We start from the raw sequence: 60948 nt of genomic DNA, 5'->3' as shown, positions 1-60948 counted from the left end.
ACCCAATGTCCATAAACTGATGAGTGGATAAAGAAAATGTAATATGTTCACGCAATGAATTATTATTGGCAATTCAAAGGAATGAAGTACTGATACATGCTACAACATGGATGAAACTTGAAAACATTTTACAAAATGAAAGGAGCTAATCACAACATATTACATATTACATGATTCCACTTGTATGCCATGTTCCAAATAGGCAAATCCAGAGATACAGAAAATAGACTAGGGATTACAGAATCCTGGGGTGGGGGTAATGTGGGATCAGTAAGGGGAAATGGGAGAGTGAATGCTAATGAGTACTAGGTATTTTTTTGGAGTGTTGAAATATTCTAAAATTGGATTGTGCTGATGCTTGCACAACTTTGTGAATACACTAAAATCCACTGATTTATATACTTTAAATGGTAAATTGTAGGATATGTGAGTTATATTTTAATAAAGCTATTTTAAAGGACTTCATTAAGAAAATGAAAATGCAAGCTACAGACCGGGAAACATTTACAAAATATAATCTGATTAAAGGACTTATATCCTAAATAAAGTAAAGAACTCTTACAACTAAATATTGGGAACACAAACAACTCAATTTTTAAAAATGGGGAAAAGATTTGAACAGATACTTCACCAAAGAAGTTACATGCATGTCAAATAAATACATGAAAAGTTGTTTAATTAATATCAATGATCATCAAGAAAATATATAGTAAAATCACCATGAGCGCTTACTACACATCTATTAGAATGGCTAAAACTAAAAGAAAAACACCTGACAATATACAGTGTCCAAGAGGATGTGGATTTCTCATACATTTCTGTTGGAAATGCAAAAGACACAGCTAGTTTGCATAGTAGTCCTGCACTTCTTAAAAAATTACATATATACTTACCACACAACTCAGCAATCCTACTCATAGGATTTACTCAAGAAAAATAAAAACATATGTTTTTACTAAGTTTTTTCCAAGAATGTTCTTAGCAAGTTTATTCACAACAGCCCAAACTGGAAGGAACTCAAGTATTCATCAACAGGTGAATGGATAAACAGACCATTGTATATTCATTCAGTGGAATACCGCTCGGCAATAAAAAGGAGTAAACTACTGGTGCTCACAACAATATGGGTGAATCTTAAATGACTTATGCCAAGTGAAAGAAGATAGACAAAAAAGACTACATATTTTATGATACCATTTACATGAAAATTTAGAAGAGGTAAACTATAAAGAAGGAAACCAGATCAGTCAATGTCTAGTATTTGGGCTAGGGGTAGAGGAAAAGATTGACCGTAATGGATCATGAAGAAACTTTTTGGGGAGATGTCTATTTTGTCTTGACGGGGATGGTGATCACATAATTGTATAAATTTATCATGAATCATTGATTTGCACATTGACAAGGGATAAATTTTATTGAACGTAAATTATACCTCAATAAAGGTAATTACAATTTTTTAGAAAAAAATCAAAGAAATATGAGGTTTATTGTGGGAGAGGATTTCTGTAGATTGTTTGCTTTCCCTCTAAAATTCTTATGTTGAAATCTAGTCCCTAATGTGATGATATCAGGAGGGAGAGCCTTTGGGAGGTGCTCAGATCAGGAAGGCAGAACCCCCACGAATGGGAGTAGTATCTTTACAAAAGATAACCATGAGGGCTCGCTTGCCCCTTCTGCCATGTAAGGCCACAGTGAAAAGAACCATGAGGTGGACTCTAACCCAACACCAAATCTGCTGGCACCTTGATCTTGGATTTGCCAGCTTCCAGAACTGTAAGAAATAAATTTACATAATTTTTAGCTACTTCATCTACGGCATTTTGTTATAGCAGCCCAAATGAATGAAAACAGGAATTAACAAGGGGTCTTTGGTGGCAACAAACTGAAATCCATTGATGTTAGCCAATCTTTATGTGAGGCATGAAAGGACTAAAGTCAAGATCCCTACTCCCAGAATAGAGATCTATCCATTATACTACATTTTCAGTTCTTTTTGGTTTGTATATTATTATTATATATGAATCCAAAGAATTTTTAAAAAGAGTGACACATTAGTAACTTTCAAAATCAAATATATTGAGTTTACGACATGATTACTGCCCAGTAATCTCAGAGGAGGAGCATACTCCAGGATTAGTATGGATTAAGTGAACCCTGACACAAAGATCTGAGGACAAGAAATTTACTTGGGATATCTCTTGTCCTCAGATCTTTGTATCAGGGTTCACTTTATGTGGATAAAAGCATTAACACACCAGGCCTAAGACTGCTATTCTGCTTGCAAAGTTGGCCTTTGGCTGGCATCAGGGAACTAGGATTTTGAGACGGTTCCCAAAACCCTGATAAGTGGCTCACTGTGCCTAAGTTGCATGCAAACAATGTGATTTGTGCTAAACACCTTTCCTTCTGGGAGTCTGGGATTTGGGCACATAGCAAGCAGAGGGTGTCTATATGATCAACTTTTGTTAAAGACTTTGGGCATGGAGTCTCTAGTGAGCTTCCCTGATAGACAGCTTTTCAAACACACTGTCACAATTTGTTGCTGTGGGAATAAAGCACATCCTGTGTGATTTATTGGAGGAGACATTTTGGAAGCTTGTTTCCTCTGGGCTTTATTTCATGCACCTTTTCTTTTTTGCTTTTTGTCCTTTAGCTGCATTAAATCATAACCATAAGTACGACCATATACTGAGCTGTGTGAATCCTCCTAGAGAATTACTGAACCTGAGAAGGGTGGTCTTGGAGACCCTCAACACAGGAGGTGATCCCAGAAGACACTAAGAAGGGAAGAAATGATGGCCCTTAAAAGGATATATTATCATATATTACTAGAATGGGCAATCAGAGCAAAATTCTTCTGGGGAATTTTGGAACAAGTGTAGAAGATGTACTTCAGAGTTATCCACTCAAGCAGCAAGAAGGATGTGATATTTATCACCCAACTAAAGAACTGGTATTAATTGTCTGGAATTTCCAGTCCACCCTTTGCACAGGCCCAGTGGGCTCTGGTGTCCATAACCAGCCCTGAAGCAAAGAGCTGCAGTTGGAGGTTGGATTTGCATGTATGGAAACTGTATACTCTTGTGGAGAATATGATGGGACACTTCTCCCACAGCCCCTAAAAGGCATGAAATCGAACATGAATGAAAGACTACTGCCCAGTTATTTCACATTTGGCCCATTGCTTTCCCTAGGATGAGTTTCTTGTACCTTATTCCCATGAGGGAGGCTTTGCCTCCCAGGAGAGTCCTTTAGAAGCTGCAATCTGGCCCAGTATAGTGAGAACATAAGGGAGAGTTTGCCTTATCCATAGAAGACAGAAATAAGGTCTCTATTCTCCCCTCTCTGCTTTCAGGTCCTGGTCATAGGAAGTTCTGCTAGGGTTTCCTGTTTCTTTTGTTTTACCTCTTTACTAGCCCAGGCTAATTAGTAGGGTCAATCGGAGGCTTTTTCTCCCATAGAAGGGGCACCTAGCATGAACCTCTGGCTTTCTATCCTCAGAACATAGGCTCCTCCATTAGGCCACATACTCAGGGATACTCTTTTATCTGGGTATTGTGTAGGTCCACTGGGCTGATCCATCTTGCCTGCTCTTGGTAGAGTCCCTACATTTCCCAGAACCTCTGGATTACTTAGTTTCCTCATTCTACCTTTTATTACTTACATAGCCAGAAATACATCATTTATTTAAATTCTTTTTTTGAGTATAATTAACACAATGTTATATTAGTTTCAGGTGTACAATATAATGATTCAACAATTCAATATATTGCTCAGTGCTCATTGATAAGTGCATTCTTAATCTATTTAAAGTGTACCCCTTTATCTATTTCATCCATCCCTCCACTCACCTCCCCTCTGGCAACCACCAGCTTCTCTGCATTTAAGAGTCTGGTTTTTTTTTTTTTTTTTTTAGTCTCTTTTGAAAACTTTGTTCATTTGTTTTGTTTCTTAAATTGAATGAAATCATATGGTATTTGTCTTTCTCTGACTTATTTCATTTAGCATTATACTCTCTTGGTCCAACCACGTTGTTGCAAATGGCAAGATTTCATTCTTTTTGATGGATGAATAATATTCCTTGTGTATATATATTACATATAGTAGTATATATAGTAGTATACACTATATATAGTAGTATATAATATATATACTACTTCTTCATCCATTTATCTGTGGATGGACACTTGGGTTGCTTTCCTATTTTGGCTATTGTAAATAATGCTGCAATAAACATAGGGGTGCATATATCTTTTCAAATTAGTGTTTTCATTTTCTTTGGGTAAATAGAGGAATTAATGGATCATATGATAATTCTATTTTTATTTATTTTTAATTTTTTAAAAAGTTTGTTTGTTTGTTTAATTTAGCGAGACCACAAGCACGAGTGGGAAGAGTAGAGTGAGTGAGAGAGGGCGGGAGAGAATCCCAAGCAGGCTCTGTACTCTCAGTGCAGAGCCTGATATGGGGTTCAATCTCATGAACCATGAGATCATGAACTGAGCTGAAATCCAGAATCAGACTTTTGACCAACTGAGCCACCCAGGCTCCCCTGGTAATTCTATTTTTAATTTTTTGAGGAAATTCCATACTGTTTTCCACAGTGGCTACACCAGTTTGCATCCCCACCAACAGTGCATGAGACTTCCTTTCTCCCCCCCCACATCTTCACCAACATTTGTTATTTCTTGGGGTTTTGGTTTTAGTCATTCTGACAGGTGTAAAATGTTATCTCATGATGAGTTTAATTTGCATTTTCCTTATGATTACTAGAAATTCATCATTTATAATATGAAGATATTAAAAGTACCTATCTCATAGGGTTGTTGTGAGGATTATGTCAGATAATACCAGTAAAGTGCTTAAAACTTCCTGGAACACAGTAAGCACCTAATATTATTATGTATGTATAAATAGTTGGCATATGCGTATTTATTAGACAAACTGGAATGCCTAGATTGCTTCAACCTGCTCATTGAAATGCATTCGCAGACTAGAAAGGCAATAGATTCTTCAGGAACTCAGCTGATTTTCAATTTCAGCTTCTGAAAAATTTCAAGAGTTCTATGTAAAATACTATTCCTCTCAAACAGTTGTGAATGATTTAGCAGTTCAACTTCTAAATTCAAGGTTGCTAGGTAGACTTAGTGAAATTCTTGTTCAAGAAATGGAAGGTAATAAAATGGTAACTCTTCTAAGCTCACTGTCATCTTCTACCACCTATACAATTTAATCTTCCCTTTAAAAAAATAGCTCAACATTTACAGAGCAGAAACTCCTCCTTCTATAACTGCTTGTGGGGAGAACATAGAGGCCATGGCCAGAAAACTGAGAATTCTCAAATTAGACACACACAGAAGCCACAGGGCTACACACAGACAAGGAGATGAGCCACTCCTGTGGTCATGTATGATGAGCAACAGACATTCAGCAAGCACAGTGGAAGGAAGAGGACACTCCTGGGAATTCCTTTTTGAAAACTGCACTTCAGGTGACCTTGGAATAAGAGCATAAGCAGGAACTCAGGACTGTGTGGCAACTGGAACACAGGCTGTAACACCCAAATGGTACTAAGCCAGCAGGTGACAGCGTGTGGCAGAACTTCCGCAGTGCAGAGAAATTCAGAATGGAGATGATTTCTTAGGCACGCTTGGCTGAAGGTTATAAGAGATTTAACTGTTGGTATTAGAACTCAGTGTGTATCATGTTGCCAGTTTTATTGATCATGGTTCTGTTTACTGAATATTGTGCTTATTTTAGGATGGGGAGTTTGGCTATTCTCAACTCATCTTTGGCGATCTTTATTAAGACTCTTAGAACCTTTTTTGATATATCCTCTAGTCCTATGCTCTCATTTTTCTGGTGGGACTCTGCTGATAAAATATCTATTTAAAAATACAATCTATATGACATGCGATTAATTTTGATAACAAATATGCCTGATAACAGCTCTAATCTGTGAACTTATATCTTTTCTTTTTGATTTGAAAATTACCTGCTTTTTGAAGTAATGAATATTCAAAATCTATAGTTTAACATTCTAGATTTGCTAAGATTTCTCTCTTCTCTTAGTCCACCAAGTAATGCAAGGATTCTCCGGTCCTTAAGATCATCCTTGCCAATTTTTCTTAATGCATAAATGCTTTAGGAATTCACATCAAGATCAATTTTATGAAGGCAGTGTTAGCAGAGGGAGTGCAAGAGCTAAGAAATTTGCATTTCATGTTTGGAGACTGTTCTAAGTGAAAAACCCATTGTGTTCGGCTGGAGAGGAGTCTGCTGAGTGAAGGTAAGGCCACCCTCTAGTTTTTCTGGACCTGTAGAGGTCATTTCATCAAGGACAAAAACCGCAACTCTGTTAATATTTATATGTATTAATGAGCCACATGATCACGGTTTAGTTCTCATTGCCCGTGAATTTTGTTTTTAATTTAGCTAATTTTAGTTATTAGATCAAAACTTACCACACAGTTTAATCGGAACATGCTAAATTATTTTCCTTTAGCTCTTCAGAAAGCTTTTTCCTGCTAAGCATATTAATCTTGGGTTTTTTAAAAAAAAGACTTATCCCTTGGAAACTCTTGCCTAGTCTATGTAGTGAATACATGCAGTGGAGTTTTAGAGTTACTGTCGTAAGATACCTGAACTTAGAGGGCTGTACCAGAATCTATCCTTTAAAGTAGCACTACAGTGACCCCCACTGGCCAAACAGCATTAGTGGCTGTGAGAGACAGCTTATCTCTGATGAGCAACAAAGAAAGAACATTGGGAGACAGATGCTCTAAATAGCTGAATATGCCAATCCAAAAGCAAATGATTTCTGCCTTTAAGAATTTATATCTACTACTGTATACATTTATTCATATTATTTTTATAAGTCTTGTGTTGCATACACTGAACCAGATAGGCAAAAATTCAAAAGCTTGACAGTATACTCCCTTGGTTAGGCTGTGGGAAAACACATATTTTCACAACACAAAATGTTACAACCCCTCTAAAGGGAAATTTTGAATATCAAACAAAACTATATATACACTTATCCTTTGATCAACAATTTCATGTTAGCCTGAACACAGACTTCCAACACACACTTCCAACGATATGAAAACATACACGCACAAGATTATTCATTGTAACATGATTTGTAATTGCGAAATATCGAAAGCTTAATAAATAACAAATACAGAATAGTGGTTGAATAAACTACAGTACGTATATACAATACAGTGTTATGCAGCTATAAAAAAAGAATAAGTAAGATCTTATAAGAACTGATATGGAGGACTTTTCAGGACATGTGGTTAGACAGGAACAACTTTTACCAATTGACATCAGTATCAATGCTTTTTTTTGACCTAACCCAGGTATAATTTAAATTTTTAGTAGTAGAAATTTGTGGTGAATCAGGAATGGTAGAGATGGATGAGGAAGGCATTTTAAGACAGGTATACCTGTCTTTGCCTTCCATGGGCCAGCCCTCCTGACATATTCACTAATGTACTCTATATGTGGCAGGTCACTTTCTTGCTTTCTCTTTCTCTCTCTCTCTTATTGTGATTTCCCCCCATATTTTTATTTAAATTCTAGTTAGTTAACGTACAGTATAATATTGGTTTCAGGAGTAGAATTGAGTGATTCATCACTTATGCATAACACCTACTGCTCATTATCACAAGTGCCCTCCTTAATATGCATTGCTCATTTAGCCCATCCCCTCCCATCAACTCTCAATTTGTGTTCTCTACAGTTGAGTCTCTTATGGTTTTCTTCCCTTTTTTCCTTCCCATATGTTCATCTGTTTTGTTTCTTAAATTCCACCTGAGAGGAATGATAAGGTATTTATCTTTCTCTGACTGACTTATTTTGCTTAGCATAATACACTGTAGCTCCATCCATGTCACTGCAAATGGGACGATTTCATTCTTTTTGATGGAGATCGCTTCTCTCAAAAAAGAAGTACATACATACACACACACATACATACATACTTAGGGATCTGAAACAGATAATAAAAGTGTGTTTAGGCTTAGATGTATGAATTGAACCACACATGGACTCTGCCAATGTTGCAGTATTCACAGACAAATCACACTTGAATAGATGACAGCAAATGGCCCAGTGTCTAGTAAGTTTGTTCATTCTAAGATTTCACAATGATCTCTTTGACATAGGTGTGTGTTGATTTAAATTTCAACCCTAGAGTAGAGAAGACCTTATTACCTCCCAAATTATAAAATCTTCCCTGCTTCTGTACTGGTATGCTCATATGTCCTTATTGTTCTTCTAACAGGCTGGTTAATTTTTACTCATCCTTTTTTTCTTTTTCCTCTTTAAATTTCAGAGGTATCTTTGTTGTATACTTTTGTTACAGTAATAATTTTATAGATTTGTTCTATTAAGCTGCAGGTTCCTGGATATTTTTACCTGCGCTGCAGGAACCAGGTGCTGGAGAGGCTATGCACACACCAAGCCCTGAAACAAGCACATGCCAACTGCTGGCTAAATCCTTCCAGCTTGAGATGTCTCTCCTGCGCCATCTACCGGCAAAACCTCACATTGTGCGAGTTGAAATGGAAACATTTTTCTTTAAAAAAAACCTTTTTTTTAATGTTTATTTATTCTTGAGAGAGAGAGACACACACACACATATTGCAAGTGGGGGAGGGGCAGAGAGAGAGGGAGACACAGAATCCGAAGCAGGCTCCAGGCTCTGAGCTGTCAGCACAGAGCCCGACGCGTGGCTCGAACCCAACACGATGCAAGATCATGAGCCAAAGTCAGATGCTTAACCGACTTAGCCACCCAGGCACCTCTGCAATGGAAACCTTTAAATTATCACAGACTAGGTGAAGACAATAAATCCACAACCTGTGTAAGGAAGGTCCGTATACATTTCCTATGGCTATGCCTCCAATAGCTTAATTTTAAAAATATTTTCTCATTCTTTGTCTTTCTCTTCTCCAATATGTAATTCATAATTATGTGCAAAGTTTTTGTTGCTTAGTATATATTCATGTATATTTTCCCAGGTTCTTTTGAGTTTTTCCCATGATAAAATTTAATATTACATATTCTTTCCTGAGCCCTTTCACCTGTCATGAGGAAAAATACGGTGAGTTAATTTTTGCAATTAGTCTATAAAACAGACTTCCATAACCATGGTAGATAAATAGATAGACAAATGTATAGGAAGAGGTAGGCATATGGATGAATGCATAGCTGGAAACACAAAGAAAGAGGAGAACATAGAAATAGGTTGAAAGAGGAATACATACATAGATTAAAGACAATTACAGTAAGATAGACATATTTTTATTAAAAATTGAAGTCTGTAGGGGATAAATGTAGTCATTGGCATTAGAAATTTAGGGAAATTTGGGATGGTCTCTCATCTTGGGCATGGTACCTATCTGTGTTCCCAATATGCCAGCCTTTCTCCTCTTCATCCTGACATACTTATGAATTTCGTATCTTAAGGGGAGGTCCCTTCTCTTTAATTAGTTTTCAAAACATAATAAGAATGTACCCAATTGAGGGTCTTCATGTGAATAGAAACATATTTTTACTCTTAACACTTCACACTCCTGCACATGCAGCTCTAACAGTCACACTGGGATCTGAGGGTCAGTGGCTCTGACCTCTTAGTGTAAGAGCTCTCTCCTTTCCATTTTCTAATTTTCCCAGTAAGAAATCTCTTGTGCTTCTTTAGGGGCATGCTCATCTTTACTTTCTAATGCTGTTTTTCCATGGGGCTGATTTTGTTGTTATTAATTTCTTATATTTTCCTCTTATCTTGTTATTCTTTATTGCCTTTCTCTTTATTGTTTTGTCATATTGCCTCATATATTTCCAATATTTCTATAATTTTTTTATTTGTAATAAATATATTCATTCAGTGGAATAGCCACAAATATTAACACAGTAGCTTTTGTAATCTCTCCTTTTTTTAACCAGTTCTTTCAAGATAGCAATTTACTATCTAATTTTTGTTTACTTACTAATTTGTGTTGAAACCCCAGTGAATTATGTATTCTGCTCTTTCAGGACTCAAATTTGCCATAAACAAATGAGGAAAACAGGTAATAAAATAAATCTAAACACTTTCTAGGTGTTTTCCTACATGATAAAAAACATTATTTATTGAGCATGTAAGCATTCTTTCAGATCTTTTAAAAAAGTTTGACCACAGAGGGTCAGATCCATGAAGACTACTGTTTGGCTTTGGTTATTTTATGATTTTATTATTATTTTTAAAATATTTATTTTGAGAGAGAGAGAGAGCGCGCACATGTGTGCACAAATGGAGGAGGGGCAGAGAGAGAGGGAGAAAGAACCCCAAGCAGGCTCCACGCTGCCAGCACAGAGCTGGATGCGAGGCTTGATCTCACCAACTGTGAGATCATGACCTTAGCCAAAATCCAGAGTGGGAGGCTTAATCGACTGGGCCATCGGCACCCCTAGGCTTTAATTATTTTAAATGCAAGACTCTGTATCTAAAAAACATTAAGATTAGTATTTACTGCTCATTGTCATTCATATTTTTTCCACATGAAGATGTTAACATGCTTAAAATTCTCACAGTCACCTTGACATTCAAATAAAGTATGCAGGGCACAAATATGATTTTTACTGATAGAAAAATTAAGGTGCAGAAATGTGCAATGAGTCCACATCACATACTGCGTATCTTTTCTCACTGAAAAATCATTTCTATTTCAATCAACTTTTAAAATCATGCTTAAGGAAGAACATCATTTCAACTTTTTTATTCTGGACAAAGGAAGTAGATATTGGGAATGGACTTCTTTGCAATCCACTGCTGAGAGAAATGTTAATGAATGAAAAAGAGCAATACCTGAGTCCCAGAGTTGAAAGGTGAGGAAGAGCTTTCTCTACACTGGAGACAGTCAAAGGCAGGTACCAAAATGTGTGGGAGACACAGATTCTCAGACCATAAATGGTAATGCCCCCAAATACCCCAAAAAACAACAAAAAAAACCCCCAAAAAGCTAAAGGAAGCAGGTAAAGAATGATTAGGAGATGAATTAGCCAAGGCTCCCCCAGACCTCCTAGTGGGTGCCTCCCCATTATCTGGGCCAGTAGTTTTGCCAATTCAGCTCTAAAATATAAGAGCAATTTTATCTTACGCTACTTAGTCCCATGGTTTAAATCAATGTAGTTATTTTTTACCAGACTTCCAAAGTTTTCATTTACACATCTTCCACTCAGAATATAATGAAGCTGATATGGCAGTTGATGTGATTTTGTATCCCTTTCTTAGTCTTTGTATATGGTGTTGCTTTTGCTTTTTGCTGTAAATACTTTAACAGGGGGGTTAAGAGATCAAGCTCACTTATTACTGCTTTTGGGCTCCCAAGCAGAACTAGACACTCTTCACTCTTGTCCCACATTAGAAACTCACACTGCGAGGGAAAGGCGGCACTGAAAAGGACTATGGGATTTCCAGCTTGGCTTCCACATAAGATGGAGGTAAGAGGAATATTCTGAACCACACAGCCCTCTGGAGGAGTGGTAAGAAGTAAAGGCATGTGAAGGCTGAATCTGGACCTTAAGATTTTGAGAAAACTCTATCCTCTCTTCTTTCTGTGGGGCTAACTTTACTCTGAAGACTGCAGCCATCCCCACACCAATGAAAACGGCTGGTCAGTCCAACTGTGTCTATGCCCTCATTCTTATTTTTCCATCACTTGATAATTATAAAGTAAGTCAAATTACTTGACTAGTAAAAGGTCATACAGTAATATGACTCAGAAAACTTGTAACACTAATACAAAGAATTTCCATATATCTGGAACCAAGGTCCCCTAAATGTTAACATTTTACCACATTTCCTCTCTCTCTCCGTATACATATATGTGTGTAAACAACATACACAATTTAAAATTTTCTAGCAGTCATATTAAAAAAGGTAAAATTGTATTATTTGATCCAATATACATCTGTTATTTCAACATGTAATCAGTATAAAAATTAACAATATATATATATTTTTTCATACTAAGTTTTGGAAATCTGGTGTGTATTTTACAGGTACAGTACATCTTAATTAGATAGCCACACTCCAAATGCTAAATAGCCATACACAGTGATGGCTACTTAATGACCAGCACAGAGATAGTGATGATCTTTCAAGCTATGGGATTGGATGAGAGAAAGAGAGCCCAGGACTGAGTCTTGGAGCACTCGAAAATTTAGAATTCAAGCTGAAGAAGAGGAGCTGACAAATGAAACAGCAAATGAGAGCCCGGTAGACTAGTAGGAAAACAAGGCAAATGTAGGGTCAAAGAAGGAGACTGCCAACTGCATCAACAGATGCTGAAAAGTCAAGTGAGATGAGGACAGAGAATTGACCACCGTAGTTGGGAAGATGAGAGTTGTTAGTCATCTTGGCAAGACAGTTTCATTAGACTGGGGGCTCCTCTTTTGGAACTGAAGAGAGACTGGGAGGTGTTAAGTGGAGGCCTCATGTACAGCTATCTCCAAGGCAACAAGTTCCAAACGGATCTATCTCCTATGATACTCTCCTTCACTCTCTTCTCTTCTTACTTTGGATCTCTATTTGGGGCCTATGCTGGATATGCAGGAGACATTCTCCAGTCCTTCCTTTCTTTCAGACCTCATATGCTATTATTCACAGTGTCCTCCCGATTTCACCTCCTAAATACTTATTCTGTCTTCTTTGCTCTATCCGTATTTCCCCATTGTAGGCCCTTGCCACCTCTTTCTAATCTTCCTAATACCTAGTAATCCTCACTGTAATTATACCTCTAGGATTGTCATCCTCAAAATTCTTTTTGCAAAGCCTGGAGACATGCAAAAAGGGGGCGGGGGTTAAGACTGAGTGATGTTGCCAGGTTGATTTTTTAAAAACACCAATCTTGTATCCTTGCTATTCTGCTAGAAAACTTTGCATGGCTCTTCATGCAACAGGTTCACTGTCCCTTCTCTTGAGTTCCTTCTCCCTTAATCCCAAAGTAACACCCTCTCTCTCTCTCTCTCTCTCTCTCTCTCTCACACACACACACACACACACACACACCCAGTTCTGTTTCACGTTTGCAACGTTATTATCCCTCCTGCCCATCCCTTACCTCCCAGTAACCCATTCCCTGGAACCGGCAGCACTACTGGCTCATTTTTACCAATACTAGTTTAGACACCACCTTCAAGTAGCTTCAGCATTTTCCCACTCCCCCTATGGCCACTTTCTCCAAAACTAGTTAAACTGTGCACCTGTTCTCCTTTCCCAAATGCCCTTCCTGGGCATTTCAACAAAATTCAGGGCTTATTTCAGCCACTGTTCTCATCACATTCATCCATTCCTCTAGTTTTTTAAAGTACCAGTATTTGGCACTATCTCCAACTAAGCCGTAAACACCTTGAGGTCTAAGAGCTTGTCTCATTACATTTTGTATTCCCAGTACCTGGCATGTCACGGCACATCATTAGGCGCTCAATCAAGTATGTGAGTATTAAGAGCAGCCAAAGTGGCTGCGGAAAGCAATGCTGCGAGAAGGGCGGCTGGCTCCTCTTTTCGTGTCTCCAGCCCACATCCGATCACGCAAGAGGAGCCTGGCATCGAACTGGATGCAAGTCCCGCACTATCTCCCGGTGGAGCTGCGCAGAGTCTGCAACAACAGCAGGGCAGGAAACAAAAAGATAGCGCTGCCTGTGGTAGAAGGCCGGAGCTGAGCACCTCACACAGCTCCCCCGGGGAAAAGAAGCGGCGAAAACCCCACCTCTTCGTTTCCTACCAGGCCAGTTCTGCCCACCATGTGATCAGGGCGGCTCACGTGAGCGTAGCTCCACGTGACCTGCCGCGGTGTCACGTGAGCTATCGCAGTGAGCACATTCTTCACTGGGCTTTTGGCCGCGGAGCTTTATCTCGGAGTTACCACTCTAGCGTCGATATTTCCCCGGTTCCATGGGAGAGGACGATGAGGAAGCGCGGGCGCTGCTGGAAGGCAGCCCCAGTGAGGCTGGCAGAGGTGCCTCGGCCGTCCCCGCTGTCCCCCGGGCGCTGCCGGCCCTTTGCGACCCCAGTCGCCTGGCGCACCGGCTTTTGGTGCTGTTGCTGATGTGCTTCCTAGGCTTCGGTGAGCCTCTGGCTGGGTAGGGTGGGGCTGATAATCAACAAATTTCCGATTTTCACTCGGAGCCCGGAGATCCGCCCTGAGCTGACAGCCGCCACACGGCCTCAGCGCAGCTTCTGGCTTCCTTTCGCGCCCCTCCCTCCCCACGTTCGCAACCGAATTCAGTCCTGTGGATATTGCCAGCTCTTCGGCATCTGGCTGGTGGGAGTCGGGACTGAGCTGGGCGAGTTTTGACCCACTCTTTTGCTTTGCAAGAAGTCCCAGAGGCTAGCAGCTCGCCTCCTGGGGCCATAGATGTGAAGGAATCCCTATGTCGTCCAAGCTTCTGTCGTTATACTTTTGGTTAAGAAGGGATTCAAAAAGATTTACCCACCCGTAAGCACCCACCACCCACCTTTTAAATAATACGTTAGCAGTCTATTGTTTGTTTCTCACCGTCTTTGGGTAACATGTAGGAGTGTGTCTGGGTGATAGCTTCAGTGAGTAGATGTGTGGTTAGTCTTCCGCTCTGCCACTAGTGAAGTAATCCTACTGGAGAAGATTTGTGTGTGGTAGTCTTGGCGGTATTTGGTTTCAGTTACGAAATCTGAAGACTCTGAAAGCAGTTTCTTAAGATAATTTTTAAAACATCTTGTATTCCAGCAACTGATGTATTCCGTAGCATTCTCATGTCAGCTTGGTACGGAAGTAATAATGTGTTTTGCGGAGGGATTGGCTAAAACTGGTGTCATTGACAGGTTTAGAACATTATTATGGTGGATAGCTTAATGCTGCTGCTGGAATAGTAAACAGGCATGAAGGATGGTTTGGCCTAGTTTCCTTGTAACTCTGTTCACCCCTCTCCCCACACTTTGTGGAAAGATGATGCCCATCAAAGCTTTAAAGCATGACACTGGTATCCTTTATCGCAGTTAAAGCAGGAATCACAACTTGCTGGGTTTAGAAACCAAAAAGAAGAACAATACAAAACACTTAGAATTGCCCCACTCAAGCAGACAGATTATTTTTGGTAAATTATGGTTAACTGCCTGGTTTCAGAAGCCAGATTCATATCTTTATACTGATAATTTGCTTTCTTTTGAACTGGTAGCTTCTAATGTGTACTTCTAGAAAGTGAAGAAGTGAACTCACTATTATCTTGTATCCCATTAAAAATCTGTTAGTTATATTACTTTATTTTTATTTTTTAAGTTTATTTATTTTGAAAGAGAAAGTGGGGTAGAGGTAGGGAGAGAAAGATGGGAGAGAGAGAATCCCAAGCAGGCTCCACACCACCAGCACAGAGCTCGGTGCGGTGCTTAAACTCAAGAACCATGAGATCATGACCTGAGCTGAAATCAAGAGTCGGATGCTTAACTGACTGAGCCACCCAGATGCCCCTAGGTATATTACTTTAAATCTGAGTGCATGTATATCAAACCTCTCTACACTTTCATATCCATACAGACATTATCATCATGTTTTAATTTAGTCTTTTAGAACTCTGTTTCTTCTTCAATCCTGGTGCTGTATTCACTAAATTATTTGATCTTGGGTATTCTGTTTGCAGAGTTAGATTCTTACTTCAAACAAACAGAGTAGTTAAACTCCATTCCTATGCTCTCATGGTAAGTGGTGAACTCAGGTAGCATTATTAGGAAACTGCTGAGGATTTTTGTTAGATACTGTGTGTGTGTTTTGGTAGCTTTAAATATGGAAAATATAGCTGCTCATGAAAATGCTAAAAAAAAAATAGACATGGAGCATGATAATAGTAAAATGGAAGAACAATTAGTTGTTGATTAACTTCTTTTTTTTTTTTTTTAACGTTTATTTATTTTTGAGACAGAGAGAGACAGAGCATGAACGGGGGAGGGTCAGAGAGAGAGGGAGACACAGAATCTGAAACAGTCTCCAGGCTCTGAGCAGTCAGCACAGAGCCCGATGCGGGGCTCGAACTCACATACCGTGAGATCGTGACCTGAGCCGAAGTCGGATGCTTAACCGACTGAGCCACCCAGGTGCCCCGATTAACTTCTTAATCTAAGGTCCCAATATTTGCTATATATGCACATAAGTAATTTGCAAATGTTTTGGCATGTTTTCTCTGCATTGTTTGGCTATAACTTAAAAAATATTAGTGGAAAGGAAGTGGTCCACAGTGTTAATCCTTAAGCCCCTCATATAAACATTGAAAATCACCATTTGAGTAGTATTTGCAGCTTGAAACTTCTGTATGGGCAGTATTATCACCTATGAAACATTTGTCGTTTTTTATTCTAGGCAGCTATTTTTGCTATGATAATCCTGCTGCTCTTCAGACTCAAGTCAAACGGGTAAGTTGACTTTTCACCTCGTTTCTTTCCTTGGCTTTGGAATAAGTATTGTTGTTGAGGCATGGTCAGGTCTCAGATTGCCTAGTCTGAAACATTGTCCATTGAGTCCATGTTAACATCTGTAGTCAAATCCATATGTAGCAAGGAGTGTTCCTGAGTTAGAATGAGTGGCCACAAAGACTTCATTTATAGCACTTGTCGCTTGATATTGTTTTATACTTTAAATAAATAATTAAGTGCTATTTCCATAGAAATGCCAAAAAGTATTAGCAGATTTTTGTTTGCATTTCACTTTCCAGTTGCATAATCATCTGAATGGCAAATGATTTGATAGCAATAACTTTTTACTTTCTTAAATATGTCTTTGTTATTGTTCTTTCATTTAAAAATTTTTTTCTTTAATATTTAGTTTTGAGAGAGAGAGAGACAGAGTGGGGGGAGGCAGAGAGAGAGAGAGGGAGATACAGAATCTGAAGCAGGCTCCAGGCTCTGAGCTGTCAGCACAGAGCCTGACATGGGGCTGGAACTCCTAAGCTGTGAGATCATGATCTGAGCTGAAGTTGGATGCTTAGCCAACTGAGCCACCCAGGTGTCCCTGTTCTTTCGTATATTTTTTTAAAAATTTATTTATTTTGAGAGAGAAAGAGAGCAGGGGAGGGGCAGAGAGAGAAGGAGAGAGAGAATCCCAAGTACGCTCCACCCTGTCAGCACAGAGGCTGATGTGGGTCTGGAACTCACAAACCATGGGATCATGACTCCAGCTGAAACGAAGAGTCGGACACTTAACCGACCAAACCACCCAGGCGCCTGGTTCTTTCATTTTTTAAATGTGGATGCTGATTGCAGAGAATTCTGCATGTCAGTATTTTTAGTCTGGTTTTGTAAAAACACATTTGATATTTCCCTTTTCTTGTGTATTTAATTTTTTTTAATTTACTTATCTATTTTGAGAGAGGGAGAGCAGGGGAGGGGCAGAGAGAAGGGGAGAGAGAGAATTCCAAGCAGGCTCCACGCTGTCAGCACAGAGCCTGATATGGGGCTCGAATTCACAAACTGTGAGATAATGACCTGAGCTGAAACCAAGAATCGGGCATTTGACTGAGCCACCCAGGAGCCCCTATTTTCTTGTGTATTTAGATTTCTGCCTTTGGACAGGAAGAAATAGATTTGCCCCTCACATTCTAGAATGAAAGGGAAAGAAGATAGGAGTTAGTTGGAAGGGGTATGGATAGGTTAAGATAATTTTTTTCCATGTGTTGGTGGGGGGCACCAATGCAGATAGTATCATGGGAATAAGAGTGTAGAAGATACAGGCAAATGCAGATGGAGGTGGTCCCAGTAATGGGGGATCTAATTAACCCTGGACACCATGAAGCCTCTGAAAAGGCATGTGGACCCAGGAAGTTCCCAGGGAGCCCACGTGTGACCATTTTTTCTGAGGCAGGGGCCGTAGCAGACATGAGCTTCTCAAAGCAGTTAGTGACTACGAATGATTAAGAAACGCCTGCCCTACACAAAAATAATGTTTTGATTTGTTGCTAAACTTAACTGTTTGGAAAAAAATAGTTTTATTTTCTTTTCATATAGGATATGCAGGTGAATACCACGAAATTCATGCTGCTGTATGCCTGGTATTCTTGGCCCAATGTAGTTTTGTGTTTTTTTGGTGGCTTTTTGATAGACCGAGTGTTTGGAATACGGTAAGCTTGAAAAACATCTCACCTGTGGGTAAAATATTATTAGGAAAACACAGAACTAGTTAAAATATTTCTAGGAAGAAATGAATAAAATTCTGTACCGACTATGATTTTATGATTTTTTTTTTATGTCCCTGGAATTGACTTTTGAAATTTGGTTGGTATTTCAGTTAAGGTTGGGACTAGTAATGCTACTAATGGAATATGGTAACTCAGTTATCTAAAAGTGTAAATTATGTCCTCACTTGGGACCAGGCAAACCAAGGTCTGAATCCCATTGCTGCCACTTGCTCAACTTCTTATTGTGAGCTGTCCTGGCTTCCTGAGCTTTAGGTTCTTCATTGGTAAAGTATGGGTAATAATTCCTGCTTTACAGGGTGGTTATGAGGATTGAAAGAGATACATGTATGGCATTTGGCTCATACGTAGTATTTGCCTCTCCCAGTCTCAGTGATATTTTCTCTTTCTGCCTTTGGGCATTGAAATTTTTGTGGCCACTTCTGTGGCTGAGGAAGGAATAACATAATAAGCTTTGTCACTTTTCATCCTTAGGATTATGTATGTATTGTTAGTGGAGACTTTAAGGGGGATGTAGTCTGGGAATATTTTCAGGAGGCAGAGTGGAAAATGATGAAGGATCTTCCAATCGTATCTGATGGGAAAGGATTGAAGAGACTAAAAGTGTTTAGACTTGGGGACTTAAAAATTTTGAAAGATTAAGTATAAAGGAGAAATTAAATTTATTTTGCTTGGTAAAGGGATGGAATTAGCATGAAACTTCAGGGGGACAGATTCTACTTATTATGATGAAGACTTTGCTTGGTCAAGGTTGATGAGGGACCATGAATTGCATTGGGACCATAGCAAGTTTTCCAGTGCTAGAGAACATTCAGTAGATTGAGAGGGACTTGAGTTTCAGAAGTATGATTTCCTCATAGGATTTTTAGGGACTGTTACAATACTGGTGTTTTATTACTCTGGGGAAACATTAATCAGATATTCAAAGTGTAGAATGTGTAAGTAGGCCGATTTGTAATTGTATTAACTTAGCTGATATTTGTCCTTTTAAAAATAGTTATACTAAGTGGAATAAATCAGACAGAGAAGGACAAATATCATATGATTTCACTCGTGGAATCTAGAAAAAAAACTGACAAATAAATAAACAAACAAAAAGCAAAATCTTACCTAAACAGAAAACAAACTGATAGTTGCCAGAGGGGAGGGGGATGGAAGGTTGGCCACAATGGCTTAAAGGGAGTGGGAGATAAAGGCTTCTAATTATGGAAGGAATAAGTTACAGGAATAAAAGGCACACCATAGGGTATATAGGCAATGGTATTGTAATAGCGATGTATGGTGACAGATGGTAGCTATATTTGTGGTGAACGTAGCATATGTATAAACTTGTGAAATCACTGTGTTGTATACCTGAAAGTCATATAACACTGGGTCAAACTATACTAAAAGAACAAAACAAAACAAAACACAAACAGGAAACAAAATAAAAATAGTTTTAGTTATCAGGAATTGTAACCACTTAAAATTACTTAATCTTGGAATAAATTCTAAACTATTAGTAGTAATTTTGTAAAGAATGTCCATTTTTAAGTGGGAACCCTGGGAACTTCTTAAAGATTATTTAACAAGTTTTGTTTGTTTAAGAGATGAAAATGGTTTAAACTAACATATGCCATTGCTAAAACTTCTGGAGTCTCCTTAGAAGTCAAGACTTCTGTAGATTAGTATTTAGCTGGGGAAGCTGCTCACTTAAGAGGCAGACCAGCACTTTGTTTTTCTTTCCTTGGAGGAAATGTATGGGGGTAAAGAAAACTGAAGTGAATTATTACTGAAGGACTTGGTGACATACTCTTAATTCATTCTCTTTCTCTCTGTCTCTAACAGATGGGGCACCATTATTTTTAGCTGCTTTGTTTGCATTGGACAGGTAAGAAAATCCAAAACATTCATTGATTATTTATTTAACAGTGACTTCTTGTCTAATTCTACCAGCAAAAATGTGTTTATTGAATGCCTGGCTTAATTAAGCAGGGTCCAGAAATGCTCATGTGGCATAATACCTGGTCCATTTTAAGCCTTGAGCTAGAGGAACATTAATATCTAAATTTCACGTATTTACTGAGAAGGGATGTTAAAACCATTATAGAAGTTGTTATTCATTGTAAGTTACTTATTTCTCTTGAATACTTGAAATTCACTTTTTCATTGATTCTACGTTATATTCTACGTTATAGGTAGTTTTTGCTCTGGGTGGAATATTTAATGCTTTTTGGCTGATGGAATTTGGAAGGTTTGTGTTTGGGTAAGTTATATATAATTTCATTCATTCTAATATATTATAGTTTTAGTGTTCACCTATCAATTTATTGAAGATTTACAAAAATCTATTATTGTCTCTTCTGGAGAATTACCTCAAATCCTCGAAATCTAACTACATATACACAAGACTGTTTACTTTTCCTTTAAACTAAGCAACAATTTTGAGTGGTCATTGTTAACTCTGGGGTTTGAATATTAAATAGTTCTCTAGAAATGATATTTTTGCTGAATGTTTTGTTTTTTGTTGTATTGAAGACTGATTTAAACCTCATTTAGAAAAGTATAGACCATCAATTTGTAGGTTGGTGATTTTGCTGTTTCTTAGTGGGTAATGTGTAGGTCCTTTTGAAACCTGTTAAAGAGGCTTGAATGGGCAAAATACCAATAGATTGATTATTCTTCATGAATTTCAGTGTCTGTTCAGTAACTCCATTCTGAGTCCAGCCTTGGGCTTCCTGCCCTGAGGATGCAAATGACATAACTTATTTAAGCTTTTAGAAGTACTGGAGACATGTAGACTAATGTGGCAATTCCATATGTAGACAAAGTGCTCTAAGTGAGAGAGAAGGAAACAAAATGTATATGAAAAAAGAAAGGGATTCAGAGATGGAAATGTGGTCAGAAATGGCCTCAGACATGAAGTATGTTTTGGCATCAGTATAGGATTTGGATTAGTAGAAGAGAGAGGGAAAATTTTGGATTAGGACAGAGCGAGGAGTCAGTATTAGGATATGGAGGAGAATCTCCTAACTGAAAGCCTAGAGGGGGCGTGGTCAATATGTAGAACTTACAGAAAGGAAAGTTAAAACCCAGGAAATAGGAAAATGTCGAATATGGAAGCGATTGGCCTGAAAAATGAATTTTTGTGTTTCCACAAAGTATGAACCACTCTTCCCACATAGGCATTTTGTATAGCATAGGTGGATATTTTATTACAGGTCATGGTTGTTATTGCAGCACACCACATTCCCCCAAATTTACCAGTGTCATACAGCAATTACAATGTGCTTGTGAACGTTGTGGATCACGTTGTGGATTTGGGCAGGATACAGCATAGATGGCTTGTCTATGCACCTGATGTCTGGAGCCTCAGCTTGAAACATTCATGTAAAGTTGGGGGCTGGAACCATCTGAAATCTTGTTGACTTATATGTCTAGTTCTGGCATTGGGATGACCTGAAGACTAGCACTGCTGGATGGAGTGCCTAAGTATGGCCTCTCTGTGTGGCTTGGCTTTCTTATAGCATGGCGTACTGAGGGTAGTTGGACTTCACACCAGGTGGTTCGGGGCCTCCAAGTGTGAATGAGTGAAAAGGCAGATGTCACCTTTGAGAACACAGCACCATTTCCACCATATTACGTTGCTTGAAGCCGTCTCAAGCTCACCTAGATTCAGGAGTGGGAACGTAGATCCCATCTTTTATTAGCAGGGTTTTCAAAAATTTAAACTTGGATTGTTCATTGTGGTATTTCCGTAAAAGCTGTGACTTTTCTTCCTTTCCTCATTTTTAGGATTGGTGGGGAGTCCTTAGCAGTTGCCCAAAATACATATGCTGTGAGTTGGTTTAAAGGCAAAGAATTAAACTTGGTGTTTGGACTCCAACTTAGCATGGCTAGAATTGTAAGTATGACAAACTAATGAAGCCAAATGCGAAGCAAGGGATTTAATCTTGTAGTTATCTCATAAAAATTTGTTTTTGTTTTTTTTTTTTTTTTTTTTTTTTTTTTTTAGGGGCACTTGGATGGCTCAATCGATTAAGCATCCGACTTCATCCCGTGTCATGATCTCACAGTTCATGAGTTTGAGCCCCATGTTGGGCTCTGTACTGACAGCTCAGAGCTTGGAGCCTGCTTTGGATTGTGTGTCTCCCTCTCTGTCTGCCCACCCCCCACTCACGTTCTGTCTGTCTCTCTCAAAAATAAACATTAAAAAAAAACACTTAAAATTTTTTTTAATGTTTATTTATTTTTAATGTTTATTTATTTTTGACAGAGAGAGAGAGACATAGCATGAGTGGGGGAGGGCATAGAGAGTGGGAGACACAGAATCCAAAGCAGGCTCCAGGCTCCGAGCTGTCAGCACAGAGCCGGATGGGGGCTCGAACTCACGGACCTCGAGATCATGACCTGAGCCGAAGTTGGATGCTCAACCGACTGAGCCACCTAGGCGCCCTAATGTTTATTTATTTTTGAGAGAGAGATAGAGTGCAAGTAGGGGAGGGGCAGAGAGAGACAGAGACACAGAATCCGAAGTAGGCTCCAGGCTCTAAGCTGTCAGCACAGAGCCTGCTCGGGGGCTCAAACTCACAAACTGCGAGATCATGACCTGAGCTGAAGTCGATGCTTAATCAGCTGAGCCACCCAGGTGCCCCTGTAGTTATCTCTTAAAAATAACAGGATGAAGTATGTTTTTGCTTGATAAATTAGGTATTGATTTTTTCTGTATTTCTCTAGACTACAGTATAGCATTTACCTTCCTTTAATTAAGGCATTTCTAACCTTATTTCACTTAGAAAACAGTGTAAAAAGACTAATTTTGTTTTCATTAGTTCAAAGAATCTGAGCATTGGGAGGGATCTTACAGGTTTTGTTATCTAATTTCTTTGCCTACCTTTGGCATCCCTGCTATGAAAGTCTTCACATATGGTCATCCAGACTCTCCTTGCACATTTCCAGTGATTGGAAGCTCGCTGTATGATAGGGCAGCTCATCTACTTCAGTTAACTTTATAAAGTTCAATCTCATGTAGAGATGAAATCTGCCTCCACAAGTTTTTTCTGATTGCTCCCACTTTTGGCCTCCAGTTAATGTTTATTTCCTCTACTGTGCACCAGACCTTTCTTGTAAAGACAGCTCTTAAGTTCTTGATCAGACGTGCTCATTTCCTGTGCTTGTCTAAGCCACATGACATGGGTTTCAGCTCCCTGACCATGGTGCTCCCGCCTGCCTGGGCTTACTGCAGGTGGTCATACTTTTCCCAGCATTTGAAACCTGGAAATGTTTGTGGTGTTTCAGGTTTGGTTTGATGGGAAACGTTATACTTTTATTAGTGCAACCTGTAAGGTGTTTGGCAGTCCCAAACCCTGTTAGGTTTTTTTCCCTCATAAACTCCTATGAATGGAGGTTTTTTAAAAAAATCATTGCCATTGAAAATCAAGGTTCAAAAGACCAAGGTTCCAAAAATGGCATGAAAATGCTTGTAATATATTCTTAGAAAAGAAGAAATCGAGTATACAAAAAGTTTTTAATGTACTGCTTCATTATATGAAGTATATGACACGTATGTGTAATCTATAGAACATTTTTGTGATTTTGTGCATGCAGTTCTAATTTTTCACCACTGTCAACAGTGCAGTTGTTGTGTGACATTGCGTAAAACTTGCCTGCATCTCTGATTGTTTCCTGAGACTAGGTTGCTAGGAATGAAATTGAGTCTAGAGGATTTGTTAGGGTTTGTTAGGACATATTCTCATATTATCCTTCTAGCGATATTTACATCCCCATTTATGGGATATGGAAGGATCCTTTTTATTACAGCTTTGATAGTACAGACTATTATTACATTAAAAAAAGTCATTTTAGGGGCGTCTGGGTGGCTCAGTTGATTGAGCGTCTGACATTGGCTCAGGTCATGATCTCACGATTTGTGAGTTCCAGCCTCGCACCGGGCTTGCTGCTCTCAGCGCAGAGCCTGCTTCGGATCTTCTATTCCCCTCTCTCTCTGTCCCTCCCTGCTCCCACTCTCAAAAATAAATAAAACATTAAAAAAATTTTAAAAAGTCATTTTATCAAATTGATTAGAAACACCTAAATATTACTTTAATTTGTAATTTTACTTAGTGTGGTTTCCCATATTTAGACAATATCCACAAGGATATTCTGAGTACTTCATTATGTATCTTGTGCAAGTCAAGACATGTCTGTGGCAGTTTGTGGGTCTTGTTGTCTAATAACTTGTCAAGGATGTAAGATGCAGTCTTTGTGATACCAGTGTGATTACTAGTGATCTTCTGGTTCTTTTCTGTGCAGTCCACTCAGCTGCAGTCTTTTCCCAGCTGCATTCTGAGGAGCCCCCAGTTTCTAGATAGGAATCTTAGGGGCTTCTAGGATGCAGGGTGGGGGTTACTGGAGTAATGGGAGAACCTGAGGAAGAGGTGGAGCAAGCCAGACCTCAAGCAGCCACCTCTTCTTCAGCCAGAATGGCTCAGCTTTGACCTGATTTCTGTGCTTAGGGTCCTTGTGAGATGCATGAGACCAAAGGATTCCATTACAGAGCTGTAGGGGTAGATGGAGTTTCGGTGTTTTTGCACTTCCCTTGTCCTTGTGCATATTCAGAATGGTCAGAGAGGTTCTGGCTTTACTTCTCCTTTTCTGTAGCCTGAGCTGAGTTTGTCTGGTTTTGGATACTTGATCTGTTACCATTACACCTTCAGGCCGTGGACTTTTCATTTTTATTATTTATCTCTTACTGGGGGTTGGGAGTCCAGCACCCTTTTGATGTTCATTTGTAATGTGTTACTTTTAAACTCATTATTTCAACAAATATTTATTGAGTACTTGCTAAGCCATGTCGTGTTAAGCATTTTAGAATTAAAGGATTATTAAGGTGACATCCCTATCTTCGAGAAGCTTTTATTTTCTACTATAATTCTAGGAAAGTTTCCAGTTTTATACCTATGCCCCATTTATACGTTGTTGCTCATTTGAGTAATGCCATAAGCTAGCATTCTGTAAGAAGTAGCCATGTGTAGGGCACCTGGGTGAGCATCCTATCTTGATCTTGGGTCTCTCGGTTCGTGAGTTTGAGCCCTATGTGGGGCTCTGTGCTGACAGAGCAGACCCTACTTGGGGTTTTCTCTCTCCCTCTCTGCCCCTCCCCTGCTTGTGCCTTGCCCCCCCCCCCCCTTCTCAAGATAAATAAACTTTAAAAAAAATTAAAAAGAAATGAATAGCCATATGAAATTTGCTATTGTGTTTGCTGTGAGAATATTGTTGAGGACATATTCATTTCTCTGTCTTCAGTGTCTGACCTATTAACAGCATTTAAAACAGTTAACATTCCCCTTACCTTGATTTCTTCTCTTGGGTTCCAGGACACTGCATAGTTTCCCTCTTGCCTTACTATCTACTCCTGCATGTTTTGCTGGTTCCATCTCAGTCTTCTCAACTTGTAAATGTGGGAGTGCCCCAGGGCTTGGTTATTGGACATCTTCTCTTTTCTTTTGACACCTCCTTGGTGATCTTATCTAGTTTTTAACTTTTTTTTTTAAATACAAACAATAGCATTTATTTACCATTTTTATTTATTTATTATTATTTTTAATATAATCTGTCAAATTGGCTAACATACAGTGTGTACAGTGTGCTCTTGGTTTTGGGGGTAGATTCCTGTAATTCATCACTTACATACAATAGTGCTTCATCCCAACAAGTGCCCTCCTCAGTACCCATCACCCATTTTCCCCTCTCTCCCACCCCTCCATCAACCCTCAGTTTATTCTCTGTATTTAAGAGTCTCTTATGGTTGGCCTAGTTTTGAACTTTTAAATAGCATGTCTTTGCTCCTGAATTTATATCACTTGTCCAGGTCTTTCCCCTGAATTCCACACCCCTATATGCAACTTCCTACTTGACATTTCCATTTAGATATCTAATAGGCATGTCAGACCTGACATGGCCAAACCCAGCTGTTGCTTTTCTACCAGTTATCCCCCAAACCAGCTTATGCTGTAGTTTTCTCATCCTCAGTTATGAGCAACTCTTTTCTTCCAGTTGCTCAGTCAAAACCTTAGATGTTATATTAACTTACTCCTTGCCCTTCAACACACATTTTCCAATAGCAAACCTGAATAGCTTTACCATCAAAATTCATCTATTTTCTGACCACTTCTTATGATACCCACTGCTAGACATCCTAGTCCCAAGACCCTTCATCTCCATTCTGGATTATTGCACTAGCCCTCTAATGCCTGTCCTTACTTCTGCCTTCATCACCCCTTGTAGTCTCTTTTGAATACAACAGCCAGGGCAAGTCTGTTAAAACATATGGAATCCTGCCACTTCTCTACCCAAAACCCCAGTGGCTTCCCATCTCACACAGAATAAAAGCCAAAAGTCCGTATTATAACCTATAGCCTGTCTCCCCACCATTTCCTCTCCAGGGATCTCATCTCATTTTCTTTCTTGTTCACTTACACTGTTCCAGTCTCTGCCCTTCCTACTGTTCCTTGAGCATGCCATGTGCACTTACTGGCTATTCCTTCTGCCTGAATGTGCTGTCCCTCCCAGTTCACCTGATAGCTAGCTTCCGTCAAGTTTTTACTCAAAGGAAAAAAAAAAACAACTCAAGTTTAACTCAGTGAGATTTCTGTTCTCCTTCCCTGCTGTATTTTTTCCTTATTTTTAGAAGTACTTTTCACAATTTAATATACTTCATATTTTCCTCTTCTACCCCACTGAAGTCTAAGCTTTATGAGAGCTGGAGATTTTTCTGTTTTATTCTTTATTCTATTTGCAATATCTAGAGTAGTGACTGGTTCAATCAGGGCCCAGTGATTGCTGAATGAAGAAGTGAATGAAGATGATATTTCCTATATTTTTATATTTCTGTAACCTTTACTGTCTTCTTATGGACAGGATGATTTTTTTTTTTTAGATGCCAATATCAGTAAAAGCTGTGCTTTTTCTGAGCTAAAGTTTATTTTATTCATAGGTACCGTATGAATTTTGTCACTCACTGTGTTTCATTTTTGCTTTGGCTGCTAGGAAATTCTAGCATTGTGTTGTTTTCCATACTAGCATTTTCTATAAACTGGCGTTTTTTTGTGTGCAGTAATCTTATCTGTGGCTTTATCTTAGTTTGTTAGTTTTTTCCTAGTAGTGTTTAAAAAAAAATCTATCTCTTATTTAATCTGAATCCTGTTTTATCTGTTTCTCCTAGCCACCTCACATCCTTTTGGAACAAGGCAGAGTATATACAAGTGAAAATTACGTATTTTTTCCTTTTCTTTTAGGGAAGTACAGTAAACATGAACCTCATGGGATGGCTGTATTCTAAGGTTGAAGCTTCGTTGGGTTCTGCTGGTCACACAACCCTTGGGGTCACACTTCTGATTGGTGAGTGGATCCTGATGTCCCACGTTTTGTCTCTTCTGAAAGCATGTCATAGGAAGTACTGTGGCAGAGAGGGAAGAACACTGGCGTCAGGGATAGGCCACTTTGGTTATAGTTTTACCTGAACAGTTCCCTGGTTCTTGGACCTAATTAGAAATAGTGAATCCTTCACCCTTTCCATTTACTTAAAATGGGGATCTTGTCCCACCTTGTCTACTTTAATGTTGTCATGCTGAGCAAATAAGAGAGTGTGTCTGAAAACTCTGAAAACAGAGACTTTATGCTTGTAAGCTGTTACTAGTCTGTAGCAGAGAGATAATTACTTCCTTTTGATCAAATTCAATTGTATACCCATAGAGCTAAGATTTTATAGAAGTCAGAGGTAATATCATATGGTGGGAAGTCTACTAAGTTGGGAGTCAGGAGTCTGGGTTCTAGTCCTGCCTCTAACTAGTTCTGTCATCTTGGACAAGGAAGTTAAACTTTGTGTCTCAGCTTTCTTTTCTGTAAAATTGCAAGTGTTTGACCAAAGCTGTGTAGGTTCCTTCTGGCCCTAAGTTCCGTTAGCTAAGGCTTGGGTTATGCTGGTTGCTTGGTGGGTCACTGGGAAACATATGAGGCCTTCTGGAGTTACCACCTGTGCTTTTTCTCTGAGCAGCAGATTTTTGTAACTGAGCCCAGTGATGGGTAAGAGGTCCACTTTCAGAGCCCTACAAAGACTTGTGGGATGGTGAGGTGAACATTCTGTGCCATCTTTTATTCCTTATAATTCCTTGATAATAGCTTGGTAGAAAGAGGGCATTGGAGAGGAAATCTTGGACATGCAGCTTATACCTAGAGATTCCTCTTTTCCTCCCTGCATTCCCAAATCCCATGCTTTATTTAAAACTTCTTTTTTTGATGGGGGGTGGGAAGGAGGGGAGGGTGGGTAATGGGTGTTGAAGAGGGCATTTTTTGGGATGAGCACTGGGCGTTGTATGGAAACCAATTTGACAATAAATTTCATATATTTAAAAAATAAATAAATAAATAAAAATAAAAAGAATAAAACTTCTTTTTTACTCTCAGATGCTCTTTAGGATTCCTTCTAGTCCTCTCCACAATGGAGAATATGAGAATTTTAAAAAATTTTAAGCCAGGAAAGATCAGTGCCATCAAGTCAAAGCCTCTGATTTTACAAATAGAAGTTGAAGCTCTGAGAGATTAAGTTCTGTGTTGAAGATCATTCAGCTTGTTAGTGGCAGAAGTAGAACCCATGTCTACTGACTCTCATTTTAGCAATTTTCAGCTAGACCACATTATGAAACTAAAGATTCATTTATTTTACTGATCTTCTTTTTAAAAATCTTGAGAAGTATAAACTTTATTCACTCTTTATCCTGATTTGCTTAAATAATATAAGATTAGCATTAGCAAGTGATGCTGAGTATGCAAAGGAAAGAGAGCCTGGGTGAACTGTGCTGTGGGGAGGGTGGGCCCTTTGGGCTGCCAGAGGTAGGATCAAGGGTTACAGACTTGAGAAGGAATCTAGAGGAAGATGAGATGATCACAGAATCAGACTTTGCTTTTATAATTTTTTCCCTCTGGCATCTGTCAATAATTAGTGCTTAGACTGAGTTAAGGAATTAGTACTGATTTGCTAGTTGGTCATCCACTTTCTTAAGTCTGTATTCTGCTTTATAAGCCTAGACTAGTATGTTCTAGGCTTTTCCTTCTAGTCTCCAACCTTCTATTGGGAAATAATATTAGTAAGAGTGATTATTGTTTGTTGAGTTCTTACCACATGCTATTCCTTTTCTTTTGTCCTGATTTAGTACTTGTAGGATTTTCTTGTATGTGTCTAGATGCTATCCCTTTTAGTTGCTAAGTTTTCTGCTGTTAGGTAAGGTGCTGCCTCTTGGGAACCTTCAGTCTGATTCTCTTTTAAAAACGTCTTTTAAAAAATTTTTTCTGGGGCGCCTGGGTGGCTCAGTCGGTTGAGCGTTCGACTTCAGCTCAGGTCACGATCTCGCAGTCAGTGAGTTCGAGCCCCACGTCAGGCTCTGGGCTGATGGCTCAGAGCCTGGAGCCTGTTTCCGGTTCTGTGTCTCCCTCTCTCTCTGCCCCTCCCCTGTTCATGCTCTGTCTCTCTCTGTCTCAAAAATAAATAAACGTCAAAAAAAATTTTTTTTTTAAATTTTTTCTATTATAGGAGGTATAACATGTGTTCTTTCACTAATCTGTGCCTTGGTTCTCGCTTACTTGGATCAGAGAGCAGAACGAATCCTTCATAAAGAACAAGGAAAAACAGGTAGGTCTAAACGCAAGAAAAGTGGGGCTTTGGGAATTGCAGACCTTTGAGGATAATTTACAATGAGATAAGTTCCTAATGTAGTGTTATATCCCAGTGAGGCTTAATACATGTGTTTTTTTTTTTAATCTTTTATTTCCCAACGTATTTCTACTTGTCTAAATTTTGGGGTACATTTTTTTCCCCTTATGCATTGACAGCATTTACATTCTTGTATTTAAATGCAAAATGATGAGTGTTCTTGAAGGGGAGCAGGAAAGTAGACACTAATCTTAGATTTTGCTTTTTCTAATGTCTTTTTAAGTTTTCCCAGAAACTATGTTCCAGTAATTTACTGAGAAAAGTATTTTGTAAACTGAATGGTAAAGGTTAATCACATGATAAAAGAAAAATAATCTTGACCTAGATATGCAAAATTATGCTGATAGTTTCTTCCCTTTCTTTTTAAGGTGAAGTTATTAAGTTAACTGATGTGAAGGACTTCTCCTTACCCCTGTGGCTGATATTTATCATCTGTGTCTGCTATTACGTGGCAGTCTTCCCTTTCATTGGACTTGGGAAGTGAGTATTCTCTAGGATTCCATTTTTGTTGGCTAAATTATAATGAGAATTTAATCACATAAATGTAATTTTTTTAGCTATTAATCTTGCTTTTCCAGTTACAGTTTATATTTACACAGGAATTCTTTTACATCCTGGCATACAACTGATTTTCTTTGCTTTAAGATTTAGTATTTGGCTTAATAGTTTTATTTTTTTTGATGAAATACTTAATGATAGTTTTTGATTCATAATATAGCTTTATTTTAGTGCTTTATATTGGACTAGCATTCTTTTTTATTTCCTCTTTATTCCTTTGTTTGGAAGCTTTTTCTTGAAAGTGGAAACAGTACTTTGGCTCATTGTGCCTGGGCACATTTCCATTTGCTAGGATTATAATTACGCCAGGGTTCAAAATCATCCTTTTTTGCTCTGTCACCTGCCTCTCCCTTTCTATTGGCAGCTGCTTAAACAGAGCAGTGTATGAGTGTATATGTACTGAGTGTCTTTGTAATCAGAACCTTTAAATTCAGACTGTCTATGTGACTTTGACACAAAGTCACATACATTATTTTGCAAAGAACCTATCCGGTCCTACTTTAAGGGAAAGAAGCACTCTTAATATCATGTAGTAATACAGTTGATTTTCTGAAAACTTATGTATACTGTTTGCTGTATTTTTAAAATGAAAAAAATTGGGGGCGCCTGGGTGGCTCAGTTGGTTAAGCATCCTACTCCTGCTCAGGTCATGATCTCCCAGTCTGTGGGTTTGAGCCCTGCATTGGGCTCTGTGCTGACAGCTCAGAGCCTGGAGCCTGCTTCGGATTATGTGTCTCCCTCTCTCCTGCCCCTCCCCAGCTCATGCTCTGTCTCTCTCTCTCAAAAATAAAATAAACATTAAAAACATTTTTTCAAATAAAAATAATGAAAACAAAATGGAGCGCCTGTGTGGCTCAGTCAGTTAAGTATCTGACTTCGGCTCAGATCATGATCTCGCAGTTCGTGAGTTCTCTACTGTGAGCACAGAACCTGCTTCGGATCCTCTGTCTCCCCCTCTTTCTCTGCCCCTCCTCCACTGGTTCTCTCTCTCTCTCAAAATAAATAAATACACTTAGAAAAAGGAAGTAAATAAAATAAAATGAAAAAAATTGACATCAATATATTTTATTTAGTTGGTGAAGTATTTATATAAATACTGAAGCTTTAGCTCCAGTTGCTTGAAGATGAATGTTAAATAAGATGGGAAAGTAGTATCAAGAAGGAAAAGTTGACTAAACTTGAGTTTTTATTTAGTTTAATTATTATAAACAATAGTTCACTCTAAAGTGCTTATTTCTCTCTCTCTTTTATTTTAGAGTTTTCTTTACAGAGAAATTTGGATTTTCTCCCCAGGCAGCAAGTGCTGTTAACAGGTATTTCATTAATTCTGTAAGTGCTTATTGTGTGTTTAGTGTGGGTCTATAATTATAACCAAATGTCCTAATAGATAAAAAAGACATGCGACTTAACATCCATAGTGTGAAACCAAGATTATATTGGTGCTTGATCCTGAGAGGCCATCTTTGCATTAATGGAAAACCAAAGAAATCTTGGACCACCCTTCATATCTTTAAATTTCTGTTTGTTGATGACCATTTTAGAAGAATGCTAAATAAAATGAGCTAGGATTTGCTTTGTCTAGTGATTTTAGGGACTTTCTGGATGTGATATATTTCATTAAATATCTTTTATATTCTCTGGACAGTATTGTGTATGTCATATCAGCTCCGATGTCCCCAATATTTGGTCTCCTGGTGGATAAAACAGGGAAGAACATCATCTGGGTTTTGTGTGCAGTGGTTACCACTCTTGCTGCCCACATCTTGCTGGCCTTCACACTGTGGAATCCTTGGATTGCTATGGTAATATCATTGTTGATGTTTGTGGGGATCAGGGCTTTAGGGAAGACTCTGTAGAGTGCAGGTCCGGAGCCACACTCAGCTCTTCTGATAGCAGAGCTTGTGACAGTGAGAAAAAACATGCCTTGATTTTAATTTCTACAAAATAACTATTTTTAAAGTAAATATTAATTAATAATGCATAAGGTATTTTTAATTTATTTGGCTTATTTAACAGTAATCTCAATGCTGAAATTGAATTTGAAATAAAGTAGTCTTATAAAAGCCAAAATGCATATTAGTTTCATTTATTTTTCTGTACTTTCATCATAGGTGGCAAAAAAACAAAGAAACATACAAAAAACCTATCAGCCCAGGATTCATGATTTTGCCTTCTTTTGTCCTTAACTCCTAGAGGGTTAAAAAGTGACAACGAATTCATCAGATTTTTGTTATTGTTCTTTAGAATGTCATTTTAAAACTTTTTTTTTTAACTTTTATTATTGAGAGACAGAGACAGAGCATGAGCATAGGAGGGGCAGAGAGAGAGGGAGACACAGAATCCGAAGCAGGCTCCAGGCTCTGAGCTGTCAGCACAGAGCCTGACGCGGAGCTTGAACCCATGAACTGTGAGATCATGACCTGAGCTGAAGTTGGACACTTAACCAACTGAGCCACCCATGCACCCCAGAATGTCATTTTAAAGACCACAGGCTTAATGGGTGTATATGTTTGCACACTTAGTGAGATTTCCATAGGACAGATTCTTGGAAGTTGAAATGCTGTAACAGAGGATTTGTGCATGTAACATCTTGATAGACATCGTTAAACTTATCTAAAAAGTTTTTACCCTCTTATAGCTTTACCAATAATACACAAATGTGTGTGTTTTTTAGTATCCTAGCCATGTTAGGTGCTGGCCATGTTTTAATCTTTGCCAGTATGATAGGTTTAGATGATCTTATTTAAACTTAAATCATAAGGTTTCTTTTTAACTAAAGAAAAGTCTGCATTAGGTGATAGATAGTTCTCTGCCATGCTGTTCAGTTAGGTGTTGGTTACCCAGAGGTAAGATAATGGATTGTTGGTGTGATGTTGCCTTGATTGCTTAATTCGTAATTAATCAGTACTGGAAAATTAGCTTCCCTGAAACATTGGTAATAATTTTTTGCAATTTACCTTTATTTTCTTATTTACTCCTTAATTGTACCCTGGGCCCAGTCAGTTATATAGGTATGTAATATAAAATGATTAAGACTCTGTATGTGTGTGTGTGTGTGTGTGTGTGTGTGTATCAAATGTGAATTTTAGCATAATTGCAATAAATTTTGTATGAATGTTGATATATTTGCTCTTATGTCACTCTAGCTAATCTGCATCAAAGGAAAATCACCTTTTGGTTAATGTTAAGCTTTTTTCCTTTTTGGTATTGCTTTCTACAGTGTCTCCTGGGAATCTCCTATTCGTTACTTGCCTGTGCATTGTGGCCAATGGTGGCGTTTGTAGTTCCTGAACATCAGCTAGGAACCGCATATGGCTTGTAAGTGTTTGCACCATAATGTCTCTCTCTGCTGTATAAATTTAATTATCGTATAAAACTCTACGTCTCCTGAATCCAGTCACCTTCAGGCTTCTGGGACAGCTCTGAACCTGGAAATCACTGGAGAAGTTGGTTTAATCTATGGGTGATATTGTGGCAACAGAAATGCTCCAAGCCTCCACAAGAAAGCTGGAGTTAAGCTAACCCATTAGAAGTGATTTCTGACATTGACATTGGCTGCCTGTTTATCTGAGGCCTTCTGAGTGAGAAATTGAGACCTGGTCTCTGGCCCAAAAGACAGAAGGGGGAAACTGCACCCGTGTTGGTATTCACTTAGCTCTTTCTTTCATTCAGCAGGAAAGTATTGAGTTCATACTTCACTTAATAAGACAGGCTCCCTTACCTTTGAGCATAACATCTAGTAGCAGAAACAGTCATGGGATAAAAAACAATTCTAATCAGGTCGTTCCTGGTTGAAAACATCTTTTGACACTAACATAGATACTAATGTTTAAAGTGAATTGTTATTCTGTGTGTGAAGACTTTCTAAATTGAAATGTGTTTTTATATTTCTTGAATTGTAGCATGCAGTCCATTCAGAATCTTGGGTTGGCGATCATTTCCATTATTGCTGGCATGATATTGGATACTCGGGGATATTTGTTTTTAGAAGTTTTCTTCATTGCCTGTGTTTCTTGTAAGTGTGATGTGGCAACATTTTTAGTGTAGCAGAATGTTTTATTTATAATTTTAGGTTTTTGTTGTTATTGTTCTCATTTTCCCTCTTTTAAACCAAATCCCTAATATGTACCTCTCAGATTTGCCTATTTCTTAGTTTGTACATCGAAGTTTTCCAGCCAGTGGTTTTCTAGTTCTATGAGGATTCCCAAGCATTTTTTAAGGAGATGCCTATTTTTAAAAGTAGTAGTGGAATTTGCTTCATATTCTGTTTTAAATACAGTTTTTAGGAAACATTATCCTCTTTGAAGTGGAACCATTTAAAGGGTGCCAGGTATGTTCCTGGTGTGAGTGTATAGAATTTGGTAGGATTTAGGTGTGAGTGCTCATGGTTTATTCATTAGGCAGCTCTTAATTGCTTTTATTCTTAGTCTTATAATTTAATTTTTACCTGTAATGATTTATTCGTTAAAAATAGGAAATACTAGGAAACTGTTGAAAACTACAAAAATAAACTAGTATTTTTCCTGTGGTAGGCTTCACCATACATATAGTTGTATTTACCTGAAAAAAGTTCTTATATAACATACCAAGTTGTCTATTATGCTTTATTTATTTTTTTCATCATGACATTTGTTTTTTTTTAATATAATTTATTGTCAGATTGGTTTCCATACAACACCCAGTGCTCATCCCAACAGGTGCCCTCCTCAATGCCCAACACCCACTTTCCCCTCTCCCCCACTCCCATCAACGTTCAGTTTGTTCTCAGTATTTAAGAGTCTCTTATGGTTTGCCTCCCTCCCTCTCTGATTGTAACTTTTTTTTCCCCTTACCACCCCCCACCATGGTCTACTGTTAAGTTTCTCAAGATCCACATATGAGTGAAAACATATGGTATCTGTCTTTTTCTGACTGACTTATTTCACTTAGCATAACACCCTCCAGTTCCATCCACATTACTGCAAATGGCATGATTTCATTCTTTCTCATTGCCAAGTAGTATTCCATTGTATATATAAACCACATCTTCTTTATCCATCCATTATGCTTTAACATGTGTTTAATTGGCAAACCCTAGTGATGATTTTTATCAGACCTCATTTACAGGGATTAAAGACAATTTATACTTGAAATGTGGTATTTGTAGATAATTGTTATGCAAAGCCTGACTATATTATATTATCTCATACTCTTAGAGTAAGCACATCATATTTTAAAAATGTATTATTTGTTTTTAAAAAGTAGATGATACAGAATTCACAACTAGGTAATGAAAGTATTTTTGTCTGTTTTTGATGCTGCAACATGTGGTTTAATTTCAGTCCACAATTCCACATATATTTGATTCTCAAACCTGACACCATGCCATTTAAAAATGTTTTTGTTGCCATATTAACTTAAAGTAAACTAAGTGTGCCTCACCTGTTAAGGTAAAAAGCCAAGTCCTGACTTTCTGAGGTTTTCCCTGGCTCTGGGCTTCTGGGATTCAAATGACCACGTTCTCATGTTTGGTGAATTTGTAAAATGGATATGATGTTTTCAGACTAGAAGGATTACTTCTGTTTGGTTCTCTGTAAAAAGATAAGTAGGGTGCTGGCAGGACTTTTTGGAAGTGTAAGGAAGGACTACCACTTAAAAGGGAGAGGAAAGAGCTACAGGGATGATCCGTGGGTAGATCAGCCCCTTCTGTCTCAGCTTCTTTGTTTCTGGCCTGCCATGCCTGGTCTCATGTAGCCCATGGGAAAAAATGGTGTGTAAATAATTTTTAGTGATTTTTGAAAACTAATGTGAATAGTGTTTTTTTTTTATTATTTTTTTGAGAGAGAGTATGAATGCATGTATGGGGTAGGGAGTATGGGGGGAGGGGAGAGGGAGAGAAAGAATCTCAGCACCAATATGTGCTTAATATTATGACCTTGAGATCATGACCTGAGCTGAAATTAAGAGTCCGACGCTTAACTGACTGAGCCACCCAGGTACCCCAGTAGCGTTTGTATTTTTAAATGCCGGTCAGTAAAGATTTCTCTAAGTTTTACTTTGTAATTATGATTACATAGGAATCATTGGGAAGAAGTACATGTTTTTTAAGGACCTGTGTTTTTTCCACTTTCAGTGTCACTTTTATCTGTGGTCTTACTCTATGTGGTGAATCGTGCTCGAGGTAAGTAGAATTCAGACATTTTCTTCTTAAACCACCGTGGATCATCTTGTGGGGTCACTGGATTGTCTACATGCCTCTTGAGAGCCCAGTGCTTTAGTTATGTAATAATGACATTCCATTCGTAGTGATAGAAACACAATTCATTATTTAACATATAATTATGTGTTCTGGAACTTCAGATTTATTAAAATTGTTGTCGTTTTCTTTCTGGCCAGTTTAAGTTTTGTAATATAACATTTTAGATGTTCTTTTTTATGTTAGCATAAAAAAAGTATGGCATTTTTAAAGTAACTTAAAGCCATTATTGTGTTATTGTCTCATATTTTAAAAAAGTACACATATTTATAGCTACAGTTTGCATTTTAAGGTTGAAAGTGATACAGAATGAGGTGTTACACAATTTTTCTTTTGCTGTATCTTCTACATGCATTTGTACTTCTTTTTAAAAATTTTTTTAATGTTTATTTATTTTGGAGAGAGAGTGAGAGCGAGTGAGCGGAGGAGGGACAGAGAGAGGGAGACAGAATCCAAAGCAGGCTCCAGGCAGAAGCTGTCAGCACAGAGCCCAATGCAGGGCTGGAACTCACGAACCTTGAGATCATGACCTAAGCCGAAGTTGTACGCTTAACTGACTGAGCCACCCAGGCACCCCATTTTCTTTGTTTTTTATAAGATTTTGATGTTACCTTTATTACTTTTTCTAACTTGCTTGCCCTGAAAGGTTGTTATGTACCTAGAAAAATGTGTGTACTTGCTAATGAAATTATTTTAGGTCATTTCTTTAGTTTCTCTTAGTTTTCGCTATTATTGAATATTAATATAATGTCCCAGTTAACAAGATGTAATGAAATATGTAAGTCCAAGCTTAAAAAAAACAAAGCTCACATTATACAGTGATTATTTGTATTTGTATCATATAAAGATTCTTAAAGTACATTCCGCCCCTGCCCCCCCTTGGGAAGGTTCCAGGAGATGAACTATTTCTTTCTCATCTTCTGTAGCCTTTTGTGTTACTTTAAGGTATACCAATGTAAATGTGGGGTGTGTGTGTGTGTGTGTGTGTGTGAATGTGTGTGAATGTTTGAATTTTAATTTTAGTAGTTTTATAGAAAAGGTTCTGTGCTTATTTGTGTTTTAGGGGGGAACCTAAATTATTCTGCAAGACAAAGGGAAGAAGTAAAACTTTCTCATGCTGAGTAAGTATTAAAAGAGAAAAGTTGTCTTTCTTTTGCAAATCTCAAACATTAGCATTTTATTTCAAAGTATGAGGTTTGGACTTTTAAGAAATTAGTCTTCTTGAGATTTGAGAGCTAGAAATTATCTGTGGAACTAGCGTAACAAAATTCTTACTTGTTCAGGAAATTTAAATAGGGTCGATGTCAAGGGTTAAAATGAAGGGGGATAAGAAGAATTGGGCTTTAAATTGCTTTCTGAGAGAGAGAGAGAAAGACTTGCAGTATTTGTCATTTATTGGAGGAAAGGTCTTTGTCCTAAGCTCTGGGCTTACCCTTCCATTCTCTCTGATGTTGTCTTTTTCTTAACTAGTTGAGATAATTTTTCATCTTCTGCTACTAACATTCTGTGTCTTCTGACTCATTTGGAACAGATTAAGTATATAGTGTGGTGTTTAAGTTAAATTAATTTTTTCCACAAGTGTATGCTAAAACATAACTGATTCTATTTCCTGTTACTATAATTTCTGATTTTTTAGATATTAAAATTTTTATGATTTAAAAAATGTACTTATAAACATATGCCATGTAATTATAAGTTTTGTGAATTTTGTATAGCTTAATATCTTGTAGAACAAAGCTGTCTTTTAAGGAGGTGATTCTTGGCCATTTCAAATTCCCTTTTAACATAGTAATTCTACTTCTTGAAATACATCTTGAGAAAATAATCAAAACTATTACAGGTTTTAAATGTCTTTATGACAGTCTTGTTTGTTATATCAAACAGTTGGAAAGAACATGAATGTCCCAAGGTAGGGAAATGGTTAAATAAATTATGACACATCCATATAATATGTTGTTAAAATCATGTTTTAGAAAGAATTTAAAAGTCAGGATGACTTTTTTTCCGTCTCTGCACCAAGTCAGAGATACCTACCCTACCACATGTTAAGTAGGCAAAAGATTAAAATGAAAACATAATATCCAGTTTTGTTAAAGAAAAAGTATGCAAGCATGTGTATTTCTTACTTACTTACTTGTATATGATAGAAGAAATACTGAAAGGAAAAACCCCAAATACTAACAATTCCATTTGAATGGTAAGGTTACAGGCATACATTTCCTTTATCCATATTTTCCAGATTTTCTACATTGATCTTATGTTACTTTTACAATCAAGAGGAGTTAAGAGATATTCAGCAAAGTGTGCAGCCTTCAATATTTGGCACTACATGTTTTGTAATGCTTATGGTTTTTATTTTGTAAACCAGTTGAGACCTCCTGTGTTTTCCCTCTCCTTTTTGATAACTTACTGCATTGTGTTTTGCAGATGAGAAGCTTAAATGACTGTGTCATGAGATGGGCTGCACACATCATTGGTTTGAAAACTTCTATTTTTTTTTTAAATCTAGAGATTAATCATTAGGAAAAATAATGGTGTGGAAGGTTTTTATATTTATATTTCAAAAATACCTAATTCAAAGTATATTTGTGATGACTATTTTGGCCTCTGTCTTATGAATTGTGTATTGCTGAAGAATTCTACTTTGGAATGGGCTAATCAACAGTGAGGTTTAGAAAGTTTCTCTGGTATATACAGGTGAACTTTAGTGAGGACAGTAAATAGTGGAAAACTTGGATCTTGTATTGAGATAATTTTCAGAAGAAGCATCTTTAAATCTTAAAGCAAAAAAAAAAAGGCTTTTGAAGGGTAGAAGGGATATTTTATACAGAATAAACAATGGCATGTTCATAGGCATTCCCTATTTTGATAGGGAATATTTGAAAGATATTTTTTATGCAGTCTTTTCATTTTCACAAATAGATTGAATTCTGCTCTCTTTAGTTATGAGAGGTTGATGAGCAGTGACCCTTTTGAACTTCTTTGTATCTCCATTACTCAGGACCCTGATCACTTAGAGATGTAATTTTGTGCTAGAGTTTTTTCTTACAATCTAATTAATTACTAAGCCGTATCCTTGAAATTATGCATATCTACATGGATTAAAACACTGCAAAAAGAATACTTGATGTCTTTTAAAACTTGATTGTTTAAAAAATATTAAAACACTGATTTTAACTGTTGATTATTTGGAAGATGATCTCTATAAGAAAGTCTAAGTTGGAGGGGCTCTGGGGTGGCTCAGTCCGTTAAGTATCTTGACTCTTGATTTTGGCTCAGGTCATGTACTCAGTTTGTGAGTTCGAGCCCCATATCAGGCTCTGTGCTGATGGTGTGGAACCTGCTTGGGATTCTGTCTCTGCTTCTCTCCCTCCTTCCCCAGGTTGTGCTCTCTCTCTCACTCTCTCTTAAAAAATAAATAAACAAACAAATAAATAAACTAAAAAAAAAGATCTAAGTTGGAATAAAGAAAATTTGCTTAATTAAAGTCTTTATAAGTCAGTGGAGCACCTTTTTCTCCAGAGTAGGACTTTAAATCACATTTATATATTTCGGATTAAATATGGTTATAAAATTTCTTTGACAAACTTAAAAACTTTTTAATTGACTTAGTCTTAGCATATTATATGTTAAAGTCAAGAAATTTTTCATGTGATTTGCTTTTCAGGAGCATGCAGATATTTTAGACAACTATTAAACTGTCATATTTAGCTAATTATATTATTTGAAATATATGACATTGTATGCTTGAAAGTTCTGGAACACATTGAAAATGCATTCCTGATTCAAGTTAAGTTTTATTTACATCAATTTTTCTGATTTACCGTTTATTGTGTCATTATTCAGTTGTGAGTTCTTTAGGTTTTGATTGCCCTGTGACTGTTCTAGCCTGGATTATTGAATGTTGGCTTTACCAGTTGGTGAGAGTGGAGGAAGCCAGCTGCTACTGTTGCTGGAGGGTTTGTGTGGTCCAGCCTCTGCCTTACTCTTTCCACCACCTCTGTGCCTCAGCCACAGTTAGCTGCTTAATTACATTTTTTTAAATGGGTCGTGTTCCTCCCCTTTTCAGGGGCCTTGTCCATGCTGCTCCCTTTGACTAGAATATTTAACTCAAAATTCTCCACAGGCTGGTTTCACCTCATTCACGACAGAAAACCTTAGCCCCAGCTCAGAACCATTCTTCCTGTGGAAACTCTTCCAGGCCCTTTAGGTTATATCAAGTTCTTCTAAAATTTCTGTCATCTTTGAAAAGCCCTGTGCTTTTTCCTTCTTAGCTTACCTCAGCTTATAATGAAGAATTTGTGATAGTGTGGGTTTTGTTATCTACCTCTTCCTTTAGATTGTAAGCTCCATGAGGGCAGGGACTATGTCTATTATGTTAATTACGATTGTGTCAATAGTGCCTAGCACAAAGTAAGCACAAAATAAATATTTTTTGAATGATGCATAAATAAAAAGGAGAGTAAAGTGGAATAACCTTTTTGGAGGATAAGTTGGCAATATGAATAAAAAGACCTGAAAAGGATGGTGATGGGCTCTGTGCCTTTTGGCTTAGCAATTTCATTTCTAATAATTTATCCCAAGGAAACCATTAGACAAGTACACACATAAATGTCTTTTAAGAAAGTATTTTCATTGCAAGATTGCTTATAATAGCCTAAAATAGGAAACCACCCGTGTTTATAAGAATAGAAGTTTTGTTAAGTACTTGGTATCATGTGCTTAAAGTGAAATATTAAAGTAGTCATTAAATGGTTTCATTGGAGAGCATTGACATGGAATGATGGCATTATTATGTGAAGATTCAGAGTGCTGCTATTTTTGTAAAAACACACAAACGTGTCTGAAGGATATGTATGTAAATGTCTCTGGGTGATGACTTTGTTTTGGCTTATTTATGTTTTCTAATTTTTCAACAATAAACATTATATAATAAAAGTTGAAAGAAACCCACAAAAATCAAAATTTAGCACAAGTTTGAGTGCTACTTTTGAGAAAAGTGGAACTTGGTGTCCAGAAGGGAGAAAGGTAACAAATAGGTAGAGTTTCCCAAAGAACTTTGGGGATGTAGGTGGGAGTTAAACAGGGCCCTGAGTTAGAAACAGAATTTGCATTGACAGGAAAAAAATTGAATGTGAAGGGAACCTTGAGAGACAGAATAGAGAATGGGGTAAAGGCTAATGAAATAACACATATTCTGTTCCCAGTAGTGTCAGAGAACAGCTTCAAATTGTCTGCAAGCTCTCCATGATTCTGGAATGCCTTAACCTCAGTTTCATCCCCCTTCTTCCATTTGCATGTTCTTGGAGTGCAACATGGGAAAACTGAATTTAGGTCCTGAACACAGATTTGCTACCTAGAGGTTAATGGGGAAAACTCTGATGTTTTGTAAGAAATACTGAAATGTCCTTGATGTCATACAGGTAGGTGACAACCAAACTTATTACATACTTATTACCACTTACCCATGAGGTATTCCTATATAAGGTCACATACTCAAGTACACACTTCTTTTCCTTGTGGATCTTTATCAGTCCCACATCTTGTCAGCAACCCTGCTTAACTCCCTCAACTTCCTAAAATGTTTTTTTTCCCCGTAGGTTTGACTGCACATCAGTTGTGTAATGAAAAATCAGTAGACCTATGAGGCATTCCATTTGGGATTAGTGTGTACTTTGTAGGAATTTGTCTTTTTGAAGATCATCTTCCATGCTTGTCTTCTAAGTTTTACTAGGTTGTAGTTTCCTGTGCTTCCATTTTCTGATTAGCGAAATGGAGTATCACTAGAATTCCTTCTGGCACTCACGTACTTAATGTATGAAACATACAGATATAGTTTATTGCCACATGTTAGATATATATTCATTGATGGATGACCTAAAACACTGTCGAGAGAAATATCTGTCCATTCCTTGCATTTAGTTGATAGATTGGAGAAGATGGACTGTCTTACAATTATGCTCAGATTCCTTTGGACACTGTGGCAAATAAATGGAGCATGCTTGGAAATTTCTAGGATATAGTGGGTTGTTTACAAACAGCTGAAATTGTGCACTGATGACACTTTCAAGCTTCTTGCAAGATTTGTCTAACTCTCCTGCCCGCTGCCCCAATATTGAGGCTTGTTCGTTTTTTTTTTTTTTTAAGGGAAATCTGATTATTTCAGGGTTCAGTGTCTTAGTATGTTCAGGCGCGACCCTATCTGCCCTGGGGAAGAGGTAAATAAAAGTGTCAGGACACAAGGTGAACCCTCTTCTCTTTTTCCCCTCCTTAATCCAATAGAGCCTAGATTTCACAGGGTATGGTGGACAAGAGGTGGACAGTTGATGGGGTGAGGTGGGAAGAGGATGAAAGAGGGGAGAGTCTGGGCTTAAACAGCCACTGGTTTGGGAGAGAAATGGCTGGAACATATGTCTCAGGCGGGGACATAGAGTGGGCAGGTGTGCCTGGAGAGAGGTTAGCTCAGATTTGAAAGTCACCGATCATAAAATGGAGAGTGTCAGAGGAGAAATAAGCATCCTCTTTGGGTATTAGTGGGGTCTGGGAAGGTGGAATCCAGGCTTGGTGAATGGAGAGTGGGGGGGATGGGTCTAAGAAGGCAGGCGTATTTAATGGATGTTTAGAAATATTTTCCATAGCTTTAATTTTATTTTAAAGTTCTATGAATTTTAATAGAGATTTGTGTTCAGACTACCACAGTTAGGATACAGAACAATTCCTCAATTATCATTTTAAAGAAAAAATATTGTAATATTTTAAGGTAATGTAAACGTGTTCCCTTCATTTAAGAGTTGTTTGGTTTATTTTTTAACACTTCAACTGCTAAAATGCTTTTCTAGTCTGTTGACTAAGTACATAAAGTTTTTATGATCATGTTACTTAAGTTAATATGCTGTATTTCATAGACTACAATATTTCATCTTTAATATCTCTGAAATTGGGAGATATGTTTGATACTATCTTATAATTCAAAGAAAACCAGTTGTGGGAAAAACAAAGCAGGATGCTATAATAACGTGATGATGCTTGATGATGTAAGATATGACAGACTTCTGTGTCATCACTTGTTTTTGGCATCACTGATCCTAAGGCTGTTCACTAGGGATGACGATTCAGAGATGTGGGAAATGTAGACCATCCCCCTCAAGGGTTGCATAGATGCATGGAGTAAACAGACAAAGGCTCAGTGATTCTGTGATTGTGATACAGTGTGATGAGCACTGTCATAGAGCAATGGCTAATGGGGTTCAGAGGACCTAGAATACTTCCAGGATTCCCAGAGGAGATGGTCTTTGAGCTGTATCATAAAGAATGAGTAAGATGATTCACCTAAGCAGGGGAGGAGTGGGGCAAGAATGGGGAGGACAGGAGGTCCCAGAGCTAATCCTGAGTGAGCTTGCTGGTTAATGAAAATGGAGTGAAGGGGTACCAGGGGAGTTTAGCTTGAAAGTTTTGTTTGTTACAAGGCAGATTGCTGAGGCCCTTTCATTCCATGTTCAGCATGATGTTAATCCTGAAGGAAAATGGGAGGTTCTTTTGGAAGATTTTTCTGTTGGGGATTCAGATAGGGTTTACATTTCAGAAAGATGACCCTAGAAGCAGAAGGAAGAAAATGAAGTAGAGGTTGAGGGGAACAAATCTGGAGTCGAGAGGATGTTTAATAGGTTGGAGCAGTGAAGTTCACGAGAGGTAATGAGGATTTGAACTAAGGCAGTGGCAGGAGAGGACAAGTTCTAGTGATGCTTAGAGGCTGAACTGACAGCGTGATCATGATGTGAGGTTGGGGAAAGGCTGGAATTGAGGACAACTCCCAGATTTCTGGCTTGAATGGACAGTGGTGCCATTTAACCAAGAAAGAGCAGCCAGCTTGTAATGATTTGGAATAGGAATCCAAGGTAGAAATTAGGATAAAAAAGGTAGCCTACTCTTGGAAGAAACTAGGTTATAAGAGAGAACATAAGGAGTCTTCAGCAGCTGTTTTTGTTTTTGTTTTTAATTGTGAGGTTAATGCTTTAGAAAGGTCTTGTTGTTAATGTGTTTTTCTACTTGTAGAGTGGAACATTCTCATACTCTGCAATTCTTTAATTTTCTTGAAGTGGCACTTTTTGGTTTTTGTTCATGGTTTAACCACTAAAAATTCCCAGCTACAGCTTGCTGCAAGAACCTAAGTTCTACTTCTCATCATGGATTTCTTCTTGAGGCCATTATCTTTGAAGTTTGATAACATTAAAAAAAACAAAACCTCTCAACAAAACAAAAAGTTGAGAAATTGAAATACTAAAGGAATTTGGCTTGTTTACAAGAAAGTAAAAGATAATGAGAATATATAACTTTATAAGGTTAGGTTAAGTTATGTTTAATTGCAAACAACTTTGTGAAAACATTTCCCCTCTTTATTGTCTTTAAAATGTGGGCTGCAAAGTATGAATGCTTGCAGGTATTGTATATTCTGGAATTGCTTTGAATTGGAGTTGGTGAGTGTTAGAACAAATAAATCCCAGGCAACTTGTGATTTAATTTTATAGGCACACATTCATAAATTGGATTTAGGCAGTAATTCCAGAAAAGCATACACAGGAGAATCATTTGCTTTGTGTTCATTCTACAAAGATTTAGTGAGTACCCATACATTGAAGCCTTTGCTACATCCTGTGGCAGGGGAAGTAAGAGGATTTAAACATTGCCACTCATGCTTGGTAGAAGGGATATGTGCTTGTGGCATGGATAATGGGTCAGAGAAGGGAAAAGATGTTCTGATGCATGATCAGGGAAGGCTTCTTGGAAGAGGTGGCAATTGAGTTATTTGCCGAGAGATAGCTGTTCATTCTCTTTGACTAGTCTGTTTCATGTGACACTCTTTTTAAATTTTTTTTAATTTTTTAATGTTTATTTGTTTTTGAGAGAGAGAGACAGAGTGTGCGTGGTGAGGGTCAGAGAGAGAGGGAGACACAGAATCCAAAGCAGACTCCAGGCTCTGAGCTGTCAGCACAGAGCCTGACACAGGGCTCGAACTCATGAACTGTGAGATCACGACCTAAGCCAGAGCCAGACGCTTAACCAACTGAGCCACCCAGGTTCCCCTCATGTGACACTCGTGATTCATTACCCCCTTTCTTCAAACTGTTCCCTCATTTGATTTTCCAGTGCTTTATTATCCAGTACCATTTCCTCTCACTGTGTTACCTGTCAGGATTTTTATGGTTCCTGTATCTCCTAGGTCCTCTGTTCTTTCTCTTTCCTCCTTTCTCAGAGGTACCATTTACATCTGCAGCTTTGAATACTTTGCTGGACAGATAACTCTAGACTCAGAGCTGAGCCTAAGCTGTCTCTGAACCTCCATCCTGCATTTCCTGCTGAGGCCTCCCTAGCCACTCACATTTAATTTGTCTGAATCTGAACTCTCCCCTACAATGCACACCCTCCCTCCCTCTCTTTCTTTCCCCAATGACTGCTGAGTGCCTACCATGTGCTAGGTGCTAGTTTATCCTTCTTTTGATTTCTCAGACTTGGAGTCTCAGAGTCATTTTTGTTCTGTCTCCCTTACCACTCTTGTCTAAATAAGTATTTTATTTCTGTTCATTCTTTCCAATATGTTTTAAAATATTTTTAGTTCTACTCATGCCCATTATCTGTGTGCTTGGATCACTGCAGTGGTCTTCTAAATGTGGATTGCCTTCGTCTTCATTATCAGTGTCACCATTGCTTACTGAGTGTCTACTATGTTCAGAATGTTGCTAGCATGCCATGTTCTATAGACTGGAAAAGGGAGTACTGGGGGAGAGAAAACAGACCTGGGATGATAAAGGAGCCCGTCATTAACTCCAAGGTGATAAACCAGTGGGAGAGTCAGCAGTGCAGAGTGAGATGGGAGGCAGCTGGAGGAAGTAGAATCCAAGGCTTGGGAAGATGAGCACTTAAGCATGTGGAGAAGGTTTTGGGCAAGGTGTTGAGTGGTAAACATGTGAGGGCTAGAAATCCACATGGAGTGGTAGGAGAGCTGTGAGCTGAAAAGTTAAGCTGGGAATAGACTCTGATGGGTGTAGTACGCCCATATGGGAAGTCTGGGCTTTGTCCTGTGGAAGTGAGGGTATAGGAGGGGCATGGACAGAATTGGGGAGAGTGTGATGTATGGAAAATGCTCTTGTAAAGAAAATGTGGAGGTAGTGTGTAGGCTGGCTTTGAAGGGAGGGAATTAGGAGACCTCACAGAAGTCTTCTGTGACAGTTTGTTCCTCTTCCTTAATTCATTCAAAACACGGGAGCTGCCAGATTAAGTTCCTGAGTCACAGTTTTGATCATACACTCTCCTGCTCAAATGACCTCGAAGACTCTCTGTGCCTTGAGTGGTTCTTTGCTGGGTTTGGGGTGGCCTTTGTAATCACACTTTAGCCCACCTCCTCCCCTTCAGGAACCAACATTTGGCTCTCATACAGATTTTCCGTTTTCTTGAACCTGCGTGGGAAATTGTGCTGTTTGAAATTTCACCAATCTTCCGCATGCTCATAATGCCTTTCATGGCCTCTCAGCCAGTAGTATTCTTACCCCTGCTCGTGAAACTTCCCTAATACTTACTGCGTGTACTGTTCATTTTTGATTAATCAACAACTGACATTTCTTTTGTAGCCGCAGAAACTGTTTAATTAGCATTCATGTTGTTGTTTGTATGTTTTTGTTTTGTTTCTTCAACAGTCTGTAACATCCTTGACCCTTTTGTAGGTGGCTACGGCCATTATATTGGTATCTACTACTGCCCCAGTTATGGTATTTTGAACATGGTAATATTTGCTGACCTTCAGTTTTGTTTTAGCTTGTCAAAACAGCCAGGCAGATTATGCAAGATTCGTGGGGCTCAGGGCAATAACACATTTGAAGGTCCCAGCTTTTATCAGGATGGTGGGCATTGAATGAGTAGATCTAGGAAGAACTTTCGTTTCTTCTAGTCTTCTTGTCCCTTTCTATAGATGGGTTTTCAATGACCACAAGGGAGTCAGGAACATCCCCTTGACTTATGTTGGGCAGTGGGTTCCCAGCTCCCCTTACAAGGCGGTCCTGTTTTCAAAGGGAAGAATCTACTTAGATTCTTGTCTTGAGATTTTTATCTTGATATAATTGTCCCTGAAAACCGGGATTTAATATCAACTAAGTTAAACTTTTTTGATCCCAACTATCCAGAAGTAAGTTAAAAATGGATGCTTACACTTTGCTGTTAAGTAGGTCAGAAGGTCTGCAGAGCAAAATTAGCATTATATGGATCAGAGAAATAATTGCAAGCACCTAAGTTAACAAAGACTAATGGCTGGAAAACTTTGGTCAGGGGTGTTGAAACACTTGCTTTTTAGATGAAGGTGATATATTCTGAAGATTTTAGATTAGTTTTCTTCTCACCTCCAGGGTTGGCAGGCTGGTGTGCATTAGAGGTAAGGACTAAGTGGGGAATATGGGGTGGCTTTATGCTTTTATTGAGGAACCTAGTGCACCAATTTTCCATTAACATAAGCCATATTAATTTGTAGGGGTGATAATTGGGACTGTTGGCTAGCTGATTCTTCCCTGTGTGCTGCTATGCAAAGAAAGGGACAAAAATGAAAAATACAAGCAAGAGAACTGAGAGAATGTTCGAAAGAGCAAACAGTTGTAAGTTCTTTTAGCTGCAACAGAGGCACTTATGTGGAAACAGCTGACCTGCTAATTAGAAAACATCCTTGCCTATTCATTAAATTAATTATCCTAAGGAATTCTGCTAGGCAACACTTCGTCTAGTTCTAATTATTATGTGCCCTTGAAAGCAATAAACTGCACTTTTAGAATAAAATTTTATAATTTAGACATCTACATGGCTTACTCAGACACTTCCTGTAATTAGAGTAGGATAGTAATGAGGGGTTACATTTTGGTTTTTATTAAAAAGGCTTATCCACCTCTTCATAGAGAGATTATAATGAATTATTAAGTAATGTATGTTTAGATTTGAGAACTCCTTGGAGATCATTATTGTTCAAATATGAGAGGTTTTTAAGGTTATCTTTTTGGATTACTTTGGATCTTTATTTTTTTGAATGAACGTCATATTATGATTAAAGATAGTAGTAAAACTTTTCTGTCATAAACTGACATTATGTTCAAGTAAGAATAAGGTGAATTATCATTCATGCAGCCACATTATCCTGTTTTCCCCCACTTTATCCTGAAGAGCGTTTTCTAACCTTAATCAGAACTCTGTAAGAAGTGTAGGAAAAGAACACCTACTGTATACCCCCAGTGGTCTGCCCATGAGAGCAATTCTGTGAAAGGTGAGCTGATCTAAAACAATGAGCTGGTGTTATTGAGGAGAACTTGGCTGGCTTTTGACCAGTGTTTGGATTGGGCCATATATGTTTCAGTCTTAGGAGTGTATGCTTCAGAGGTCAGTGCCTGGGTCCAAAGCTTCCATCTAGCACTGTGATCTGGGCATTCTCCAACTGGCTGACCTTGGACAAGTTACTTAAAGCTCTGTGCTTCAGTTTTCTTATCTGTAAATGGGGCTAACATTAGCTCCCACCTCCAAGGGTTGTTGTGAGGATTAAATGAGTCCCTTCATGTAAAGTGCTCTTACATAGTAAGGGCTTTATTCACTTATCCATCCATCCATCCATTACTTATTCATTCCACTCCTATTTATTGTGCACTTACTGTGTGCTGGGCCCTGCTGTGGAGACTGGTGTTAGGGGTACAGGAGTCAAACAGATGAGGTCCCTGTCCTATTGGAACCTAAGTTCTAGGGGGAAGAGACACACTATAAATAACTAAAATTAACAAGTTCAGGTACTAAGTGTTAAAAAGACAATAGCTAGGGAAATAGAGAGTGACTGGGTTGTAAGGAGAGAGGTCATTGTTAACTAGGGTGGGTAGAAATGGCTTTTGAGGAGGTGATAGTTAAGCTGAGGCCTGAGTGATGAGATAAACATCAGCTTTGATTAAAATAAAAACGTTTTCTTTTGTGTTGGTGGCTGTTTCCATATTCTTATTTTAAAATTTCTTAACATCAATATAAAATCCTTTGTAGCAGGACACCACTAGGAGACCTTGAGCCCCTCCTAGTAGCACATGACTGTGTTCAAACCAGTCATTGTCAACATCTTGGAGTTCATTGTCTCCAAACTTCATCTTGTCAGTACCCAGATCTGCCCATCCCTGGGTCTCTCTCCCTTGGCTCCAGCTGGGTGCTCACCCACCTTGTTATGCCTGAGTTCCTGAAAGAGCCTGACTCCATTGTTCCCCACTGATAGAAAGTACAGGATTGGGTTGAGGCAGCTGCTCATGCTCACCAGTGGTCTCCATAGCTTATAGGCCAAGCTGGCCACCATCAAGAGCTGGCAGTCCTCTGAAGATAGGAAGCGGAGTGTGAGGTAGAGGGAGCGTGTGATGTGGAAGGGCACAAAGCAGACGGTGAAGAGGCCGCACACCAGCAAGATGGTCCGGATGGACTTGGTCCGGGCTGCATTGCCTGTCCTCATGAGGGTCTCTCCTGGCTTGATCAGTCTCTTCACCATCAGCGAGTAGCACACCAAGATGACCAAAGAAGGAAAGACAAAGCCAGACAACGTTAGAACCATGCCGTAGGTGAAAAACCGATCAAAATTTTCAGGGCTTGTCATGTCGTAGCAGACCATCTGGCCGTCGATGTAGTCTGTTTGGGAGAAGAACAGTGTGGGCAGTAGCTGGAGGACCACCAGGGCCCAGGTGGTGGCAGTGCCCAGGAAGGCATGCCAGCGGGTCCGGTAGGGCAGTGAACGCAGGGGGTGGCACACGCCCAGGAAGCGGTGCACAGAGATGCAGGTCAGTAGCAGGATGCTGCCATAGAGGTTGGTGTAGAACAGGAAGCGCACCAGCCTGCACAGCAGCTCCCCGAAGGGCCACCTGTCACCCAGCGAGTAGGTGATGATGAGAAAGGGTAGCGTCAGCACATAAAGCAGGTCAGCTACCATCAGGTTCACCAGATAGATGGTGGCACAGCTCCAGCGCTTGCTTTGACGGCAGGAGAGCCACAAGACCATGACATTCAGGGGCAGCCCTAGCACGAGGATGATACTGTAGGTCAGGGAGAGGTAGATTTGCTTGTAGTCCTCCGAGAACTTGCAGAATCTCTGTTCCTTTGAGGCATTAGTATCCAGCATCTCCATCTCCTGGGAAGCTCCCTCTGGGACCATAACTGCTCCTGCTTGTGCTTCCCCTGGGAGGAAAGAAAATGGGCAGCATAGCATCATGACCTTGGCTGAGTGTCAGCCTCTCCCTTGATCTGGCATTTTACTCTGTGTTCCCAAAGTCTGGTCAGAGTCCTTGTTTGAAAGAGGCTAACTCCAGGAAAGAAAATGTAAATTCAAGGGCACAGCAGCCTTTAAAAGCCGAGCTTGTAGACTTACCAGATCCAGAGGGCTGGCCCTACACTATCTTGTATGCTTGCTGCTCTAGGCTGGGTTGTGACAGGAGGCTCAAACACACATGGTGCTTCCTGTCATTTAAACAGGGCATACAACCTGGAACAGTGTGACTGCTCCTCTGGCTAGAGTCTTTTGCATAGAGTCAGGAAATCTCCAAGGGGATTTTTATTTGTATCTCTTCCAGGATTTATTAACTGCCTATTTGAATACTGAGGCTGATTTGTTTATTAACCATCTCAGCATCCCGAACATCCAAGAAAACAGATGAGAGCCATGAAGCCAGGTGCAACTTCTTCCATATTCCCATTTCTGCTGACAAAGCAGACCTAATAGATCCATGTAGCTGAGGAAGCTGTGTGTGGAGCCTGCCGGTTTCTGTCCCATTGGGAAGTCAGTGGTTCAGTCAGCCAATCAGCATGGAGTCTACAGAAATGAAAAGTTTATTTCTAGGGTCTAACATTCAGAAAGATAAGTTAATACAAGGCAAGAGAGAAAGGTTTAAGATAGGTAATTTTGGGATAAATTGAGTGTTGCCTATATAACACATAGCTTTATTCACAACAAAAGGAGCAGAGACCTCATTCACTCTGTCAGTCAACAAACATTTATTGAGCATATCTATTGGGTCTGGTACTAGGGATACAAAGATGAGTAAAATATGGCTCTTGCTGTCCAGGATTTCACAGTCTGGTGGGGAAGACAGAAACCAATACAGCTAATTGTAGCAGTGTAAAGAGTGGTCAACAAAATGCTGTGAAGACCAGCAGGATGCAGCAGTTCTCTGCTAAGGGAGTCGAGTGAAGGCTTCCTAATGAGGTGCTATTTGAGCTGCTTGGGAGAAGAACAGAGACAAAGAAGGGTAAGAGGCCTTCCCAGGGGGTGGCGGAGGCAGCTCATGAAAGGGAATGGAGCTTAAGAGCACGGTGTGTCCTGGGGTGGCAGGAGAGCCAGCGTGGGGGATGCCATCATAAAGAGGATGGATGTTCTTCAGCAGGATGGTGATGGGATAGGCTGTTTGAGGGAGATACCCAGCAGCCTGGAACTGGGCCTGGAGCAGTCGGGCTGTAAGGGACTGTAGCAACGCATGCAGGTGAGAGATGCTCAATACTCCCAGTGAGGCCGTGCAGCATGGATGGAGGGGAGGGACCTGTCCCCAGAGATGCTGCTGGGGCAAGAATGACAGGACTGAGTGGACTTGGGGCATGCACCAGAAGAGGAGTTAAGGGTGTCCCTCAGACTGGGTGAGTGGGCGGTGAGGCCAGTGTCTGAGCCGAAGCCTGAAGCTTGAAGGTTGGGACTGATGTTCTGAGGTTGCAGGACGGTGGCTGTCTATGCTGCAGCTTGCGCACGGGCTCGCCACCTTGCTAACTAGCTTTACAATCTACTTGAGCAAAGCAGAGCAAAGCTTTCTGGCTAGGTGAGTGAAAAGAATATCATTTTCTCTCATTTTGTTCCCCGTAATCTTTCATGTGGGGGGGGGGGGGGGCTGGAAAATGCTTAGTTATTTCCAGCGAAGCTGCCTTCCCAGCTCGGTGTGGGCTCTCAGAGGGAAGCCAAAGAAGGGAACCAGCCTGGCTTAGTATAGGCTTGGCCAGCCAGTTCACACTGTGATCTTACTTAATCCTCAGAATAACCTTGTGGATGAAGTGTTATTAGCTCTAGTTTACTGCTGAGGAAATTGAGAGTCAGAGAAGACACCCCTATAGGGCTCACTAGGGCCTCTAATCTAGTATGCTTGTTCCTGATGTGGATTGTGGGTTTCTGCTCCCTCAGAGCACATTGTGGTGTGGTGGAAGGTGCTCAGATCTGGCTCTCCCAGGAACTGCTAGTATAGTTTGAAACAAGCCACCTTGTCTGTCTCAGCCCTGGTCTCCTCAGCTATAAGACGGGACAGTCTCTCTGGTGAGATTGCTGAGAATTAGCTGGAAGAAAGGCACACAGTCCCCACAGGCCTGCCACAAGGGAGGGACCTGACACATTTTAGTTCTCATCCCACACCCTCCTCCCTCTTGCCCTAGAGATTATAGTGCTCTGAAAACCTGAGCTCTATTGTTTATTTGGGAGGACGGGAGGGCAAGTGTGCCTTTGCTACCCTGTAACTAGAGAAAGTGACTTTTCTTCATGGCTGTTACCTTCTGCTATGGTCTCAATTGTGTCCCCTACAAATTCATATGTTGACCCCTTAACCCCCACTGTGACTGCAGTTGGAATAAGGAAATGATTAAGGTTAAATGAGGTCATAAGAGTGGGACCTTAATTCTGTAGGATTATTGCCTTTGTAATGAAGGGCAGCAGAGAGTTTGCTTTATGTGAGGACATGGTGAGAAGATGGCCTGCAGGCCAGGAAGAGAGCGCTCACCAGAAACCAAACCTTGCAGTTCGTTCTTGATCTCGGACTTCCAGATCTCGGATCTCAGTTTCCAGAATGGTTTCTCCTGTTTAAGCCCCTCAGTCTGGTATTTACAGCAGCTTGAGCAGGCTAAGACACCTTACTTAGACTTCAAGGCCAACCTGGTCTGGAGGGATAGCTGTTTAAGTGAGAGGATTATCATCTTAGTCAAGGCATAAGTGTAGAAAACTATAGTGTTTGGACTAGTGCATTACTGAGGTTGCTGTTGTGGAGAAAGAAAGAGGGAGAAAAAAGTCAGGCCATAAAGGGGTAATTGGCTTGGCAAAAGCTGTGACAGTCTTCACCACCTCCTTTTCCTTGAAGCTTCTCTTCTCTGGCTTCTGTCATCCGCTGGCTTTTCCTCTGCCTCCCTACAACGTCTAACTCTCTCCATTCACTGGGATGAAGAACTGAAGGGCTATGTAACTTCATAGAAGAAAGGAAAAGAGTGGAAGAGAGGCAGGTTGGGGTTTTGCAACAGAAGGGAACGTGAGGGACATTTGCCACGATGAATGGGATTCTAAGGAGAAGTCCACACATCTACAATATATGTATTGCATAATGCAGTTTCCCCTCTTTGTCGCCATTTCTTCAAGAACTTTCAACAAGACTGACACAATTTAGAGTTGGAATTTGTTTCTTTTAAATGGGCTCAGTGGGAAGATGGACCTCGTGAAAGAATGAAGCAGGAGTCCTCAATGTGCTATTAAATGGGTACCACAGTTTCTGACCTTGAGCCCAGGGTTCTTCCCACTGTGAGTCTCCAAGAGCCTGGGGCTGTTTCTGGCCCTGCTGAACAGGGGCCTCAGCAAGCCATCCCAGGAGCAGTCGTGATGTCTGCGGACCACACTGGACATCTTCCAAAGGGGATGGGGAAGTCTTTGTCATCTCAGTAGTCTAAAATAGTTATCACCACCCAGGAAAATGACACACCTACAATGAAAGAAGTGTTCTCCTTCCTTTTAGTGTTTAGAAGTGTTTATGAGATACATATTTTAAGAGTTCAGAAGAGGGAAATTTATGAATAAATGTGAATAACTGCGAAGTGTTACTGCCTTTCAGTTGTGGAGGAGTGGTTGTTGAAAGAGAATATCTTTAAAAAAGATTTTGTGCCAAAGGAGTGGGCATTGCTCATTTTCATTTTAAAATGCCACTATTGGGGCACCTGGGTGGGTTAAGTGTCCAACTCTTGATTTCCACTCAGGTCATGATCTCATGATCACGTTGGGCTCCGAGCTGAGTGTGGAGCCGTTTTTTCTCACCTTCTCTCTCTGCCCCTCTCCTCTCAAAATAAATAAACAAGGGCGCCTGGGTGGCTCAGTCAGTTAAGCGCCCGACTTCAGCTCAAGTCATGATCTCATGGTTCATGGGTTTGAGCCCTATGTTGGGCTCTGCTGACAGCTCATAGCCTGGAACCTGCCTCGGATTCTGTGTCTCCATCTCTGCCCCTCCTCTGCTCACACTCTGTCTCTCTCTCAGAGATAAACATTAAAAAATTTAAAAATAAATGTTAAATAAAATGCCACTATTGTATTATACATGTTTAAATCAGTGAATCGATTTTAAAATTTAATATTTTACCTATATTTGGAGACTTTTTGTTTAAATAGCTGAAGCTATGTAATGGAGTCTCAGTGCCTTCAGGCAGTAAAAGTTCATTTATACAGGTTATTCTGAAAAACTGTTGATTAATATGTGTATTTCTTAATTTACAAAGATAAATTCAGGATTTATTATTCATATCACAACATAATTATTTGATTTTTCAACAAGTTTTTAATTTTTTTTAAATTTTAATTTTATGTTTGGGAAATGCCAGTGGGGGGAGAGGCAGAGAGAGGGGACAGAGGATCCAAAGCAGGTTCTTTTTTTTTTTTAATGTTTATTTATTTTTGAGACAGAGAGCATGAACGGGGGAGGGTCAGAGACAGAGGGAGACACAGAATCCAAAGCAGGCTCCAGGCTCTGAGCTGTCAGCACAGAGCCTGACACGGGGCTCGAAGTCACGGACTGTGAGATCATGACCTGAGCTGAAGTCGGACGCTTAACCGACTGAGCCACCCAGGTGCCCCAGCAGGTTCTGTGCTGACAGCAGTAAGCCTGATGTGGGGGCTTGAACTCATGAATCATGAGATCATGACCTGAGCTGAAGTCCGACGCTCAACCGACTGAGCCACCCAGGTGCCCCTAATTTTTTAACAAGTTTTTAAAATATGAGTCCCCTAGGTACATTTAATTAGGTGGTGGATTAAAGTAGTTGGAGGTTTACTTTGAATTGCTTTTCTGAAATGTTTCAAATTGGCTCAATAATTTGGTGTCATTTGGCCAGTAGACCACTGGGTGGCAGATGAAGACCGACAGGTTACAGTCTCCTCCCCCTCGCCCCCAAGGAATTAGGAATCGAGGTTGGGCTCAGGTCCAGGAATAGCAGTTGTGGATGAGGTACAATTCATCGAGGACATAGAGAAAACGCCACCAATCAAACCACCTCTTATTTTTGTCTTTTGTCTACAGTTAAGGATGCTAGGTTCACACAATGATACAGAGTTACAGTCTGCCAAAAGCACCCTGTTATTGTGATTGATTTTTAAAAAGAGTGGCAGGCATTATTTACCCCATTTTACAGCTGAGCAAACTGAGTTTCAGAGACTCAGCAAAAGTCCTATCTGCTGTGATTTGGGGAAAGCCTGCATTTCTTTTACAGAGCAGAGACTCAGCACATTTCCAGATTTCCAGGAATGGTTTCTTACCTACGTACCTCCTCTCCCTGCCCCCAGGTCATAAAACACAGAAAGAAGACATGGAAATAAAAGAGCAGATCATCCCTGAAGTTCTATATCTAGTGCCCTTGCTATAAGTGATAGAGCCCCAGTTTAAACAGCATGATCTGAAAATAACGGTAAAGAGAGAACAGTGAATAGAAAAAACAAAACTATCAAGAATGGGACCTACATAGAAACCCTCTACCCGGTTTTAAACTATACCTTGGGTCTGAAGATAAAAGGCACTGACATTAGCTTTTTAATGATTTTATGCTATATTTTTACAGTGTACTGACTCCTGCTATATACCTGGACCTGTCTCACGTATTTGAATTGTCTTAACACACCGGAGACCAAGGGCCTTCCCCCCTCCGTCCCACACTCAAGGAAAGCAAATTGGATCCTTTAAATAATTTAGAGGACTGTCTAGAGACAGTGAGTACTTAATTTCAATAATTAATTTGTATAGCAGCTTGCACATTTTTGTTTTCTGTTGACAAGGATCTGACATAATTGGCAGCTTTAAATTAGTGTAAACATGGGGAGTGATAGGGAAACATTGCTCTGACATTGTACCATCACAACAGAGAAGGTGGCTGTTCTGAAACTGATGGTACTTTGTCTAGAAAAATAATCACTGTTGAAAAAAATAACCTTTTACTCCATCTGCACAATTGTGTGATTGCTCAAACTGACTTTGAAATCCAAATTTTTAACATTAATGATGCAGTAAAAATAACTGTAGCTGTATTGTCCTGTGGTTGTGGAAGTTCATCGTTGCCTTTGGGCTCCCAACCTTGAAAGGGATCTTTATGAAACTTTTCCTTTTCCTTTCATTTGGCATCAGACAAAGATCTTTAAATGCACCAGGACCGAATCTCTCTTTCCCTGTGTTTTGTGTCAAGAAATGTAGAAAGCTGGTTTGGTTTGGGGCAAGAGCAGAGATCAGTAACAGAGCCTGGGGCTCTCTGACTAGTGGTAAAGTTGCCCAAGGCATCTGTAGAGTGGAGGGCTTGTGTCCCAGGATACCTCCTTCCATCCACTCTTACCCTCAGGCAGCAAGTTCCCTTCACAGCCTTCGCCTAAAATGCTGCTTAAAGCAGTAACGTGCAGACATGCTGTCCATTACCAAAGCCTTTCCTGTTGCTAGGGTGTTGCTAAGGTGGGGGGCAGTGGTGGAAACAATCCCCAATGGCTCTGGACACTCAGCACATGGGGGAGGTGGAAGAATGCTGTTGTCTTAGCTTGGGTCACCGAGAAAGCAGAGCCGAGGTTTAGTGTGATACCATTTTATTAGAGGGTACAGTCCTAGGGAGCAGGAGTGAGGGACAAAGGAGAATAACCTGGTGAATGAGGGAGAACTAACAGGGGGACTCAAAGGTGGGTTATTGAATTGGCCCCCACAAAAGGCAACTGAGTACTCAATCCCAACAGACTGTCATCTGAAAACCTGAATCAACTGCATCCCAAAAGGCCCTCCCCGGGCCAGAAAAAAAGTAGGCATTTGTCCACCAGTTTCTATCTCCCACTGGCCAGGTCATGCGGTGGGTATGTCCTGTGAGCACAGGAGAACATCAGAAAGAGGAGACACACTGAAGAGAATGCATTTTCTCACCAAGCCCCATTTTTCTTTTGCCTTAAGAGGTGTTACCTCTTCCTTTACACACATTTCTGTGTTGCTTTTGCATGGGAGATGAGGGACTCCTTCTGTGTCTCATCCCCCCCATCCTTTTGTGTGAACTCATTCTGCAGTTTTTTCTTGCTCATTTTTTTCTATTGAGTTGTCTTGCTTTTGTTGTTATTGATTTTTAAGATTTAAAGAGTTAAAGAGTTTTTAAGATTTAAAGAGTTCTTTACATATTTTGGATAAGTCTTTTCAGCTATTTATGTTATACATATTTTTTTCTACTCTGTGGCTTTGCTGACTTAATGACTTGTATATAAGTGTGTATATATATGTATGTATATATATGTATTTTTTTTAAGGAATAGAAGTTGTAAATTTTAGCATAGTTGCAATGATCAATTTTTCTTTTATGGTTTGTGATTTTTAAAAAATTTATTTTATTTATTTTGAGAGATATTTATTTATTTTGAGGGGCAGAGAGAAAGGGAGAGAGAGAAACCCAAGCAGGCTCCATGCTGTCAGTACAGAGCCCAACGCAGGGCTCAAACCCATGAACTATGCGATCATGACTTGAGCCTAAACCAGTAGTCATACGCTTAATCGACTGAGCCACCCAGGTGCCCCAGTTTGTGCTTTTTGTATCTGGTTTAAAAATCTTAATTTGGTGCCTGGATGGCTCATTCGGTTAAGTGTCTGACTCTTGATTTTGGCTTAAGTCATGATCTCACAGCCCTAAGATCAAGCCCCTGCTTGTGTTCTCTCTCTCAAAAATAAAAAAAATCTATCTTGATATCATAAAGATAATCGTCTATATTAGCATGTGAAAGATTTTCCCAATTATATCTAATTGATTTTGTCCTACTAATGGATTTAATGTGTGTGTGTGTGTGTGTGTGTGTGTGTGTGTGTGTGCGCGCGTGAAAAACACAGGAAAGCATGATTAGATCAGATGCTTTTTGGAGATTGGAGAGCAAGGGGCATTGCAAATTAGTTAGGAGGCATTTGCTCTAGTTTAGGAGGAAGAATATGGTAGCTTTAACTTGAGTCGTGAGGGGGCAATGAAGAGAAATGGACAGATTCAGTTGATATTTAGGAGGTAAATGAACATGACCTGGCAATAATTAAATATGGGAGTGAGGGAGGGGTTAAGGGTTTCCCCAGTGACTTTATTATCTCCTGCTACCAACCAATGCTTTCATTCTTTTGTCTATTATTTCTCTATTTTATTGCTTCTCTCTTTTTAGTTTCTGCTTCTTCTTTGCTTCTTCTGACTTGGCTTTCCCTCTGGGCATCCTTTGGCTTCTACTACTGTTGCAGATGGCTAACTCTGCACCCGGAAGCAAAGAACTTTTCCCGAGACTCTGATTCACCCAGGTATTTATCGTTATTCAGAAAGAGAAGATACACGTGTGAGAATGGGTTTTCTTTTCCACCAAACCCCATTTTTCTTTAATAATGTCTAAACTATGAACTTGCTTTCTACAATACATACTTATAATAGAAGCTTCTTATGATTCTAAAACAATTACGGTAGCAAATATAAAATTTGAAGCTCGTCTCCAACACAGAGTGTTTTATTTGTTAATAGTATGTCTGTCAGAACTTTGAGATATTTTGTTCATATGTAAACCTTAAATTTAAATTGACAGTCCTATTAATGATGGAATGCAGCTATGTATGTTTATGGTAAAAGAACATAGTGAATATTTTTGAACCTTATTATATGAAGACAGATTAAAAACAGTAGTCATAGAGAATGAAAACAGGCCTTGATGTCATGTTCAGTAAAACATGTCAGAAGTGATGTCTCAGAAAGCACTAGGGTGAAATACGAGGGGAAGATGTGAAGTTGCAAGGGGTTTCATTTAAACACGAGGCTCCTGTATTAATATTTTCATTGATTTATTTTCATGCCAATATGTTCTGACATAAATATGGTGATCTATAATGTATCGACCATAAAAGTCAACATTATTTTTAAAGCTGACTCAGGGAAATAAAACCTCATTGTTAGTGCTGATATATATGGTATGTTACCGTGTTGAAAAATTAACCTCTCCTGCTCTGCTCCTGATTGAGCTAATAGGAGAGATGCATTTCAACACTGCTGACCTTTTGTGCATGTTTTTCTTCATGGCCAAAGTTTAGTTTGCAGTGGGACTGGCCCATGGTGTGAAGTAAAGAGCAACGCATATTCATATTCGACTTCCTTCTTTTTTTTTTTTTTTTTTTTTAATTTTTTTTTTCAACGTTTTTTATTTATTTTTGGGACAGAGAGAGACAGAGCATGAATGGGGGAGGGGCAGAGAGAGAGGGAGACACAGAATCAGAAACAGGCTCCAGGCTCCGAGCCATCAGCCCAGAGCCTGACGCGGGGCTCGAACTCACAGACCGCGAGATCGTGACCTGGCTGAAGTCGGACGCTTAACCGACTGCGCCACCCAGGCGCCCCTCGACTTCCTTCTGAAAAGAACTTTGACAAGAATGAAACCTAATCAGCAAGAATCTTTGCCTTTCAGAGGATCAAAAGGCCTGGAAAACTCTCTGGGTTAGATGCCTTGGAGCCCATACCTTGTATCTTCAGTAAACAGAGTGGCATGAGGCCCCAAGATGTAGAGGAACTTGGGGACAGTGTTGGCCAAGGGTGATCACAGAGGAGAGACTCAGTCTGGAGTGCCAGAGGCAGGTATACACCCTTGTGTTCTGTGCAAGCCAACCACAAGAGTGATAGGACCTTCTATGAAATGGTTCTACCAAATGGAGAGTGAGCCAGGGAGAGTTTAATTTAGCAGCAAAGGAGAGTATGCTTGTAAGACCTGAGTTCCAAGCCACTAAGTTCCAGAACAGAATAAAGTTTGCTGAAAATAAGAAAGTGCTGAGATTTTTAGAGCCAGAGGGGCCCCTGGGTGCCAGGCAGCTGTAGTCACTTGATAGATGAGGAAACTGTCAAGTGAGCAGTTTGTCCAAGGTCATATAGATGGTTAGTGGCCGAGCTGTGTCTAGGTTCCAGA

At 39.3% G+C, this 60948-nt stretch overlaps 1 protein-coding gene and 1 pseudogene across 2 annotated transcripts; one reads left to right on the top strand and one right to left on the bottom strand.

Moving 5' to 3' along the window:
• Positions 1–13825: 13825 nt before the first annotated feature.
• On the top strand, positions 13826–41517 carry MFSD1 (major facilitator superfamily domain containing 1). 2 transcript variants are annotated; one of them, XM_078432213.2, is made up of 16 exons: positions 13827–14117; positions 16377–16429; positions 18017–18129; positions 20032–20074; positions 20382–20449; positions 21979–22087; positions 27480–27582; positions 29771–29869; positions 30319–30430; positions 31765–31821; positions 32154–32310; positions 33729–33826; positions 34411–34523; positions 36621–36668; positions 37807–37864; positions 39171–41517. In XM_078432213.2, the coding sequence occupies exons 1-16, from the start codon at positions 13946–13948 to the stop codon at positions 39172–39174; spliced, it is 1407 nt and encodes a 468-aa protein (XP_078288339.1). In that variant the 5' UTR covers positions 13827–13945; the 3' UTR covers positions 39175–41517. The 2 variants fall into 2 exon arrangements, with proteins under 2 accessions (XP_078288340.1, XP_078288339.1); XM_078432214.2 differs by lacking the exon at positions 39171–41517 and having other exon boundaries at positions 13826–14117; positions 37807–37868.
• An 8247-nt stretch (positions 41518–49764) lies between these two features.
• LOC144612833 (P2Y purinoceptor 3-like) lies at positions 49765–50928 on the bottom strand (annotated as a pseudogene).
• Between the last annotated feature and the right edge of the window lie 10020 nt (positions 50929–60948).

Source organism: Panthera onca, chromosome C2 (assembly GCF_046562875.1).
Source record: "Panthera onca isolate mPanOnc1 chromosome C2, mPanOnc1 haplotype 2, whole genome shotgun sequence".
Taxonomy (NCBI): Eukaryota; Metazoa; Chordata; class Mammalia; order Carnivora; family Felidae; genus Panthera; species Panthera onca.
This window is presented reverse-complemented; position numbering and strand designations above follow the sequence as displayed.

Bases quoted from the DNA above. Each gene is read 5' to 3' on its own strand.
- MFSD1 (XM_078432213.2), top strand. From the start codon at position 13,946: ATGGGAGAGGACGATGAGGAAGCGCGGGCGCTGCTGGAAGGCAGCCCC. The intron at 29,870-30,318 runs GTAGGTCTAAAC...TTTCTTTTTAAG, and splicing joins TAAAGAACAAGGAAAAACAG to GTGAAGTTATTAAGTTAACT. The intron at 36,669-37,806 runs GTAAGTAGAATT...TTTGTGTTTTAG, and splicing joins TGTGGTGAATCGTGCTCGAG to GGGGGAACCTAAATTATTCT.